Raw genomic sequence first — 72089 nt, 5'->3', positions numbered from 1 at the left:
CCTACTCAGTGACTGTCTATACCCGCATCGCCTCCTACTCAGCGACTGTCTATACCAGCATCTCCTCCTACTCACTGACTGTCTATACCCGCATCTCCTCCTACTCAGTGACTGTCTATACCCGCATCTCCTCCTACTCAGTGACTGTCTATACCCACATCTCCTCCTACTCAGTGACTGTCTATTAGTGATGAGCGGATTCGGTTTTACTCGGTTTTACTCGGTTTTACTCGGTTCTCAAAACGGCATCTTATTGGCTCACGGATGTCACGTGTTTTGGATAGCCAATAAGATGCCGTTTTGAGAACCGAGTAAAACCGAGTAAAACCGAGTAAAACCGAACCTCGCTCATCACTACTGTCTATACCCGCATCTCCTCCTACTCAGTGACTGTCTATACCCGCATCTCCTCCTACTCAGTGACTGTCTGTACCCGCATCTCCTCCTACTCAGTGACTGTCTATACCCGCATCTCCTCCTACTCAGTGACTGTCTATACCCTCATCTCCTCCTACTCAATGATTGTCTATACCTGCATCTCCTCCTACTCAGTGACTGTCTATACCCGCATCTCCTCCTACTCAGTGAATGTCTATACCCGCATCTCCACCTACTCGGTAACTGTCTATACCCTCATCTCCACCTACTCAGTGACTGTCTATACCCGCATCGCCTCCTACTCAGCGACTGTCTATACCAGCATCTCCTCCTACTCACTGACTGTCTATACCCGCATCTCCTCCTACTCAGTGACTGTCTATACCCGCATCTCCTCCTACTCAGTGACTGTCTATACCCGCATCTCCACCTACTCGGTGACTGTCTATACCCGCATCTCCTCCTACTCAGTGACTGTCTATACCCTCATCTCCTCCTACTCAGTGACTGTCTATACCCGCATCTCCTCCTACTCAGTGACTGTCTATACCCTCATCTCCTCCTACTCAATGATTGTCTATACCCGCATCTCCTGCTACTCAGTGACTGTCTATACCCGCATCTCCTGCTACTCAGTGACTGTCTATACCCTCATCTCCTCCTACTCAGTGATTGTCTATACCTGCATCTCCTCCTACTCAGTGACTGTCTATACCCGCATCTCCTCCTACTCAGTGACTGTCTATACCCGCATCTCCTCCTACTCAGTGACTGTTTATACCCGCATCTCCTCCTACTCAGTGACTGTCTATACCCGCATCTCCTCCTACTCAGTGACTGTCTATACCCGCATCTCCTCCTACTCAGTGACTGTCTATACCCGCATCTCCTCCTACTCAGTGACCGTCTATACCGCATCTCCTCCTACTCAGTGACCGTCTATATCCGCATCTCCTCCTACTCAGTGACTGTCTATACCCGCATCTCCTCCTACTCAGTGACTGTCTATACCCGCATCTCCTCCTACACCCGCATCTCCTCCTACTCAGTGACTGTCTATACCCGTATCTCCACCTACTCGGTGACTGTCTATACCCGCATCTCCTCCTACTCAGTGACTGTCTATACCCTCATCTCCTCCTACTCAGTGACTGTCTATACCCGCATCTCCTCCTACTCAGTGACTGTCTATACCCTCATCTCCTCCTACTCAGTGACCGTCTATATCCGCATCTCCTCCTACTCAGTGACTGTCTATACCCGCATCTCCTCCTACTCAGTGACTGTCTATACCCGCATCTCCTCCTACACCCGCATCTCCTCCTACTCAGTGACTGTCTATACCCGTATCTCCACCTACTCGGTGACTGTCTATACCCGCATCTCCTCCTACTCAGTGACTGTCTATACCCTCATCTCCTCCTACTCAGTGACTGTCTATACCCGCATCTCCTCCTACTCAGTGACTGTCTATACCCTCATCTCCTCCTACTCAATGATTGTCTATACCCGCATCTCCTGCTACTCAGTGACTGTCTATACCCGCATCTCCTGCTACTCAGTGACTGTCTATACCCTCATCTCCTCCTACTCAATGATTGTCTATACCTGCATCTCCTCCTACTCAGTGACTGTCTATACCCGCATCTCCTCCTACTCAGTGACTGTCTATACCCGCATCTCCTCCTACTCAGTGACTGTCTATACCCGCATCTCCTCCTACTCAGTGACTGTCTATACCCGCATCTCCTCCTACTCAGTGACTGTCAATACCCGCATCTCCTCCTACTCAGTGACTGTCTATACCCGCATCTCCTCCTACTCAGTGACCGTCTATACCGCATCTCCTCCTACTCAGTGACCGTCTATATCCGCATCTCCTCCTACTCAGTGACTGTCTATACCCGCATCTCCTCCTACTCAGTGACTGTCTATACCCGCATCTCCTCCTACTCAGTGACTGTCTATACCTGCATCTCCTCCTACTCAGTGACTGTCTATACCCGCATCTCCTCCTACTCAGTGACTGTCTATACCCGCATCTCCTCCTACTCAGTGACCGTCTATACCGCATCTCCTCCTACTCAGTGACCGTCTGTACCCGCATCTCCTCCTACTCAGTGACTGTCTGTACCTGTATCTCCTGCTACTCAGTGACTGTCTACTCCCGCATCTCCTCCTACTCAGTGACTGTCTATACCCGCATCTCCTCCTACTCAGTGACTGTCTATACCCGCATCTCCTCCTACTCAGTGACTGTCTATACCCGCATCTCCTCCTACTCAGTGACCGTCTATACCGCATCTCCTCCTACTCAGTGACCGTCTATATCCGCATCTCCTCCTACTCAGTGACTGTCTATACCCGCATCTCCTCCTACTCAGTGACTGTCTATACCCGCATCTCCTCCTACTCAGTGACTGTCTATACCTGCATCTCCTCCTACTCGGTGACTGTCTATACCCGCATCTCCTCCTACTCAGTGACTGTCTATACCCGCATCTCCTCCTACTCAGTGACCGTCTATACCGCATCTCCTCCTACTCAGTGACCGTCTGTACCCGCATCTCCTCCTACTCAGTGACTGTCTATACCCGTATCTCCTGCTACTCAGTGACTGTCTACTCCCGCATCTCCTCCTACTCAGTGACTGTCTATACCCGCATCTCCACCTACTCGGTGACTGTCTATACCCTCATCTCCACCTACTCAGTGACTGTCTATACCCGCATCGCCTCCTACTCAGCGACTGTCTATACCAGCATCTCCTCCTACTCACTGACTGTCTATACCCGCATCTCCTCCTACTCAGTGACTGTCTATACCCGCATCTCCACCTACTCAGTGACTGTCTATACCCGCATCTCCACCTACTCGGTGACTGTCTATACCCTCATCTCCTCCTACTCAGTGACTGTCTATACCCGCATCTCCTCCTACTCAGTGACTGTCTATACCCTCATCTCCTCCTACTCAATGATTGTCTATACCCGCATCTCCTGCTACTCAGTGACTGTCTATACCCGCATCTCCTGCTACTCAGTGACTGTCTATACCCTCATCTCCTCCTACTCAATGATTGTCTATACCTGCATCTCCTCCTACTCAGTGACTGTCTATACCCGCATCTCCTCCTACTCAGTGACTGTCTATACCCGCATCTCCTCCTACTCAGTGACTGTCTATACCCGCATCTCCTCCTACTCAGTGACTGTCTATACCCGCATCTCCTCCTACTCAGTGACCGTCTATACCGCATCTCCTCCTACTCAGTGACCGTCTATATCCGCATCTCCTCCTACTCAGTGACTGTCTATACCCGCATCTCCTCCTACTCAGTGACTGTCTATACCTGCATCTCCTCCTACTCAGTGACTGTCTATACCCGCATCTCCTCCTACTCAGTGACTGTCTATACCCGCATCTCCTCCTACTCAGTGACCGTCTATACCGCATCTCCTCCTACTCAGTGACCGTCTGTACCCGCATCTCCTCCTACTCAGTGACTGTCTATACCTGTATCTCCTGCTACTCAGTGACTGTCTACTCCCGCATCTCCTCCTACTCAGTGACTGTCTATACCTGTATCTCCTGCTACTCAGTGACTGTCTATACCCGCATCTCCTCCTACTCAGTGACTGTCTATACCCGCATCTCCTCCTACTCAGTGACCGTCTGTACCCGCATCTCCTCCTACTCAGTGACTGTCTATACCTGCATCTCCTCCTACTCAGTGACTGTCTATACCAGCATCTCCTCCTACTCAGTGACTGTCTATACCTGCATCTCCTCATACTCAGTGACTGTCTATACCTGCATCTTCTCCTACTCAGTGACTGTCTATACCCGCATCTCCTCCTACTCAGTGACTGTCTATACCCGCATCTCCTCCTACTCAGTGACTGTCTATACCCGCATCTCCTCCTACTAAGTGACTGTCTATACCCGCATCTCCTCCTACTAAGTGACTGTCTATACCCGCATCTCCTCCTACTCAGTGACTGTCTATACCCGCATCTCCTCCTACTCAGTGACTGTCTATACCCGCATCTCCTCCTACTCAGCGACTGTCTACACCTGCATCCCCTCCTACTCAGTGACTGTCTATACCCGTATCTCCTCCTACTCAGTAACTGTCTATACCCGCATCTCCTCCTACTCAGTGACTGTCTATACCCGCATCTCCTCCTACTCGGTGACTGTCTATACCCGCATCTCCTCCTACTCAGTGACTGTCTATACCCGCATCTCCTCCTACTCAGTGACTGTCTATACCCGCATCTCCTGCTACTCAGTGACTGTCTATACCCGCATCTCCTGCTACTCAGTGACTTTCTATACCCGCATCTCCTCCTACTCAGTGACTGTCTATACCCGCATCTCCTCCTACTCAGTGACTGTCTATACCCGCATCTCCTACTCAGTGACTGTCTATACCCGCACCTCCTCCTACTCGGTGACTGTCTATACCCGCATCTCCTCCTACTCAGTGACTGTCTATACCCGCATCTCCTCCTACTCAGTGACTGTCTATACCCGCAACTCCTCCAACTCAGTGACTGTCTATATCCGCATCTCCTACTCAGTGACTGTCTATACCCGCATCTCCTCCTACTCAGTGACTGTCTATACCCGCATCTCCTGCTACTCAGTGACTGTCTATACCCGCATCTCCTGCTACTCAGTGACTTTCTATACCCGCATCTCCTCCTACTCAGTGACTGTCTATACCCGCATCTCCTCCTACTCAGTGACTGTCTATACCCGCATCTCCTACTCAGTGACTGTCTATACCCGCACCTCCTCCTACTCGGTGACTGTCTATACCCGCATCTCCTCCTACTCAGTAACTGTCTATACCCGCATCTCCTCCTACTCAGTGACTGTCTATACCCGCAACTCCTCCAACTCAGTGACTGTCTATATCCGCATCTCCTACTCAGTGACTGTCTATACCCGCATCTCCTCCTACTCAGTGACTGTCTATACCCGCATCTCCTCCTACTCAGTGACTGTCTATACCCGCATCTCCTCCTACTCGGTGACTGTCTATACCCGCATCTCCTCCTACTCGGTGACAGTCTATACCCGCATCTCCTCCTACTCAGTGACTGTCTATACCCGCATCTCCTCCTACTCAGTGACTGTCTATACTCGCATCTCCTCCTACTCAGTGACTGTCTATACCCGTGTCTCCTCCTACTCAGTGACTGTCTATATCCGCATCTCCTACTCAGTGACTGTCTATACCCGCATCTCCTCCTACTCAGTGACTGTCTATACCCGCATCTCCTCCTACTCAGTGACCGTCTATACCCGCAGCTCCTGCTACTCAGTGACTGTCTATACCCGCATCTCCTCCAACTCAGTGACTGTCTATATCCGCATCTCCTACTCAGTGACTGTCTATACCCGCATCTCCTCCTACTCAGTGACTGTCTATACCGCATCTCCTCCTACTCAGTGACTGTCTATACCCGCATCTCCTCCTACTCAGTGACTGTCTATACCCGCATCTCCTGCTACTCCATGACTGTCTATACCTGCATCTCCTCCTACTCAGTGACTGTCTATACCCGCATCTCCTCCTACTCAGTGACTGTCTATACCCGCATCTCCTCCTACTCAGTAACTGTCTATACCCGCATCTCCTGCTACTCAGTGACTGTCTATACTCGCATCTCCTGCTACTCAGTGACCATCTATACCCGCATCTCCTACTTAGTGACTGTCTATACCCGCATCTCCACCTACTCGGTGACTGTCTATACCCTCATCTCCACCTACTCAGTGACTGTCTATACCCGCATCGCCTCCTACTCAGCGACTGTCTATACCAGCATCTCCTCCTACTCACTGACTGTCTATACCCGCATCTCCTCCTACTCAGTGACTGTCTATACCCGCATCTCCTCCTACTCAGTGACTGTCTATACCCGCATCTCCACCTACTCGGTGACTGTCTATACCCGCATCTCCTCCTACTCAGTGACTGTCTATACCCTCATCTCCTCCTACTCAGTGACTGTCTATACCCGCATCTCCTCCTACTCAGTGACTGTCTATACCCTCATCTCCTCCTACTCAATGATTGTCTATACCCGCATCTCCTCCTACTCAGTGACTGTCTATACCCGCATCTCCTCCTACTCAGTGACTGTCTATACCCGCATCTCCTCCTACTCAGTGACTGTCTATACCCGCATCTCCTCCTACTCAGTGACTGTCTGTACCCGCATTGTTATGATTCCCGTACTCCAGACCAGAGGAGATCGTATGGCTGAGGTCAGAGTACTGGGAAGATATGCTGGTTGTGGGAGCAGGAAAGCCTAGTAACCCCTGGCGCCCTAACTCCGTTGTCTCGCCCGTGTTATCAGAAATCCCCTGCGAGACTATGGTTGCTTGAGCCCATGGCAGCCGCGTTCGAAGGGCGGATTATGTCTGCCCAACCCCGATGCCCCCTCAGGTCTTAATGGGAGACAAAGGGAAATCCGAGACAGGGTGATAACAAGGGGCCCTCTGACTAAGCAACCAGGCCAGGGGTTACAAGCTAACTAACTAAATCAAAAGGTATGTGCGGACTAGCCGCCAGGGAAAAGGACAACCAAAGATCCACTGATCCGTTACTCCTATCCAGCACCGCTGGATACCAGAGTGGATCAGGGAGAGCGGAATCCTCCGCAAAAGCTCCAGGACACAAATATACAAAATAATAAACAGTAAGCGGACAAGCCGCAACACACGGCTGCGCCGTGACTCACGAACACCACAGGATGTTAAAGGTGCTCAGTCAGACTCCAGGAAAAGATGACAAATCTCTGAGTACAGGACCACTGAGGACAGGAACAACCGGCCTGAGCAGGACTGGATACTTTCTGCAACTGACATAGGCAAACAGGAAGCTGCCGACACCGACTTTCAGAACTGGAGGACAGGCAGAATCCACTGGAACTCAGGGTAGGACACGGGATCAGACACAGGAATCAACACAGGGACTGACACAGGAATCCACACAGGGACTGACAGGAACCAGCTCAAACTTAAAGCAGACTGCAAACCAAGGAATATCATCAGCATCTGCTAACTGCAGTGAGCCAGCATATATCAGAGAGGCCTAATTAATTATCTCTTGCAGCTGGCCTGCTGCACGACTAAGCTGACAAGATGCAATCAGCAGCCAGATGAGGCTGAACACATGGGAACAAGCTGCAATTGCACAGACTCACCAGCGGCAGCAGACAAGAGTAATCCAAAACAGAGCAATGGGAAATCCTGGCATGCAAGACAACTAAATAAACATAAAATAGGAATGAACCACTACCTGTGGTTCATAACAGTATCCCCTCCTTAAGGGTGAGCTCCGAGCACCCCATGACACCCACGGGGAACATAAACAGAAGTATAACATGAAATACAGAACAAAACTGCAAAACAGGAATGAGCCACAGCCGTGGCTCATAACAGTACCCCCCCCCTGAGGAGGGGTCAAAAGACCCCAAAATTCAGACTATCCAGAACAAGGGATACAAAAAAAAAACCTGACACATTGGTCTAACAGACACGAAAACAGAAACAAGCTGCAACCACAGCTTGTAACAGTGCCCTCCCCTTGATGGTGGCCACTGGACACAAGACAAGGGAAAAAAAATCTTTTTTTTTATTTTTTATTATCAAGGCAAGAGTCAAAAAATTATTTCTTTTTCTTCTTCTTCTTTTTACAAAGCTCTTTAGGTCTGACCAAGGTAATTCCCCAAACATTGTCTGAACTGATGGTACCACCCAGCAAGGCTGCGTTCAAATCAGAGACAGGTCTCTTACCCTTGGGAGCTGAACTTTCTGGTAAAGTACTATTATCAGAAGAAGTAGTCAGAAAAGCACATCCTGCAGTCACAACAACGGGCTGAGACTCCTGTGCCGAGTTTACAGTATTTTGTGGACTCTCAGCAGACAAGACGGGTGACTTAGAGGAACCTGAACCAATTTCTTTGGAACCATATCTTTTAATAATTGCATCACTGAATGCTGGGGGATCCTGAAGAATGGGATCTTCAGCTTTCATTAGGCTGGTCGCCCACTCAAAAGGCTCTCCTCTAAAAGAATAAATAAGATAGAGCACAAGGTTCTCTGGAGTGATGCCCAGAAATGGTCTAGACAACATAATAATGTAATAGTGTTTGTAAAGCGCCAGAAATTGGGCTAAGTCCCCATCAAAGATTATGGATGTTGAGATATCAGAGTCAGGATCTGTTTCCTTCTCATCTGACTGACTGGAGTGCTTTGCTAGGACCTGGTCACTATTGACCTTACTCGAGGCTGAGACTCTCTGAACCCCACCCGGGGCTGAGACTTTCTGAACCCCACCCGGGGCAGTGACTTTCTGAACCCCACCCGGGGCAGTGACTTTCTGAACCCCACCCGGGGCAGTGACTTTCTGAACCCCACCCGGGGCAGTGACTTTCTGAACCCCACCCGGGGCAGTGACTTTCTGAACCCCACCCGGGGCAGTGGCCTCCGGGAACCCCGCTGGGGCAGTGGCCTCCGGGAACCCCGCTGGGGCAGTGGCCTCCGGGAACCCCGCTGGGGCAGTGGCCTCCGGGAACCCCGCTGGGGCAGTGGCCTCCGGGAACCCCGCTGGGGCCAGCACCTCGGATTCTTTTACTGGGACCGGGTCGTTGGCCTCCCTGACTGGGATCGGGCCATCGGCCTCCCTCTCTGAGTCGATAATAATCGAAAGCTCTCCCGGGACTATGACTTCCGGGACTTTTGCTGAAGCAATAACGTTCAGATCCTCCACTAATGCTATGCTTCTTAAATTCTTTCCTGGGGAAGCGACTTCTAGACCCTTCTTTGGGGCTGCGTCTCTCGAGACCCCACTTGGGGATATTACTTCAAAGATCCCTTCTGGGGTTTTGCTTCTCGAGTTCCCTTCAAGAACTATGGTTTTAGATACCCTTTCTGAGGTTGCGCTCCTCAAGTCCCTACCTGGGGTAACAGCTTCTGAGACCCCTTCTGGTATGGAAACCTGAGCTACAATATTTGATGTCCCTCTATAAGCTTGGGCATCGGGTACCGCTCCAGCACTCTGGGCATCGGGAACCGCTCCAGCACTCTGGGCATCGGGTACCGCTCCAGCACTCTGGGCATCGGGTACCGCTCCAGCACTCTGGGCTACGGGCACCACTCCAGGACCCTGGGCTACGGGCACCACTCCAGGACCCTGGGCTACGGGCACCACTCCAGGACCCTGGGCTACGGGCACCACTCCAGGACCCTGGGCTACGGGCACCACTCCAGGACCCTGGGCTACGGGCACCACTCCAGGACCCTGGGCTACGGGCACCACTCCAGGACCCTGGGCTACGGGCACCACTCCAGGACCCTGGGCTACGGGCACCACTCCAGGGACTTGCAACTCCGCTTCCACAGGAACCTCAAGAGAGGAGAGAAACATTCTCTTTTGATTCCTGAATCTATAATGGGGCTCCCTTGCCCAAGGACCCCAATTATAGGACAGAGAGCTTTTTTGTGTGGGTTGTGTGACAAGTACCTCTGCCACAGTAGAGACAGGAGTTGGTCTTGTATCATGACTCAACTTGGCCAGAGGGCAAGACTCGTCACCACACTTTGGCTTGCGCAACTCACAGGTCTGCAGATAATGGCCTAAACCCCCACAATATAGGCATAAGTTTAAGTTTCTGCGACGCAGACGCTCCTCTTCTGAGAGCCTGGGCCGCAGAAAACTTTTAAACTTTTTCTCTTCAATTAAACCAGAGGATTCTCTTGTCACCATACTGTGAACAAGAGTCTCTTTAGAGATAGATGTACTCTCAACGACTTCTGGCAAAATAAGCAAGATTTTAGTCAGAAGGTTTTGCAGTTGCTTTAGGGATTGCTGCAAAACTTCTAGTCGCTCTGGTCTCAAAGCACTGAATACAGAGTTCAGGGCTGCGAGAGATGCCTGCAGGGCTTGCATAGTAGACATAGGAGGATTTAAAACTAGACAAGACAAGACAAGGCAAGGCAAGACAAGGCAAGGCAAGACAAGGCAAGACTAAATTTTGCTAAACAAAACAAGACTTTTTTTTTTTTTTTTTTTTTTAAACACCGGACTGGATTCTAAACACCGGACTGGATTCTAAACACTGGATTGGATGCTAAACACCGGACTGGATTGGATTCTAAACACCGGACTGGATTGGATTCTAAACACCGGACTGGATTGGATTCTAAACACCGGACTGGATTCTAAACTAGACACTGGACTGGGCCAAAAAAGAAAAAAAAAAGTTTTATTTCTTTTTTGTGGTATGGCTGATGATAATGTTATGATTCCCGTACTCCAGACCAGAGGAGATCGTATGGCTGAGGTCAGAGTACTGGGAAGATATGCTGGTTGTGGGAGCAGGAAAGCCTAGTAACCCCTGGCGCCCTAACTCCGTTGTCTCGCCCGTGTTATCAGAAATCCCCTGCGAGACTATGGTTGCTTGAGCCCATGGCAGCCGCGTTCGAAGGGCGGATTATGTCTGCCCAACCCCGATGCCCCCTCAGGTCTTAATGGGAGACAAAGGGAAATCCGAGACAGGGTGATAACAAGGGGCCCTCTGACTAAGCAACCAGGCCAGGGGTTACAAGCTAACTAACTAAATCAAAAGGTATGTGCGGACTAGCCGCCAGGGAAAAGGACAACCAAAGATCCACTGATCCGTTACTCCTATCCAGCACCGCTGGATACCAGAGTGGATCAGGGAGAGCGGAATCCTCCGCAAAAGCTCCAGGACACAAATATACAAAATAATAAACAGTAAGCGGACAAGCCGCAACACACGGCTGCGCCGTGACTCACGAACACCACAGGATGTTAAAGGTGCTCAGTCAGACTCCAGGAAAAGATGACAAATCTCTGAGTACAGGACCACTGAGGACAGGAACAACCGGCCTGAGCAGGACTGGATACTTTCTGCAACTGACATAGGCAAACAGGAAGCTGCCGACACCGACTTTCAGAACTGGAGGACAGGCAGAATCCACTGGAACTCAGGGTAGGACACGGGATCAGACACAGGAATCAACACAGGGACTGACACAGGAATCCACACAGGGACTGACAGGAACCAGCTCAAACTTAAAGCAGACTGCAAACCAAGGAATATCATCAGCATCTGCTAACTGCAGTGAGCCAGCATATATCAGAGAGGCCTAATTAATTATCTCTTGCAGCTGGCCTGCTGCACGACTAAGCTGACAAGATGCAATCAGCAGCCAGATGAGGCTGAACACATGGGAACAAGCTGCAATTGCACAGACTCACCAGCGGCAGCAGACAAGAGTAATCCAAAACAGAGCAATGGGAAATCCTGGCATGCAAGACAACTAAATAAACATAAAATAGGAATGAACCACTACCTGTGGTTCATAACAGTATCCCCTCCTTAAGGGTGAGCTCCGAGCACCCCATGACACCCACGGGGAACATAAACAGAAGTATAACATGAAATACAGAACAAAACTGCAAAACAGGAATGAGCCACAGCCGTGGCTCATAACACGCATCTCCTCCTACTCAGTGACTGTCTATACCCGCATCTCCTCCTACTCAGTGACTGTCTATACCCTCATCTCCTCCTACTCAATGATTGTCTATACCTGCATCTCCTCCTACTCAGTGACTGTCTATACCCGCATCTCCTCCTACTCAGTGACTGTCTATACCCGCATCTCCACCTACTCGGTGACTGTCTATACCCTCATCTCCACCTACTCAGTGACTGTCTATACCCGCATCGCCTCCTACTCAGCGACTGTCTATACCAGCATCTCCTCCTACTCACTGACTGTCTATACCCGCATCTCCTCCTACTCAGTGACTGTCTATACCCGCATCTCCTCCTACTCAGTGACTGTCTATACCCGCATCTCCACCTACTCGGTGACTGTCTATACCCGCATCTCCTCCTACTCAGTGACTGTCTATACCCTCATCTCCTCCTACTCAGTGACTGTCTATACCCGCATCTCCTCCTACTCAGTGACTGTCTATACCCTCATCTCCTCCTACTCAATGATTGTCTATACCCGCATCTCCTGCTACTCAGTGACTGTCTATACCCGCATCTCCTGCTACTCAGTGACTGTCTATACCCTCATCTCCTCCTATTCAATGATTGTCTATACCTGCATCTCCTCCTACTCAGTGACTGTCTATACCCGCATCTCCTCCTACTCAGTGACTGTCTATACCCGCATCTCCTCCTACTCAGTGACTGTCTATACCCGCATCTCCTACTACTCAGTGACTGTCTATACCCGCATCTCCTCCTACTCAGTGACTGTCTATACCCGCATCTCCTCCTACTCAGTGACTGTCTATACCCGCATCTCCTCCTACTCAGTGACCGTCTATACCGCATCTCCTCCTACTCAGTGACCGTCTATATCCGCATCTCCTCCTACTCAGTGACTGTCTATACCCGCATCTCCTCCTACTCAGTGACTGTCTATACCCGCATCTCCTCCTACTCAGTGACTGTCTATACCTGCATCTCCTCCTACTCAGTGACTGTCTATACCCGCATCTCCTCCTACTCAGTGACTGTCTATACCCGCATCTCCTCCTACTCAGTGACCGTCTATACCGCATCTCCTCCTACTCAGTGACCGTCTGTACCCGCATCTCCTCCTACTCAGTGACTGTCTATACCTGTATCTCCTGCTACTCAGTGACTGTCTACTCCCGCATCTCCTCCTACTCAGTGACTGTCTATACCTGTATCTCCTGCTACTCAGTGACTGTCTATTCCCGCATCTCCTCCTACTCAGTGACCGTCTATACCCGCATCTCCTCCTACTCAGTGACCGTCTGTACCCGCATCTCCTCCTACTCAGTGACTGTCTATACCTGCATCTCCTCCTACTCAGTGACTGTCTATACCAGCATCTCCTCCTACTCAGTGACTGTCTATACCTGCATCTCCTCCTACTCAGTGACTGTCTATACCTGCATCTTCTCCTACTCAGTGACTGTCTATACCCGCATCTCCACCTACTCGGTGACTGTCTATACCCGCATCTCCTCCTACTCAGTGACTGTCTATACCCGCATCTCCTCCTACTCAGTGACTGTCTATACCCGCATCTCCTGCTACTCAGTGACTGTCTATACCCGCATCTCCTGCTACTCAGTGACTTTCTATACCCGCATCTCCTCCTACTCAGTGACTGTCTATACCCGCATCTCCTCCTACTCAGTGACTGTCTATACCCGCATCTCCTACTCAGTGACTGTCTATACCCGCACCTCCTCCTACTCGGTGACTGTCTATACCCGCATCTCCTCCTACTCAGTAACTGTCTATACCCGCATCTCCTCCTACTCAGTGACTGTCTATACCCGCAACTCCTCCAACTCAGTGACTGTCTATATCCGCATCTCCTACTCAGTGACTGTCTATACCCGCATCTCCTCCTACTCAGTGACTGTCTATACCCGCATCTCCTCCTACTCAGTGACTGTCTATACCCGCATCTCCTCCTACTCGGTGACTGTCTATACCCACATCTCCTCCTACTCGGTGACAGTCTATACCCGCATCTCCTCCTACTCAGTGACTGTCTATACCCGCATCTCCTCCTACTCAGTGACTGTCTATACTCGCATCTCCTCCTACTCAGTGACTGTCTATACCCGTGTCTCCTCCTACTCAGTGACTGTCTATATCCGCATCTCCTACTCAGTGACTGTCTATACCCGCATCTCCTCCTACTCAGTGACTGTCTATACCCGCATCTCCTCCTACTCAGTGACCGTCTATACCCGCAACTCCTGCTACTCAGTGACTGTCTATACCCGCATCTCCTCCAACTCAGTGACTGTCTATATCCGCATCTCCTACTCAGTGACTGTCTATACCCGCATCTCCTCCTACTCAGTGACTGTCTATACCCGCATCTCCTCCTACTCAGTGACTGTCTATACCGCATCTCCTCCTACTCAGTGACTGTCTATACCGCATCTCCTGCTACTCAGTGACTGTCTATACCGCATCTCCTGCTACTCAGTGACTGTCTATACCCGCATCTCCACCTACTCGGTGACTGTCTATACCCGCATCTCCTCCTACTCAGTGACTGTCTATACCCTCATCTCCTCCTACTCAGTGACTGTCTATACCCGCATCTCCTCCTACTCAGTGACTGTCTATACTCGCATCTCCTGCTACTCAGTGACCATCTATACCCGCATCTCCTACTCAGTGACTGTCTATACCCGCACCTCCTCCTACTCAGTGACTGTCTATACCCGCATCTCCTCCTACTCAGTGACTGTCTATACCCGCATCTCCATCTACTCGGTGACTGTCTATACCCGCATCTCCTCCTACTCAGTGACTGTCTATACCCTCATCTCCTCCTACTCAGTGACTGTCTATACCCGCATCTCCTCCTACTCAGTGACTGTCTATACCCTCATCTCCTGCTACTCAGTGACTGTCTATACTCGCATCTCCTGCTACTCAGTGACCATCTATACCCGCATCTCCTACTTAGTGACTGTCTATACCCGCATCTCCACCTACTCGGTCACTGTCTATACCCTCATCTCCACCTACTCAGTGACTGTCTATACCCGCATCGCCTCCTACTCAGCGACTGTCTATACCAGCATCTCCTCCTACTCACTGACTGTCTATACCCGCATCTCCTCCTACTCAGTGACTGTCTATACCCGCATCTCCTCCTACTCAGTGACTGTCTATACCCGCATCTCCACCTACTCGGTGACTGTCTATACCCGCATCTCCTCCTACTCAGTGACTGTCTATACCCTCATCTCCTCCTACTCAGTGACTGTCTATACCCGCATCTCCTCCTACTCAGTGACTGTCTATACCCTCATCTCCTCCTACTCAATGATTGTCTATACCCGCATCTCCTCCTACTCAGTGACTGTCTATACCCGCATCTCCTCCTACTCAGTGACTGTCTATACCCGCATCTCCTCCTACTCAGTGACTGTCTATACCCGCATCTCCTCCTACTCAGTGACTGTCTGTACCCGCATCTCCTCCTACTCAGTGACTGTCTATACCCGCATCTCCTCCTACTCAGTGACTGTCTATACCCTCATCTCCTCCTACTCAATGATTGTCTATACCTGCATCTCCTCCTACTCAGTGACTGTCTATACCCGCATCTCCTCCTACTCAGTGACTGTCTATACCCGCATCTCCACCTACTCGGTGACTGTCTATACCCTCATCTCCACCTACTCAGTGACTGTCTATACCCGCATCGCCTCCTACTCAGCGACTGTCTATACCAGCATCTCCTCCTACTCACTGACTGTCTATACCCGCATCTCCTCCTACTCAGTGACTGTCTATACCCGCATCTCCTCCTACTCAGTGACTGTCTATACCCGCATCTCCACCTACTCGGTGACTGTCTATACCCGCATCTCCTCCTACTCAGTGACTCTCTATACCCTCATCTCCTCCTACTCAGTGACTGTCTATACCCGCATCTCCTCCTACTCAGTGACTGTCTATACCCTCATCTCCTCCTACTCAATGATTGTCTATACCCGCATCTCCGGCTACTCAGTGACTGTCTATACCCGCATCTCCTGCTACTCAGTGACTGTCTATACCCTCATCTCCTCCTACTCAATGATTGTCTATACCTGCATCTCCTCCTACTCAGTGACTGTCTATACCCGCATCTCTTCCTACTCAGTGACTGTCTATACCCGCATCTCCTCCTACTCAGTGACTGTCTATACCCGCATCTCCTCCTACTCAGTGACTGTCTATACCCGCATCTCCTCCTACTCAGTGACTGTCTATACCCGCATCTCCTCCTACTCAGTGACTGTCTATACCCGCATCTCCTCCTACTCAGTGACCGTCTATACCGCATCTCCTCCTACTCAGTGACTGTCTATACCCGCATCTCCTCCTACTCAGTGACTGTCTATACCCGCATCTCCTCCTACTCAGTGACCGTCTATACCGCATCTCCTCCTACTCAGTGACCGTCTGTACCCGCATCTCCTCCTACTCAGTGACTGTCTATACCTGTATCTCCTGCTACTCAGTGACTGTCTACTCCCGCATCTCCTCCTACTCAGTGACTGTCTATACCCGCATCTCCACCTACTCGGTGACTGTCTATACCCTCATCTCCACCTACTCAGTGACTGTCTATACCCGCATCGCCTCCTACTCAGCGACTGTCTATACCAGCATCTCCTCCTACTCACTGACTGTCTATACCCGCATCTCCTCCTACTCAGTGACTGTCTATACCCGCATCTCCTCCTACTCAGTGACTGTCTATACCCGCATCTCCACCTACTCGGTGACTGTCTATACCCGCATCTCCTCCTACTCAGTGACTGTCTATACCCTCATCTCCTCCTACTCAGTGACTGTCTATACCCGCATCTCCTCCTACTCAGTGACTGTCTATACCCTCATCTCCTCCTACTCAATGATTGTCTATACCCGCATCTCCTGCTACTCAGTGACTGTCTATACCCGCATCTCCTGCTACTCAGTGACTGTCTATACCCTCATCTCCTCCTACTCAATGATTGTCTATACCTGCATCTCCTCCTACTCAGTGACTGTCTATACCCGCATCTCCTCCTACTCAGTGACTGTCTATACCCGCATCTCCTCCTACTCAGTGACTGTCTATACCCGCATCTCCTCCTACTCAGTGACTGTCTATACCCGCATCTCCTCCTACTCAGTGACTGTCTATACCCGCATCTCCTCCTACTCAGTGACCGTCTATACCGCATCTCCTCCTACTCAGTGACCGTCTATATCCGCATCTCCTCCTACTCAGTGACTGTCTATACCCGCATCTCCTCCTACTCAGTGACTGTCTATACCCGCATCTCCTCCTACTCAGTGACTGTCTATACCTGCATCTCCTCCTACTCAGTGACTGTCTATACCCGCATCTCCTCCTACTCAGTGACTGTCTATACCCGCATCTCCTCCTACTCAGTGACCGTCTATACCGCATCTCCTCCTACTCAGTGACCGTCTGTACCCGCATCTCCTCCTACTCAGTGACTGTCTATACCTGTATCTCCTGCTACTCAGTGACTGTCTACTCCCGCATCTCCTCCTACTCAGTGACTGTCTATACCTGTATCTCCTGCTACTCAGTGACTGTCTATTCCCGCATCTCCTCCTACTCAGTGACTGTCTATACCCGCATCTCCTCCTACTCAGTGACCGTCTGTACCCGCATCTCCTCCTACTCAGTGACTGTCTATACCTGCATCTCCTCCTACTCAGTGACTGTCTATACCAGCATCTCCTCCTACTCAGTGACTGTCTATACCTGCATCTCCTCCTACTCAGTGACTGTCTATACCTGCATCTTCTCCTACTCAGTGACTGTCTATACCCGCATCTCCTCCTACTCAGTGACTGTCTATACCCGCATCTCCTCCTACTCAGTGACTGTCTATACCCGCATCTCCTCCTACTAAGTGACTGTCTATACCCGCATCTCCTCCTACTAAGTGACTGTCTATACCCGCATCTCCTCCTACTCAGTGACTGTCTATACCCGCATCTCCTCCTACTCAGTGACTGTCTATACCCGCATCTCCTCCTACTCAGCGACTGTCTACACCTGCATCCCCTCCTACTCAGTGACTGTCTATACCTGTATCTCCTCCTACTCAGTAACTGTCTATACCCGCATCTCCTCCTACTCAGTGACTGTCTATACCCGCATCTCCTCCTACTCGGTGACTGTCTATACCCGCATCTCCTCCTACTCAGTGACTGTCTATACCCGCATCTCCTCCTACTCAGTGACTGTCTTAACCCGCATCTCCTGCTACTCAGTGACTGTCTATACCCGCATCTCCTGCTACTCAGTGACTTTCTATACCCGCATCTCCTCCTACTCAGTGACTGTCTATACCCGCATCTCCTCCTACTCAGTGACTGTCTATACCCGCATCTCCTACTCAGTGACTGTCTATACCCGCACCTCCTCCTACTCGGTGACTGTCTATACCCGCATCTCCTCCTACTCAGTAACTGTCTATACCCGCATCTCCTCCTACTCAGTGACTGTCTATACCCGCAACTCCTCCAACTCAGTGACTGTCTATATCCGCATCTCCTACTCAGTGACTGTCTATACCCGCATCTCCTCCTACTCAGTGACTGTCTATACCCGCATCTCCTGCTACTCAGTGACTGTCTATACCCGCATCTCCTGCTACTCAGTGACTTTCTATACCCGCATCTCCTCCTACTCAGTGACTGTCTATACCCGCATCTCCTCCTACTCAGTGACTGTCTATACCCGCATCTCCTACTCAGTGACTGTCTATACCCGCACCTCCTCCTACTCGGTGACTGTCTATACCCGCATCTCCTCCTACTCAGTAACTGTCTATACCCGCATCTCCTCCTACTCAGTGACTGTCTATACCCGCAACTCCTCCAACTCAGTGACTGTCTATACCCGCATCGCCTCCTACTCAGCGACTGTCTATACCAGCATCTCCTCCTACTCACTGACTGTCTATACCCGCATCTCCTCCTACTCAGTGACTGTCTATACCCGCATCTCCTCCTACTCAGTGACTGTCTATACCCGCATCTCCACCTACTCGGTGACTGTCTATACCCGCATCTCCTCCTACTCAGTGACTGTCTATACCCTCATCTCCTCCTACTCAGTGACTGTCTATACCCGCATCTCCTCCTACTCAGTGACTGTCTATACCCTCATCTCCTCCTACTCAATGATTGTCTATACCCGCATCTCCTGCTACTCAGTGACTGTCTATACCCGCATCTCCTGCTACTCAGTGACTGTCTATACCCTCATCTCCTCCTACTCAATGATTGTCTATACCTGCATCTCCTCCTACTCAGTGACTGTCTATACCCGCATCTCCTCCTACTCAGTGACTGTCTATACCCGCATCTCCTCCTACTCAGTGACTGTCTATACCCGCATCTCCTCCTACTCAGTGACTGTCTATACCCGCATCTCCTCCTACTCAGTGACTGTCTATACCCGCATCTCCTCCTACTCAGTGACCGTCTATACCGCATCTCCTCCTACTCAGTGACCGTCTATATCCGCATCTCCTCCTACTCAGTGACTGTCTATACCCGCATCTCCTCCTACTCAGTGACTGTCTATACCCGCATCTCCTCCTACTCAGTGACTGTCTATACCTGCATCTCCTCCTACTCAGTGACTGTCTATACCCGCATCTCCTCCTACTCAGTGACTGTCTATACCCGCATCTCCTCCTACTCAGTGACCGTCTATACCGCATCTCCTCCTACTCAGTGACCGTCTGTACCCGCATCTCCTCCTACTCAGTGACTGTCTATACCTGTATCTCCTGCTACTCAGTGACTGTCTACTCCCGCATCTCCTCCTACTCAGTGACTGTCTATACCTGTATCTCCTGCTACTCAGTGACTGTCTATTCCCGCATCTCCTCCTACTCAGTGACTGTCTATACCCGCATCTCCTCCTACTCAGTGACCGTCTGTACCCGCATCTCCTCCTACTCAGTGACTGTCTATACCTGCATCTCCTCCTACTCAGTGACTGTCTATACCAGCATCTCCTCCTACTCAGTGACTGTCTATACCTGCATCTCCTCCTACTCAGTGACTGTCTATACCTGCATCTTCTCCTACTCAGTGACTGTCTATACCCGCATCTCCTCCTACTCAGTGACTGTCTATACCCGCATCTCCTCCTACTCAGTGACTGTCTATACCCGCATCTCCTCCTACTAAGTGACTGTCTATACCCGCATCTCCTCCTACTAAGTGACTGTCTATACCCGCATCTCCTCCTACTCAGTGACTGTCTATACCCGCATCTCCTCCTACTCAGTGACTGTCTATACCCGCATCTCCTCCTACTCAGCGACTGTCTACACCTGCATCCCCTCCTACTCAGTGACTGTCTATACCTGTATCTCCTCCTACTCAGTAACTGTCTATACCCGCATCTCCTCCTACTCAGTGACTGTCTATACCCGCATCTCCTCCTACTCGGTGACTGTCTATACCCGCATCTCCTCCTACTCAGTGACTGTCTATACCCGCATCTCCTCCTACTCAGTGACTGTCTTAACCCGCATCTCCTGCTACTCAGTGACTGTCTATACCCGCATCTCCTGCTACTCAGTGACTTTCTATACCCGCATCTCCTCCTACTCAGTGACTGTCTATACCCGCATCTCCTCCTACTCAGTGACTGTCTATACCCGCATCTCCTACTCAGTGACTGTCTATACCCGCACCTCCTCCTACTCGGTGACTGTCTATACCCGCATCTCCTCCTACTCAGTAACTGTCTATACCCGCATCTCCTCCTACTCAGTGACTGTCTATACCCGCAACTCCTCCAACTCAGTGACTGTCTATATCCGCATCTCCTACTCAGTGACTGTCTATACCCGCATCTCCTCCTACTCAGTGACTGTCTATACCCGCATCTCCTGCTACTCAGTGACTGTCTATACCCGCATCTCCTGCTACTCAGTGACTTTCTATACCCGCATCTCCTCCTACTCAGTGACTGTCTATACCCGCATCTCCTCCTACTCAGTGACTGTCTATACCCGCATCTCCTACTCAGTGACTGTCTATACCCGCACCTCCTCCTACTCGGTGACTGTCTATACCCGCATCTCCTCCTACTCAGTAACTGTCTATACCCGCATCTCCTCCTACTCAGTGACTGTCTATACCCGCAACTCCTCCAACTCAGTGACTGTCTATATCCGCATCTCCTACTCAGTGACTGTCTATACCCGCATCTCCTCCTACTCGGTGACTGTCTATACCCGCATCTCCTCCTACTCGGTGACAGTCTATACCCGCATCTCCTCCTACTCAGTGACTGTCTATACCCGCATCTCCTCCTACTCAGTGACTGTCTATACTCGCATCTCCTCCTACTCAGTGACTGTCTATACCCGTGTCTCCTCCTACTCAGTGACTGTCTATATCCGCATCTCCTACTCAGTGACTGTCTATACCCGCATCTCCTCCTACTCAGTGACTGTCTATACCCGCATCTCCTCCTACTCAGTGACCGTCTATACCCGCAGCTCCTGCTACTCAGTGACTGTCTATACCCGCATCTCCTCCAACTCAGTGACTGTCTATATCCGCATCTCCTACTCAGTGACTGTCTATACCCGCATCTCCTCCTACTCAGTGACTGTCTATACCCGCATCTCCTCCTACTCAGTGACTGTCTATACCGCATCTCCTCCTACTCAGTGACTGTCTATACCCGCATCTCCTCCTACTCAGTGACTGTCTATACCCTCATCTCCTCCTACTCAGTGACTGTCTATACCCGCATCTCCTCCTACTCAGTAACTGTCTATACCCGCATCTCCTGCTACTCAGTGACTGTCTATACTCGCATCTCCTGCTACTCAGTGACCATCTATACCCGCATCTCCTACTTAGTGACTGTCTATACCCGCATCTGCACCTACTCGGTGACTGTCTATACCCTCATCTCCACCTACTCAGTGACTGTCTATACCCGCATCGCCTCCTACTCAGCGACTGTCTATACCAGCATCTCCTCCTACTCACTGACTGTCTATACCCGCATCTCCTCCTACTCAGTGACTGTCTATACCCGCATCTCCTCCTACTCAGTGACTGTCTATACCCGCATCTCCACCTACTCGGTGACTGTCTATACCCGCATCTCCTCCTACTCAGTGACTGTCTATACCCTCATCTCCTCCTACTCAGTGACTGTCTATACCCGCATCTCCTCCTACTCAGTGACTGTCTATACCCTCATCTCCTCCTACTCAATGATTGTCTATACCCGCATCTCCTCCTACTCAGTGACTGTCTATACCCGCATCTCCTCCTACTCAGTGACTGTCTATACCCGCATCTCCTCCTACTCAGTGACTGTCTATACCCGCATCTCCTCCTACTCAGTGACTGTCTGTACCCGCATCTCCTCCTACTCAGTGACTGTCTATACCCGCATCTCCTCCTACTCAGTGACTGTCTATACCCTCATCTCCTCCTACTCAATGATTGTCTATACCTGCATCTCCTCCTACTCAGTGACTGTCTATACCCGCATCTCCTCCTACTCAGTGACTGTCTATACCCGCATCTCCACCTACTCGGTGACTGTCTATACCCTCATCTCCACCTACTCAGTGACTGTCTATACCCGCATCGCCTCCTACTCAGCGACTGTCTATACCAGCATCTCCTCCTACTCACTGACTGTCTATACCCGCATCTCCTCCTACTCAGTGACTGTCTATACCCGCATCTCCTCCTACTCAGTGACTGTCTATACCCGCATCTCCACCTACTCGGTGACTGTCTATACCCGCATCTCCTCCTACTCAGTGACTGTCTATACCCTCATCTCCTCCTACTCAGTGACTGTCTATACCCGCATCTCCTCCTACTCAGTGACTGTCTATACCCTCATCTCCTCCTACTCAATGATTGTCTATACCCGCATCTCCTGCTACTCAGTGACTGTCTATACCCGCATCTCCTGCTACTCAGTGACTGTCTATACCCTCATCTCCTCCTACTCACTGATTGTCTATACCTGCATCTCCTCCTACTCAGTGACTGTCTATACCCGCATCTCCTCCTACTCAGTGACTGTCTATACCCGCATCTCCTCCTACTCAGTGACTGTCTATACCCGCATCTCCTACTACTCAGTGACTGTCTATACCCGCATCTCCTCCTACTCAGTGACTGTCTATACCCGCATCTCCTCCTACTCAGTGACTGTCTATACCCGCATCTCCTCCTACTCAGTGACCGTCTATACCGCATCTCCTCCTACTCAGTGACCGTCTATATCCGCATCTCCTCCTACTCAGTGACTGTCTATACCCGCATCTCCTCCTACTCAGTGACTGTCTATACCCGCATCTCCTCCTACTCAGTGACTGTCTATACCTGCATCTCCTCCTACTCAGTGACTGTCTATACCCGCATCTCCTCCTACTCAGTGACTGTCTATACCCGCATCTCCTCCTACTCAGTGACCGTCTATACCGCATCTCCTCCTACTCAGTGACCGTCTGTACCCGCATCTCCTCCTACTCAGTGACTGTCTATACCTGTATCTCCTGCTACTCAGTGACTGTCTACTCCCGCATCTCCTCCTACTCAGTGACTGTCTATACCTGTATCTCCTGCTACTCAGTGACTGTCTATTCCCGCATCTCCTCCTACTCAGTGACTGTCTATACCCGCATTTCCTCCTACTCAGTGACCGTCTGTACCCGCATCTCCTCCTACTCAGTGACTGTCTATACCTGCATCTCCTCCTACTCAGTGACTGTCTATACCAGCATCTCCTCCTACTCAGTGACTGTCTATACCTGCATCTCCTCCTACTCAGTGACTGTCTATACCTGCATCTTCTCCTACTCAGTGACTGTCTATACCCGCATCTCCTCCTACTCAGTGACTGTCTATACCCGCATCTCCTCCTACTCAGTGACTGTCTATACCCGCATCTCCTCCTACTAAGTGACTGTCTATACCCGCATCTCCTCCTACTAAGTGACTGTCTATACCCGCATCTCCTCCTACTCAGTGACTGTCTATACCCGCATCTCCTCCTACTCAGTGACTGTCTATACCCGCATCTCCTCCTACTCAGCGACTGTCTACACCTGCATCCCCTCCTACTCAGTGACTGTCTATACCTGTATCTCCTCCTACTCAGTAACTGTCTATACCCGCATCTCCTCCTACTCAGTGACTGTCTATACCCGCATCTCCTCCTACTCGGTGACTGTCTATACCCGCATCTCCTCCTACTCAGTGACTGTCTATACCCGCATCTCCTCCTACTCAGTGACTGTCTTAACCCGCATCTCCTGCTACTCAGTGACTGTCTATACCCGCATCTCCTGCTACTCAGTGACTTTCTATACCCGCATCTCCTCCTACTCAGTGACTGTCTATACCCGCATCTCCTCCTACTCAGTGACTGTCTATACCCGCATCTCCTACTCAGTGACTGTCTATACCCGCACCTCCTCCTACTCGGTGACTGTCTATACCCGCATCTCCTCCTACTCAGTAACTGTCTATACCCGCATCTCCTCCTACTCAGTGACTGTCTATACCCGCAACTCCTCCAACTCAGTGACTGTCTATATCCGCATCTCCTACTCAGTGACTGTCTATACCCGCATCTCCTCCTACTCAGTGACTGTCTATACCCGCATCTCCTGCTACTCAGTGACTGTCTATACCCGCATCTCCTGCTACTCAGTGACTTTCTATACCCGCATCTCCTCCTACTCAGTGACTGTCTATACCCGCATCTCCTCCTACTCAGTGACTGTCTATACCCGCATCTCCTACTCAGTGACTGTCTATACCCGCACCTCCTCCTACTCGGTGACTGTCTATACCCGCATCTCCTCCTACTCAGTAACTGTCTATACCCGCATCTCCTCCTACTCAGTGACTGTCTATACCCGCAACTCCTCCAACTCAGTGACTGTCTATATCCGCATCTCCTACTCAGTGACTGTCTATACCCGCATCTCCTCCTACTCGGTGACTGTCTATACCCGCATCTCCTCCTACTCGGTGACAGTCTATACCCGCATCTCCTCCTACTCAGTGACTGTCTATACCCGCATCTCCTCCTACTCAGTGACTGTCTATACTCGCATCTCCTCCTACTCAGTGACTGTCTATACCCGTGTCTCCTCCTACTCAGTGACTGTCTATATCCGCATCTCCTACTCAGTGACTGTCTATACCCGCATCTCCTCCTACTCAGTGACTGTCTATACCCGCATCTCCTCCTACTCAGTGACCGTCTATACCCGCAGCTCCTGCTACTCAGTGACTGTCTATACCGCATCTCCTGCTACTCAGTGACTGTCTATACCCGCATCTCCACCTACTCGGTGACTGTCTATACCCGCATCTCCTCCTACTCAGTGACTGTCTATACCCGCATCTCCTGCTACTCAGTGACTGTCTATACCCGCATCTCCTGCTACTCAGTGACTTTCTATACCCGCATCTCCTCCTACTCAGTGACTGTCTATACCCGCATCTCCTCCTACTCACTGATTGTCTATACCTGCATCTCCTCCTACTCAGTGACTGTCTATACCCGCATCTCCTCCTACTCAGTGACTGTCTATACCCGCATCTCCTCCTACTCAGTGACTGTCTATACCCGCATCTCCTACTACTCAGTGACTGTCTATACCCGCATCTCCTCCTACTCAGTGACTGTCTATACCCGCATCTCCTCCTACTCAGTGACTGTCTATACCCGCATCTCCTCCTACTCAGTGACCGTCTATACCGCATCTCCTCCTACTCAGTGACCGTCTATATCCGCATCTCCTCCTACTCAGTGACTGTCTATACCCGCATCTCCTCCTACTCAGTGACTGTCTATACCCGCATCTCCTCCTACTCAGTGACTGTCTATACCTGCATCTCCTCCTACTCAGTGACTGTCTATACCCGCATCTCCTCCTACTCAGTGACTGTCTATACCCGCATCTCCTCCTACTCAGTGACCGTCTATACCGCATCTCCTCCTACTCAGTGACCGTCTGTACCCGCATCTCCTCCTACTCAGTGACTGTCTATACCTGTATCTCCTGCTACTCAGTGACTGTCTACTCCCGCATCTCCTCCTACTCAGTGACTGTCTATACCTGTATCTCCTGCTACTCAGTGACTGTCTATTCCCGCATCTCCTCCTACTCAGTGACTGTCTATACCCGCATTTCCTCCTACTCAGTGACCGTCTGTACCCGCATCTCCTCCTACTCAGTGACTGTCTATACCTGCATCTCCTCCTACTCAGTGACTGTCTATACCAGCATCTCCTCCTACTCAGTGACTGTCTATACCTGCATCTCCTCCTACTCAGTGACTGTCTATACCTGCATCTTCTCCTACTCAGTGACTGTCTATACCCGCATCTCCTCCTACTCAGTGACTGTCTATACCCGCATCTCCTCCTACTCAGTGACTGTCTATACCCGCATCTCCTCCTACTAAGTGACTGTCTATACCCGCATCTCCTCCTACTAAGTGACTGTCTATACCCGCATCTCCTCCTACTCAGTGACTGTCTATACCCGCATCTCCTCCTACTCAGTGACTGTCTATACCCGCATCTCCTCCTACTCAGCGACTGTCTACACCTGCATCCCCTCCTACTCAGTGACTGTCTATACCTGTATCTCCTCCTACTCAGTAACTGTCTATACCCGCATCTCCTCCTACTCAGTGACTGTCTATACCCGCATCTCCTCCTACTCGGTGACTGTCTATACCCGCATCTCCTCCTACTCAGTGACTGTCTATACCCGCATCTCCTCCTACTCAGTGACTGTCTTAACCCGCATCTCCTGCTACTCAGTGACTGTCTATACCCGCATCTCCTGCTACTCAGTGACTTTCTATACCCGCATCTCCTCCTACTCAGTGACTGTCTATACCCGCATCTCCTCCTACTCAGTGACTGTCTATACCCGCATCTCCTACTCAGTGACTGTCTATACCCGCACCTCCTCCTACTCGGTGACTGTCTATACCCGCATCTCCTCCTACTCAGTAACTGTCTATACCCGCATCTCCTCCTACTCAGTGACTGTCTATACCCGCAACTCCTCCAACTCAGTGACTGTCTATATCCGCATCTCCTACTCAGTGACTGTCTATACCCGCATCTCCTCCTACTCAGTGACTGTCTATACCCGCATCTCCTGCTACTCAGTGACTGTCTATACCCGCATCTCCTGCTACTCAGTGACTTTCTATACCCGCATCTCCTCCTACTCAGTGACTGTCTATACCCGCATCTCCTCCTACTCAGTGACTGTCTATACCCGCATCTCCTACTCAGTGACTGTCTATACCCGCACCTCCTCCTACTCGGTGACTGTCTATACCCGCATCTCCTCCTACTCAGTAACTGTCTATACCCGCATCTCCTCCTACTCAGTGACTGTCTATACCCGCAACTCCTCCAACTCAGTGACTGTCTATATCCGCATCTCCTACTCAGTGACTGTCTATACCCGCATCTCCTCCTACTCGGTGACTGTCTATACCCGCATCTCCTCCTACTCGGTGACAGTCTATACCCGCATCTCCTCCTACTCAGTGACTGTCTATACCCGCATCTCCTCCTACTCAGTGACTGTCTATACTCGCATCTCCTCCTACTCAGTGACTGTCTATACCCGTGTCTCCTCCTACTCAGTGACTGTCTATATCCGCATCTCCTACTCAGTGACTGTCTATACCCGCATCTCCTCCTACTCAGTGACTGTCTATACCCGCATCTCCTCCTACTCAGTGACCGTCTATACCCGCAGCTCCTGCTACTCAGTGACTGTCTATACCCGCATCTCCTCCAACTCAGTGACTGTCTATATCCGCATCTCCTACTCAGTGACTGTCTATACCCGCATCTCCTCCTACTCAGTGACTGTCTATACCCGCATCTCCTCCTACTCAGTGACTGTCTATACCGCATCTCCTCCTACTCAGTGACTGTCTATACCCGCATCTCCTCCTACTCAGTGACTGTCTATACCCTCATCTCCTCCTACTCAGTGACTGTCTATACCCGCATCTCCTCCTACTCAGTAACTGTCTATACCCGCATCTCCTGCTACTCAGTGACTGTCTATACTCGCATCTCCTGCTACTCAGTGACCATCTATACCCGCATCTCCTACTTAGTGACTGTCTATACCCGCATCTCCACCTACTCGGTGACTGTCTATACCCTCATCTCCACCTACTCAGTGACTGTCTATACCCGCATCGCCTCCTACTCAGCGACTGTCTATACCAGCATCTCCTCCTACTCACTGACTGTCTATACCCGCATCTCCTCCTACTCAGTGACTGTCTATACCCGCATCTCCTCCTACTCAGTGACTGTCTATACCCGCATCTCCACCTACTCGGTGACTGTCTATACCCGCATCTCCTCCTACTCAGTGACTGTCTATACCCTCATCTCCTCCTACTCAGTGACTGTCTATACCCGCATCTCCTCCTACTCAGTGACTGTCTATACCCTCATCTCCTCCTACTCAATGATTGTCTATACCCGCATCTCCTCCTACTCAGTGACTGTCTATACCCGCATCTCCTCCTACTCAGTGACTGTCTATACCCGCATCTCCTCCTACTCAGTGACTGTCTATACCCGCATCTCCTCCTACTCAGTGACTGTCTGTACCCGCATCTCCTCCTACTCAGTGACTGTCTATACCCGCATCTCCTCCTACTCAGTGACTGTCTATACCCTCATCTCCTCCTACTCAATGATTGTCTATACCTGCATCTCCTCCTACTCAGTGACTGTCTATACCCGCATCTCCTCCTACTCAGTGACTGTCTATACCCGCATCTCCACCTACTCGGTGACTGTCTATACCCTCATCTCCACCTACTCAGTGACTGTCTATACCCGCATCGCCTCCTACTCAGCGACTGTCTATACCAGCATCTCCTCCTACTCACTGACTGTCTATACCCGCATCTCCTCCTACTCAGTGACTGTCTATACCCGCATCTCCTCCTACTCAGTGACTGTCTATACCCGCATCTCCACCTACTCGGTGACTGTCTATACCCGCATCTCCTCCTACTCAGTGACTGTCTATACCCTCATCTCCTCCTACTCAGTGACTGTCTATACCCGCATCTCCTCCTACTCAGTGACTGTCTATACCCTCATCTCCTCCTACTCAATGATTGTCTATACCCGCATCTCCTGCTACTCAGTGACTGTCTATACCCGCATCTCCTGCTACTCAGTGACTGTCTATACCCTCATCTCCTCCTACTCAATGATTGTCTATACCTGCATCTCCTCCTACTCAGTGACTGTCTATACCCGCATCTCCTCCTACTCAGTGACTGTCTATACCCGCATCTCCTCCTACTCAGTGACTGTCTATACCCGCATCTCCTACTACTCAGTGACTGTCTATACCCGCATCTCCTCCTACTCAGTGACTGTCTATACCCGCATCTCCTCCTACTCAGTGACTGTCTATACCCGCATCTCCTCCTACTCAGTGACCGTCTATACCGCATCTCCTCCTACTCAGTGACCGTCTATATCCGCATCTCCTCCTACTCAGTGACTGTCTATACCCGCATCTCCTCCTACTCAGTGACTGTCTATACCCGCATCTCCTCCTACTCAGTGACTGTCTATACCTGCATCTCCTCCTACTCAGTGACTGTCTATACCCGCATCTCCTCCTACTCAGTGACTGTCTATACCCGCATCTCCTCCTACTCAGTGACCGTCTATACCGCATCTCCTCCTACTCAGTGACCGTCTGTACCCGCATCTCCTCCTACTCAGTGACTGTCTATACCTGTATCTCCTGCTACTCAGTGACTGTCTACTCCCGCATCTCCTCCTACTCAGTGACTGTCTATACCCGTATCTCCTGCTACTCAGTGACTGTCTATTCCCGCATCTCCTCCTACTCAGTGACTGTCTATACCCGCATTTCCTCCTACTCAGTGACCGTCTGTACCCGCATCTCCTCCTACTCAGTGACTGTCTATACCTGCATCTCCTCCTACTCAGTGACTGTCTATACCAGCATCTCCTCCTACTCAGTGACTGTCTATACCTGCATCTCCTCCTACTCAGTGACTGTCTATACCTGCATCTTCTCCTACTCAGTGACTGTCTATACCCGCATCTCCACCTACTCGGTGACTGTCTATACCCGCTTCTCCTCCTACTCGGTGACTGTCTATACCCGCATCTCCTCCTACTCAGTGACTGTCTATACCCGCATCTCCTGCTACTCAGTGACTGTCTATACCCGCATCTCCTGCTACTCAGTGACTTTCTATACCCGCATCTCCTCCTACTCAGTGACTGTCTATACCCGCATCTCCTCCTACTCAGTGACTGTCTATACCCGCATCTCCTACTCAGTGACTGTCTATACCCGCACCTCCTCCTACTCGGTGACTGTCTATACCCGCATCTCCTCCTACTCAGTAACTGTCTATACCCGCATCTCCTCCTACTCAGTGACTGTCTATACCCGCATCTCCTACTCAGTGACTGTCTATACCCGCATCTCCTCCAACTCAGTGACTGTCTATATCCGCATCTCCTACTCAGTGACTGTCTATACCCGCATCTCCTCCTACTCAGTGACTGTCTATACCCGCATCTCCTCCTACTCAGTGACTGTCTATACCGCATCTCCTCCTACTCAGTGACTGTCTATACCGCATCTCCTGCTACTCAGTGACTGTCTATACCGCATCTCCTGCTACTCAGTGACTGTCTATACCCGCATCTCCACCTACTCGGTGACTGTCTATACCCGCATCTCCTCCTACTCAGTGACTGTCTATACCCGCATCTCCTGCTACTCAGTGACTGTCTATACCCGCATCTCCTGCTACTCAGTGACTTTCTATACCCGCATCTCCTCCTACTCAGTGACTGTCTATACCCGCATCTCCTCCTACTCAGTGACTGTCTATACCCGCATCTCCTACTCAGTGACTGTCTATACCCGCACCTCCTCCTACTCGGTGACTGTCTATACCCGCATCTCCTCCTACTCAGTAACTGTCTATACCCGCATCTCCTCCTACTCAGTGACTGTCTATACCCGCATCTCCTACTCAGTGACTGTCTATACCCGCATCTCCTCCAACTCAGTGACTGTCTATATCCGCATCTCCTACTCAGTGACTGTCTATACCCGCATCTCCTCCTACTCAGTGACTGTCTATACCCGCATCTCCTCCTACTCAGTGACTGTCTATACCGCATCTCCTCCTACTCAGTGACTGTCTATACCGCATCTCCTGCTACTCAGTGACTGTCTATACCGCATCTCCTGCTACTCAGTGACTGTCTATACCCGCATCTCCACCTACTCGGTGACTGTCTATACCCGCATCTCCTCCTACTCGGTGACTGTCTATACCCGCATCTCCTCCTACTCAGTGACTGTCTATACCCTCATCTCCTCCTACTCAGTGACTGTCTATACCCGCATCTCCTCCTACTCAGTGACTGTCTATACTCGCATCTCCTGCTACTCAGTGACCATCTATACCCGCATCTCCTACTCAGTGACTGTCTATACCCGCACCTCCTCCTACTCAGTGACTGTCTATACCCGCATCTCCTCCTACTCAGTGACTGTCTATACCCGCATCTCCATCTACTCGGTGACTGTCTATACCCGCATCTCTTCCTACTCAGTGACTGTCTATACCCTCATCTCCTCCTACTCAGTGACTGTCTATACCCGCATCTCCTCCTACTCAGTGACTGTCTATACCCTCATCTCCTGCTACTCAGTGACTGTCTATACTCGCATCTCCTGCTACTCAGTGACCATCTATACCCGCATGTCAGATTGTGTTTGGTCTGTGTCCCCGGAGGGGGCGCTAGTGGGTCAGTGGAGGTGGAAGGAAGGAAACGAGGAGGTTGAATAACGTTCCTGCGCATGAGCGCAAAGGTATTTTTATTAGGCAGATGTATAACAGTTATTGCAGCAGAAATAATAATAACAGGTGAAAAAAGTCAATCACTCAGTAATGAATCTGAAAGTCTATGGCAAATGAATGATAAATGAATTTGAGAAATAATATCCAGAATATAAATCAGAAGAGCAGAATGTCTTATGGAATGGTTCTGGCTTGGAAACCAGTGCAGGGTTAAAACGGGAAACTAGGCAGTAGATGATATGGCAAACCTGAGCATAAGCAGGAGACCGACTCACAGTGCAGGTGATGGGCACTGGCAGCAGCAAGCTGTGTCACAGGTGGAGGAAATGAACGCACCTGGAGTTTGTCTTCAACTGCAGGCTGAAGCACACAAGGTGGTGATGAGTGTGAGGCCTTATGCAGGTTGTAGGTATTGCTGAGCCTTGAAGTTCCACGGGAGAATGCAGAGTAACCAGGAGTATAATGTTCTTAGCAGAGAACCAGGAACTCAGGAGAGACAGGAACCGATCCTTTCATGTAGGTCGCAGATAGACACAAAGTCCAGGATGCCTGTGAGCTGTACCTGTAGCCTCCTATATACCCCATGGTACGCAGGGATTGGATGAGTGCAGGAAAGGTGGGTGCGGCCACGCACCGGATTGGCCGCAGCATACTGGCTATTGCAGACTGTCATGGCGGCGCCCACGCCGCGGCCCAGCGGGGACGCGGCGCGCTACACGCCTGCTGTCTCAGCAGTGCCCCCAGGATCCAGATGATGACCCATGGCAGGGGCATAGGCGACCGGTGACCGCAGGGAGCCAGGACGGAGTCCGCAGCGGCGGACGGATGTCAGCCTGGTAAGTCGATTCCTGACAGTACCCCCTCCTTTAGGGGTGGACACCGAACACCCACGTGGTTTGGAGGGATGAGTGCTGTGGAAAACACGGACCAACCTAGGAGCATGGACATCAGATGAATTCACCCAGCTTCTCTCCTCTGGGCCATAACCGCACCAATCGACCAGGTACTGGAGACGTCCATACCGGCAACGGGAGTCCAGAATCTTGTTGATCTCAAATTCCACGCCCCGCTGAGTTCGGATCTTGGGACCTGCTGGAAGAGTATTCTGAAAGCGGTTTAGAACTAAAGGTCTGAGGAGAGAAATGTGAAAGGCATTAGGTATACAAAGTGAAGATGGTAATTTCAACTTGTAAGCCACTGGGTTGATGACACTCTCAATAGGGTAAGGACCAATGAAGCGTGGTGCAAACTTCATGGAAGGAACCCTGAGACGAAGGTTGCGGGTTGATAACCAAACTCGATCCCCAGGTTTCAAATAGGGAACCGCACGTCTCTTGCGGTCGGCAAAGATCTTATATCGACTGGAGGCTTTTTTGAGGGAAACGTGAATCTTTTTCCAAATGGTTGAAAACTGAGTTAGTGCAGAAGTGGCAGCTGGAACATCCATATGAGGAAGCTCTTGGAATTCAGGTACACGGGGATGTTGCCCATAAACTGCAAAGAATGGTGTCGTATCAGTGGCAGTATGATATCGAAAGTTATGGGCAAACTCGGCCCACGGGAGCAGATTGAACCAATCATCCTGGGAAGATGACACATATAACCTTAAAAAAGTCTCAAGTTCTTGATTGACTCTCTCTGTCTGCCCATTCGTCTGAGGATGGTATGATGACGAGAATTTCAATTTTACCTGCATGGCAGAACAGAGGGCCCTCCAAAACCTCGCTACAAACTGTACCCCCCGATCAGATATTATTTCAGAGGGTAAACCATGTAAGCGGAAAATCTCCTGTATGAAGATTTGGGCAAGTTTCGGGGCAGAAGGGAGACCCTGGAGGGGAACGAAATGAGCCATCTTGGTGAATCTGTCCACTACAACCCAAATGGTATTATGTCCCTGAGAAGATGGAAGGTCAGTGATAAAATCCATGGACAGATGAGACCAAGGACGACTAGGGACAGACAAGGGTTGTAACTGACCTGCTGGTGACTGACGAGGAGTCTTGTGCTGCACACATTTAGGACAGGATGCCACGAAATCCTGGATGTCCATTTTCATCTTTGGCCACCAATATGATGCGGAAAGGAACTTGAATGTCTTCAGGACACCAGGATGACCAGTGAACTTGGACTGATGGGCCCAAGATAGCAACTTGGGACGGAGCTCTGAGGAAACAAAAGTCTTACCAGGAGGAGGAGCTGGGGAGACTTGAGAGGCAGCGAAAACCACGGGACTCAGGATGGAATGTGGCACAGAGTCAGATGTTCCTTCTTCAGATTCCATGGATCGGGATAATGCATCGGCTTTCACATTCTGTGAACCTGGGCGGAAATGAAGCTTAAAATTAAAACGTGAGAAAAACATAGCCCACCTAGACTGGCGAGGGTTAAGGCACTGGGCTGCTTTTAAATAAAGCAAGTTCTTATGATCCGTGAAGATGTTAAACGGATGTTTGGCCCCTTCTAGGAGATATCTCCATTCCTCGAGAGCCAGCTTGATTGCCAGTAACTCTTGATCTCCCACGGAGTAGTTAGCTTCTGCAGGAAGAAACTTGCGAGAATAGAATCCACACGGGTGGACTTTCCCATCAGATCCCTTCTGGGAGAGAACAGCACCTACCCCAACTGTAGAGGCGTCTACCTCCAACTCGAATGGTCTGTCGACATCTGGCTGTGACAGCACTGGAGCAGACATAAAGGCTAGCTTGATTTTCCGGAAGGCTGCCAAGGCTTCTTCTGACCAGTTGGAATGATCTGCCCCTTTCCGAGTCAGGTTGGTAATAGGAGCGATGAGAGTGGAGAATCCTCGAATAAATTTTCTATAGTAGTTGGCGAAACCCAGGAACCGCTGGATAGCTTTGAGGGAAGTTGGAATGGACCAGTTGGCAATGGCTTCCAATTTCGTCGGGTCCATCTGAAGATCCGATCCGGAGATTATATAACCCAGAAAGGGTATAGAGGGAACTTCAAAGGTGCATTTAGATAGTTTCCCGTAGAGACGATTCTCACGAAGACGTCGGAGAACTTCACAGACTTGTAGGCGATGAGATGGAAGGTCTTGAGAAAAGATAAGAATATCATCTAGGTAGACAACGAGGTATTTATACAGCACATCTCGAAAAATTTCATTCACAAAGTGTTGGAATACCGCTGGAGCATTACTCAACCCAAATGGCATTACCAGGTATTCATAATGGCCATCTCGAGTGTTGAAAGCTGTTTTCCACTCGTCACCACTCCGGATTCTGATGAGATTATAGGCACCGCGGAGATCTAACTTGGTGAAAATGCGGGCCCCCTTAACTCTATCAAAAAGTTCGGTAATGAGTGGTAAAGGATAACTATTCTTGATGGTAATGTCATTGAGACCCCGATAGTCAATGCATGGACGCAGTCCTCCATCCTTCTTTTTGACAAAGAAGAAACCTGCACCAGCGGGTGATGATGACGGACGGATGAATCCTTTCTGGAGATTCTCTCTGATGTAATTACTCATCGCCTCTGTTTCAGGAACAGATAAAGGGTAGGTGCGCCCCCTAGGTGGCTTCTTGCCAGGAAGGAGATCGATGGGACAATCCCATTCCCTATGGGGCGGCAGAATATCAGCAGCCTTTTCACAGAAGACGTCTGCGAAGTCTTGATAAACTGCTGGAAGACTTAGCTGTGACTTTACTTCGGTTGATTTAATGGGACACACTCGGGCTAAGCAGGATTGGTGACAATGTGAACCCCATGAGGTAAGCTGCAACGTTGTCCAGTTGAACTGTGGGTTATGTAGCTGGAGCCAAGGCATGCCCAAGACAATCTCCTGGGTGGCCTGAGGGATGACCAGGAACTTGATCAGTTCTGAATGAAGAAATCCAACTCCCAGAACCACTGGGGTAGTTTGATGTGAAATGTTCCCCTTAGAGATTCTACTACCATCCACAGCAGTAATGTATACAGGACAAGAAAGTTCACAGGTAGACAGACGAAATTTATTTACGGCAGCTTGGGTGATAAAATTTCCTGCAGCACCGCAGTCCACTAATGCTGACGCAGACTGGAGCCCAACGGAGGTTTCTAGCGTCACTGGAAGAATGAGGTCTTGTTGGGAAGGAGCTTGACTGAGAGATCCTAACTTGACTCCTCCCTTACAAGTCAGGATCTGGCGTTTCCCGAACGCATCGTGCAGGAGTTAATTTGATGACCCGCAGCAGCACAGTACAGGCAGAGCCTCTCCCGTATTCTTCTTGCCCGCTCTTCAGGAGATAGGCGGGACCTATTAATCTGCATAGGCTCGTCAGAAGAGGGAGACTGGAACTGTACAGGAGGTATGTACCTTGGTCTGCGAGACTCACTCCGAGCGCGTTCATTATTGCGTTCGCGGATGCGAGAGTCCAGCTTAATACATAGGGAGATCAAATCAGGCAGTTGAACAGGAATGTCACGGGTTGTCAATTCGTCCTTGATCCGATCCGAAAGTCCGTGCCAGAAGGCTGCTACCAGAGCTTGGTTGTTCCACTGGATCTCTGCAGCCAACGTCTGGAACTGGATGACATATTGTCCCATGCTTCGGTTACCTTGACGAAGTTGGATCAGGTCTGCCGAAGCTGATGTTGCTCGACCAGGTTCGTCAAAGATCCGTCTAAAAGTTGACACGAAGTCTGAGTAGTTGTTGATCAGAGGGTCAGCACGTTCCCACAGAGGAGACACCCAACTCAGAGCAGAACCAGAGAGTAAGGAAATGATGTAGGCAACCTTGGACCTTGGTGTGGGAAAGTTATGTGGCAATAACTCAAACTGTATTTCACACTGATTGAGAAAGCCGCGACATAGTTTAGGACTGCCATCATATTTGCTCGGCACGGGCAGGTGCAGGCGTGATACTGGAACTGATGCAGCCGACGTAGAAGAATTTACAGCACTGGCAGGTGCTGGAGTAACTGGAACAGTAGGTGAAAGTACACTGGGCAGGGATTGCTGCAGTGTATCCAATCGGGAGGACATCCCTTGTAGAAAGTGAAGCATCTGCTGCTGCGCAACCTCTTGACCATCCAGACGGGAGACCAGATCTTGCAAGGCCTCTGACCCCACACTCCGTCCACCATCCGAGTCCATCGATCCTGGACTTACTGTCAGATTGTGTTTGGTCTGTGTCCCCGGAGGGGGCGCTAGTGGGTCAGTGGAGGTGGAAGGAAGGAAACGAGGAGGTTGAATAACGTTCCTGCGCATGAGCGCAAAGGTATTTTTATTAGGCAGATGTATAACAGTTATTGCAGCAGAAATAATAATAACAGGTGAAAAAAGTCAATCACTCAGTAATGAATCTGAAAGTCTATGGCAAATGAATGATAAATGAATTTGAGAAATAATATCCAGAATATAAATCAGAAGAGCAGAATGTCTTATGGAATGGTTCTGGCTTGGAAACCAGTGCAGGGTTAAAACGGGAAACTAGGCAGTAGATGATATGGCAAACCTGAGCATAAGCAGGAGACCGACTCACAGTGCAGGTGATGGGCACTGGCAGCAGCAAGCTGTGTCACAGGTGGAGGAAATGAACGCACCTGGAGTTTGTCTTCAACTGCAGGCTGAAGCACACAAGGTGGTGATGAGTGTGAGGCCTTATGCAGGTTGTAGGTATTGCTGAGCCTTGAAGTTCCACGGGAGAATGCAGAGTAACCAGGAGTATAATGTTCTTAGCAGAGAACCAGGAACTCAGGAGAGACAGGAACCGATCCTTTCATGTAGGTCGCAGATAGACACAAAGTCCAGGATGCCTGTGAGCTGTACCTGTAGCCTCCTATATACCCCATGGTACGCAGGGATTGGATGAGTGCAGGAAAGGTGGGTGCGGCCACGCACCGGATTGGCCGCAGCATACTGGCTATTGCAGACTGTCATGGCGGCGCCCACGCCGCGGCCCAGCGGGGACGCGGCGCGCTACACGCCTGCTGTCTCAGCAGTGCCCCCAGGATCCAGATGATGACCCATGGCAGGGGCATAGGCGACCGGTGACCGCAGGGAGCCAGGACGGAGTCCGCAGCGGCGGACGGATGTCAGCCTGGTAAGTCGATTCCTGACACCGCATCTCCTACTTAGTGACTGTCTATACCCGCATCTCCACCTACTCGGTGACTGTCTATACCCTCATCTCCACCTACTCAGTGACTGTCTATACCCGCATCGCCTCCTACTCAGCGACTGTCTATACCAGCATCTCCTCCTACTCACTGACTGTCTATACCCGCATCTCCTCCTACTCAGTGACTGTCTATACCCGCATCTCCTCCTACTCAGTGACTGTCTATACCCGCATCTCCACCTACTCGGTGACTGTCTATACCCGCATCTCCTCCTACTCAGTGACTGTCTATACCCTCATCTCCTCCTACTCAGTGACTGTCTATACCCTCATCTCCTCCTACTCAATGATTGTCTATACCTGCATCTCCTCCTACTCAGTGACTGTCTATACCCGCATCTCCTCCTACTCAGTGACTGTCTATACCCGCATCTCCTCCTACTCAGTGACTGTCTATACCCGCATCTCCTCCTACTCAGTGACTGTCTATACCCGCATCTCCTCCTACTCAGTGACTGTCTATACCCGCATCTCCTCCTACTCAGTGACTGTCTATACCCGCATCTCCTCCTACTCAGTGACCGTCTATACCGCATCTCCTCCTACTCAGTGACCGTCTATATCCGCATCTCCTCCTACTCAGTGACTGTCTATACCCGCATCTCCTCCTACTCAGTGACTGTCTATACCCGCATCTCCTCCTACTCAGTGACTGTCTATACCTGCATCTCCTCCTACTCAGTGACTGTCTATACCCGCATCTCCTCCTACTCAGTGACTGTCTATACCCGCATCTCCTCCTACTCAGTGACCGTCTATACCACATCTCCTCCTACTCAGTGACCGTCTGTACCCGCATCTCCTCCTACTCAGTGACTGTCTATACCTGTATCTCCTGCTACTCAGTGACTGTCTACTCCCGCATCTCCTCCTACTCAGTGACTGTCTATACCTGTATCTCCTGCTACTCAGTGACTGTCTATACCCTCATCTCCACCTACTCAGTGACTGTCTATACCCGCATCGCCTCCTACTCAGCGACTGTCTATACCAGCATCTCCTCCTACTCACTGACTGTCTATACCCGCATCTCCTCCTACTCAGTGACTGTCTATACCCGCATCTCCTCCTACTCAGTGACTGTCTATACCCGCATCTCCACCTACTCGGTGACTGTCTATACCCGCATCTCCTCCTACTCGGTGACTGTCTATACCCTCATCTCCTCCTACTCAGTGACTGTCTATACCCGCATCTCCTCCTACTCAGTGACTGTCTATACCCTCATCTCCTCCTACTCAATGATTGTCTATACCCGCATCTCCTGCTACTCAGTGACTGTCTATACCCGCATCTCCTGCTACTCAGTGACTGTCTATACCCTCATCTCCTCCTACTCAATGATTGTCTATACCCGCATCTCCTCCTACTCAGTGACTGTCTATACCCGCATCTCCTCCTACTCAGTGACTGTCTATACCCGCATCTCCTCCTACTCAGTGACTGTCTATACCCGCATCTCCTCCTACTCAGTGACTGTCTATACCCGCATCTCCTCCTACTCAGTGACTGTCTATACCCGCATCTCCTCCTACTCAGTGACTGTCTATACCCGCATCTCCTCCTACTCAGTGACTGTCTATACCCGCATCTCCTCCTACTCAGTGACCGTCTATACCGCATCTCCTCCTACTCAGTGACCGTCTATATCCGCATCTCCTCCTACTCAGTGACTGTCTATACCCGCATCTCCTCCTACTCAGTGACTGTCTATACCCGCATCTCCTCCTACTCAGTGACTGTCTATACCTGCATCTCCTCCTACTCAGTGACTGTCTATACCCGCATCTCCTCCTACTCAGTGACTGTCTATACCCGCATCTCCTCCTACTCAGTGACCGTCTATACCGCATCTCCTCCTACTCAGTGACCGTCTGTACCCGCATCTCCTCCTACTCAGTGACTGTCTATACCTGTATTTCCTGCTACTCAGTGACTGTCTACTCCCGCATCTCCTCCTACTCAGTGACTGTCTATACCCGCATCTCCTCCTACTCAGTGACTGTCTATACCCGCATCTCCTCCTACTCAGTGACTGTCTATACCCGCATCTCCTCCTACTCAGTGACCGTCTATACCGCATCTCCTCCTACTCAGTGACCGTCTATATCCGCATCTCCTCCTACTCAGTGACCGTCTATACCCGCATCTCCTCCTACTCAGTGACTGTCTATACCCGCATCTCCTCCTACTCAGTGACTGTCTATACCTGCATCTCCTCCTACTCAGTGACTGTCTATACCCGCATCTCCTCCTACTCAGTGACTGTCTATACCCGCATCTCCTCCTACTCAGTGACCGTCTATACCGCATCTCCTCCTACTCAGTGACCGTCTGTACCCGCATCTCCTCCTACTCAGTGACTGTCTGTACCTGTATCTCCTGCTACTCAGTGACTGTCTACTCCCGCATCTCCTCCTACTCAGTGACTGTCTATACCCGCATCTCCACCTACTCGGTGACTGTCTATACCCTCATCTCCACCTACTCAGTGACTGTCTATACCCGCATCGCCTCCTACTCAGCGACTGTCTATACCAGCATCTCCTCCTACTCACTGACTGTCTATACCCGCATCTCCTCCTACTCAGTGACTGTCTATACCCGCATCTCCTCCTACTCAGTGACTGTCTATACCCGCATCTCCTCCTACTCAGTGACTGTCTATACCCTCATCTCCTCCTACTCAATGATTGTCTATACCTGCATCTCCTCCTACTCAGTGACTGTCTATACCCGCATCTCCTCCTACTCAGTGACTGTCTATACCCGCATCTCCTCCTACTCAGTGACTGTCTATACCCGCATCTCCTCCTACTCAGTGACTGTCTATACCCGCATCTCCTCCTACTCAGTGACTGTCTATACCCGCATCTCCTCCTACTCAGTGACTGTCTATACCCGCATCTCCTCCTACTCAGTGACCGTCTATACCGCATCTCCTCCTACTCAGTAACCGTCTATATCCGCATCTCCTCCTACTCAGTGATTGTCTATACCCGCATCTCCTCCTACTCAGTGACTGTCTATACCCGCATCTCCTCCTACTCAGTGACTGTCTATACCTGCATCTCCTCCTACTCAGTGACTGTCTATACCCGCATCTCCTCCTACTCAGTGACTGTCTATACCCGCATCTCCTCCTACTCAGTGACCGTCTATACCGCATCTCCTCCTACTCAGTGACCGTCTGTACCCGCATCTCCTCCTACTCAGTGACTGTCTATACCTGTATCTCCTGCTACTCAGTGACTGTCTACTCCCGCATCTCCTCCTACTCAGTGACTGTCTATACCTGTATCTCCTGCTACTCAGTGACTGTCTATTCCCGCATCTCCTCCTACTCAGTGACTGTCTATACCCGCATCTCCTCCTACTCAGTGACCGTCTGTACCCGCATCTCCTCCTACTCAGTGACTGTCTATACCTGCATCTCCTCCTACTCAGTGACTGTCTATACCAGCATCTCCTCCTACTCAGTGACTGTCTATACCTGCATCTCCTCCTACTCAGTGACTGTCTATACCTGCATCTTCTCCTACTCAGTGACTGTCTATACCCGCATCTCCTCCTACTCAGTGACTGTCTATACCCGCATCTCCTCCTACTCAGTGACTGTCTATACCCGCATCTCCTCCTACTAAGTGACTGTCTATACCCGCATCTCCTCCTACTAAGTGACTGTCTATACCCGCATCTCCTCCTACTCAGTGACTGTCTATACCCGCATCTCCTCCTACTCAGTGACTGTCTATACCCGCATCTCCTCCTACTCAGCGACTGTCTACACCTGCATCCCCTCCTACTCAGTGACTGTCTATACCTGTATCTCCTCCTACTCAGTAACTGTCTATACCCGCATCTCCTCCTACTCAGTGACTGTCTATACCCGCATCTCCTCCTACTCGGTGACTGTCTATACCCGCATCTCCTCCTACTCAGTGACTGTCTATACCCGCATCTCCTCCTACTCAGTGACTTTCTATACCCGCATCTCCTGCTACTCAGTGACTGTCTATACCCGCATCTCCTGCTACTCAGTGACTTTCTATACCCGCATCTCCTCCTACTCAGTGACTGTCTATACCCGCATCTCCTCCTACTCAGTGACTGTCTATACCCGCATCTCCTACTCAGTGACTGTCTATACCCGCACCTCCTCCTACTCGGTGACTGTCTATACCCGCATCTCCTCCTACTCAGTAACTGTCTATACCCGCATCTCCTCCTACTCAGTGACTGTCTATACCCGCAACTCCTCCAACTCAGTGACTGTCTATATCCGCATCTCCTACTCAGTGACTGTCTATACCCGCATCTCCTCCTACTCAGTGACTGTCTATACCCGCATCTCCTGCTACTCAGTGACTGTCTATACCCGCATCTCCTGCTACTCAGTGACTTTCTATACCCGCATCTCCTCCTACTCAGTGACTGTCTATACCCGCATCTCCTCCTACTCAGTGACTGTCTATACCCGCATCTCCTACTCAGTGACTGTCTATACCCGCACCTCCTCTTACTCGGTGACTGTCTATACCCGCATCTCCTCCTACTCAGTAACTGTCTATACCCGCATCTCCTCCTACTCAGTGACTGTCTATACCCGCAACTCCTCCAACTCAGTGACTGTCTATATCCGCATCTCCTACTCAGTGACTGTCTATACCCGCATCTCCTCCTACTCAGTGACTGTCTATACCCGCATCTCCTCCTACTCAGTGACTGTCTATACCCGCATCTCCTCCTACTCGGTGACTGTCTATACCCGCATCTCCTCCTACTCGGTGACAGTCTATACCCGCATCTCCTCCTACTCAGTGACTGTCTATACCCGCATCTCCTCCTACTCAGTGACTGTCTATACTCGCATCTCCTCCTACTCAGTGACTGTCTATACCCGTGTCTCCTCCTACTCAGTGACTGTCTATATCCGCATCTCCTACTCAGTGACTGTCTGTACCCGCATCTCCTCCTACTCAGTGACTGTCTATACCCGCATCTCCTCCTACTCAGTGACCGTCTATACCCGCAACTCCTGCTACTCAGTGACTGTCTATACCCGCATCTCCTCCAACTCAGTGACTGTCTATATCCGCATCTCCTACTCAGTGACTGTCTATACCCGCATCTCCTCCTACTCAGTGACTGTCTATACCCGCATCTCCTCCTACTCAGTGACTGTCTATACCGCATCTCCTCCTACTCAGTGACTGTCTATACCCGCATCTCCTCCTACTCAGTGACTGTCTATACCCTCATCTCCTCCTACTCAGTGACTGTCTATACCCGCATCTCCTCCTACTCAGTGACTGTCTATACCCGCATCTCCTGCTACTCAGTGACTGTCTATACTCGCATCTCCTGCTACTCAGTGACCATCTATACCCGCATCTCCTACTTAGTGACTGTCTATACCCGCATCTCCACCTACTCGGTGACTGTCTATACCCTCATCTCCACCTACTCAGTGACTGTCTATACCCGCATCGCCTCCTACTCAGCGACTGTCTATACCAGCATCTCCTCCTACTCACTGACTGTCTATACCCGCATCTCCTCCTACTCAGTGACTGTCTATACCCGCATCTCCTCCTACTCAGTGACTGTCTATACCCGCATCTCCACCTACTCGGTGACTGTCTATACCCGCATCTCCTCCTACTCAGTGACTGTCTATACCCTCATCTCCTCCTACTCAGTGACTGTCTATACCCGCATCTCCTCCTACTCAGTGACTGTCTATACCCTCATCTCCTCCTACTCAATGATTGTCTATACCCGCATCTCCTCCTACTCAGTGACTGTCTATACCCGCATCTCCTCCTACTCAGTGACTGTCTATACCCGCATCTCCTCCTACTCAGTGACTGTCTATACCCGCATCTCCTCCTACTCAGTGACTGTCTGTACCCGCATCTCCTCCTACTCAGTGACTGTCTATACCCGCATCTCCTCCTACTCAGTGACTGTCTATACCCTCATCTCCTCCTACTCAATGATTGTCTATACCTGCATCTCCTCCTACTCAGTGACTGTCTATACCCGCATCTCCTCCTACTCAGTGACTGTCTATACCCGCATCTCCACCTACTCGGTGACTGTCTATACCCTCATCTCCACCTACTCAGTGACTGTCTATACCCGCATCGCCTCCTACTCAGCGACTGTCTATACCAGCATCTCCTCCTACTCACTGACTGTCTATACCCGCATCTCCTCCTACTCAGTGACTGTCTATACCCGCATCTCCTCCTACTCAGTGACTGTCTATACCCGCATCTCCACCTACTCGGTGACTGTCTATACCCGCATCTCCTCCTACTCAGTGACTGTCTATACCCTCATCTCCTCCTACTCAGTGACTGTCTATACCCGCATCTCCTCCTACTCAGTGACTGTCTATACCCTCATCTCCTCCTACTCAATGATTGTCTATACCCGCATCTCCTGCTACTTAGTGACTGTCTATACCCGCATCTCCTGCTACTCAGTGACTGTCTATACCCTCATCTCCTCCTACTCAATGATTGTCTATACCTGCATCTCCTCCTACTCAGTGACTGTCTATACCCGCATCTCCTCCTACTCAGTGACTGTCTATACCCGCATCTCCTCCTACTCAGTGACTGTCTATACCCGCATCTCCTCCTACTCAGTGACCGTCTATACCGCATCTCCTCCTACTCAGTGACCGTCTATATCCGCATCTCCTCCTACTCAGTGACTGTCTATACCCGCATCTCCTCCTACTCAGTGACTGTCTATACCCGCATCTCCTCCTACTCAGTGACTGTCTATACCTGCATCTCCTCCTACTCAGTGACTGTCTATACCCGCATCTCCTCCTACTCAGTGACTGTCTATACCCGCATCTCCTCCTACTCAGTGACCGTCTATACCGCATCTCCTCCTACTCAGTGACCATCTGTACCCGCATCTCCTCCTACTCAGTGACTGTCTATACCTGTATCTCCTGCTACTCAGTGACTGTCTACTCCCGCATCTCCTCCTACTCAGTGACTGTCTATACCTGTATCTCCTGCTACTCAGTGACTGTCTATTCCCGCATCTCCTCCTACTCAGTGACTGTCTATACCCGCATCTCCTCCTACTCAGTGACCGTCTGTACCCGCATCTCCTCCTACTCAGTGACTGTCTATACCTGCATCTCCTCCTACTCAGTGACTGTCTATACCAGCATCTCCTCCTACTCAGTGACTGTCTATACCTGCATCTCCTCCTACTCAGTGACTGTCTATACCTGCATCTTCTCCTACTCAGTGACTGTCTATACCCGCATCTCCTCCTACTCAGTGACTGTCTATACCCGCATCTCCTCCTACTCAGTGACTGTCTATACCCGCATCTCCGCCTACTAAGTGACTGTCTATACCCGCATCTCCTCCTACTCAGTGACTGTCTATACCCGCATCTCCTCCTACTCAGTGACTGTCTATACCCGCATCTCCTCCTACTCAGCGACTGTCTACACCTGCATCCCCTCCTACTCAGTGACTGTCTATACCTGTATCTCCTCCTACTCAGTAACTGTCTATACCCGCATCTCCTCCTACTCAGTGACTGTCTATACCCGCATCTCCTCCTACTCGGTGACTGTCTATACCCGCATCTCCTCCTACTCAGTGACTGTCTATACCCGCATCTCCTCCTACTCAGTGACTGTCTATACCCGCATCTCCTCCTACTCAGTGACTGTCTATACCCGCATCTCCTCCTACTCAGTGACTGTCTATACCCGCATCTCCTCCTACTCAGCGACTGTCTACACCTGCATCTCCTCCTACTCAGTGACTGTCTACACCTGTATCTCCTCCTACTCAGTCGCTGTCTATACCTGTATCTCCTCCTACTCAGTGACTGTCTATACCCGCATCTCCTCCTACTCGGTGACCGTCTATACCCGCATCTCCTCCTACTCAGTGACTGTCTATACCCTCATCTCCTCCTACTCAGTGACTGTCTATACCCGCATCTCCTCCTACTCGGTGACTGTCTATACCCGCATCTCCTCCTACTCGGTGACTGTCTATACCCGCATCTCCTCCTACTCAGTGACTGTCTATACCCGCATCTCCTCCTACTCAGTGACTGTCTATACCCGCATCTCCTCCTACTCAGTGATTGTCTATACCCGCATCTCCTCCTACTCAGTGACCGTCTATACCCGCATCTCCTCCTACTCAGTGACTGTCTATACCCGCATCTCCTCCTACTCAGTAACTGTCTATACCCGCATCTCCTCCTACTCAGTGACTGTCTATACCCGCATCTCCTCCTACTCGGTGACTGTCTATACCCGCATCTCCTCCTACTCGGTGACTGTCTATACCCGCATCTCCTCCTACTCAGTGACTGTCTATACCCGCATCTCCTCCTACTCAGTGATTGTCTATACCCGCATCTCCTCCTACTCAGTGACTGTCTATACCCGCATCTCCTCCTACTCAGTGATTGTCTATACCCGCATCTCCTCCTACTCAGTGACCGTCTATACCCGCATCTCCTCCTACTCAGTAACTGTCTATACCCGCATCTCCTCCTACTCGGTGACTGTCTATACCCGCATCTCCTCCTACTCGGTGACTGTCTATACCCGCATCTCCTCCTACTCAGTGACTGTCTATACCCGCATCTCCTCCTACTCGGTGACTGTGTATACTGCATCTCCTCCCACTCAGTGACTGTATATACCTGCATCTCCTGCTACTCAGTGACTGTCTCTACCTGCATCTCCTGCTACTCAGTGACTGTCTATACCCGTATCTCCTCCTACTCAGTGACTGTCTATACCTGCAACTCCTCCTACTCAGTGACTGTCTATACCCGCATCTCCTCCTACTCAGTGACTGTCTATACCCGCATCTCCTGCTACTCAGCGACTGTCTATACCCGCATCTCCTCCTACTCAGTGACTGTCTATACCCGCATCTCCTCCTACTCAGTGACTGTCTATACCCGCATCTCCTCCTACTCAGTGACTGTCTATACCCGCATCGCCTGCTACTTGGTGACTGTCTATATTCGCATCTCCTGCTACTCAGTGACTGTCTATACCCGCATCTCCACCTACTCGGTGACTGTCTATACCCGCATCTCCTCCTACTCAGTGACTGTCTATACCCGCATCTCCTCCTACTCAGTGACTGTCTATACCCGCATCTCCTCCTACTCAGTGACTGTCTATACCCGCATCTCCTCCTACTCAGTGACTGTCTATACCCGCATCTCCTCCTACTCAGTGACTGTCTATACCCTCATCTCCTCCTACTCAGTGACTGTCTATACCCGCATCTCCTCCTACTCAGTGACTGTCTCTACCTGCATCTCCTGCTACTCAGTGACTGTCTATACCCGTATCTCCTCCTACTCAGTGACTGTCTATACCTGCAACTCCTCCTACTCAGTGACTGTCTATACCCGCATCTCCTCCTACTCAGTGACTGTCTATACCCTCATCTCCTCCTACTCAGTGACTGTCTATACCCGCATCTCCTCCTACTCAGTGACTGTCTCTACCTGCATCTCCTGCTACTCAGTGACTGTCTATACCCGTATCTCCTCCTACTCAGTGACTGTCTATACCTGCAACTCCTCCTACTCAGTGACTGTCTATACCCGCATCTCCTCCTACTCAGTGACTGTCTATACCCGCATCTCCTGCTACTCAGCGACTGTCTATACCCGCATCTCCTCCTACTCAGTGACTGTCTATACCCGCATCTCCTCCTACTCAGTGACTGTCTATACCCGCATCGCCTGCTACTTGGTGACTGTCTATACCCGCATCTCCTGCTACTCAGTGACTGTCTATACCCGCATCTCCTCCTACTCAGTGACTGTCTATATTCGCATCTCCTGCTACTCAGTGACTGTCTATACCCGCATCTCCACCTACTCGGTGACTGTCTATACCCGCATCTCCTCCTACTCAGTGACTGTCTATACCCTCATCTCCTCCTACTCAGTGACTGTCTATACCCGCATCTCCTCCTACTCAGTGACTGTCTATACTCGCATCTCCTGCTACTCAGTGACTGTCTATACCCGCATCTCCTACTCAGTGACTGTCTATACCCACACCTCCTAATACTCAGTGACTGTAAATACCCGCACCTCCTCCTACTCGGTGACTGTGTATACTGCATCTCCTCCCACTCAGTGACTGTCTATACCCTCATCTCCTCCTACTCAATGATTGGACTAGTTGGACAGACCGTTTCTGGCCGTTTTCTAGGGTGTGGGAGCAAACGGCTGATCATCGTTTGCTCCCACACACTGCCAGATTATCGTTCCAACCAGCCAACTAGTTGGCTGGTTGGAACGATATCTTCCTGATGTATGGCTAGTATAAGGAGTCATTGTCATGTGGCTCCTTGCTGGTTAATTATAGACTCAGATTGGGGTAATGGAGGTGTGGGGTGCGGTGCCTCTGGATTGGCTGGGCTGGATGGCTTTAGTGTGGCATACCTTTACATTCTATTAACACTTATCACTTACTAATTTTTTCACTAACACTATTTCTTTATTTTAATTACATCTCATTATTTTTGTATCACTTTCTCTGTAGCTTCGGCTTCCTAACACTAATTTATTAACATTATAGTTTTTTCACTGGTATACTGCGCTGGGCTTTCTGGCTTATGCTGGTGTTTTGGGGTGCCACACCCTGCACCTAGATATATCTCTAGGGACCCCAAATATACAGAGACTAATTGATGCGGCTTTGGGGTTAATTCATACACTTGCGCAAATATATGTAACCGAGATCTTTGAATTCTAATATTGTGTGGGATTTAAATCTGGTTACTGCTATCACTCAGGGTGCTGGGGGAAACAAAATGCCTTTTTTTTTTCTTGCTTAGAAATACCCCTCCCTTTCAAGCACCTAATTGATTTCACTAAGCTAATTGAACATCTGCCACTAATATGTCTGCATGCAATAGTAGCCAGTAACTGAGCACCTGGGTAACACCATGCTGCACTGCAGGGGGCAGATGTAACATGTGCAGAGAGTTAGGTGTGGGAAAGGTGTGTCCTAGCTCAGAGCTACATTGCAGTGTGAGAATAAAGAAGCCCAGCATGTGTGGGGTACATGCAGAATCAGCCAGTAACTGAGCACCTTGGTAACACCATGCTGCACTGCAGGGGGGCAGATGTAACATGTGCAGAGAGTTAGGTGTGGGAGGGGCGTGTCCTAGCTCAAAGCTACATTGCAGTGTGAGAATAAAGCTGCCCAGCATGTGTAGGCTACATGCAGAAGCAGCCAGTAACTGAGCACCTGGGTAACACCATGCTGCACTGCAGGGGGCATATGTAACATGTGCAGAGAGTTAGGTGTGGAAGGGACGTGTCCTAGCTCAGAGCTACATTGCAGTGTGAGAATAAAGCTGCCCAGCATGTGTGGGCTACATGCAGAAGCAGCCAGTAACTGAGCACCTGGGTAACACCACGCTGCACTGCAGGGGGCAGATGTAACATGTGCAGAGAGTTAGGTGTGAGAGGGACGTATCCTAGCTCAGATCTACATTGCAGTGTGAGAATAAAGCTGCCCAGCATGTGTGGGCTACATGCAGAAGCAGCCAGTAACTGAGCACCTGTGTAATACCATGCTGCACTGCAGGGGGCAGATGTAACATGTGCAGAGAGTTAGGTGTGAGAGGGACGTATCCTAGCTCAGATCTACATTGCAGTGTGAGAATAAAGCTGCCCAGCATGTGTGGGCTACATGCAGAAGCAGCCAGTAACTGAACACCTGGGCAACACCACGCTGCACGGCAGGGGGCAGATGTAACATGTGCAGAGAGTTAGGTGTGGGAGCTGCAGCCAGTATTTATCCTGCATGTACACATAATGTAAATATTGGCTCCCCATTTATCCCTGTCTCTGTTACATTGTATGTGATAAGTAGCAATCAGATCTGAAAACAAACTGTTTACTAATTTATAGAAACTATTTCTGTGTTCTAGGCGCCTGATTCACCTCCTGCAAAGTCGTCTGCGCCCATCTAACCATCGCTCTTCCTCATGGCTCTGTTTGCCAAAGTGTGGGAGTCGGTGGGATTTCTCCAGTCAATCAACTCTGTGGTGCTGGGGCTGGTGGCTCAGATCAATGACTCGGCCACCGCTGAAGAGATGGAGTTTGTCAGGAAGACCCTGGAATCCATTGATCGCCAGCTGGCGGCGGGGAAGGGCTTGATGAGGGATTCTCATGTCACCAGGTGTGAAGATGACATCACGGTGGTGTACCAGCAGCTAGCTACCGTCGTCCGGGCAGGGAAGTCGTACAAGGAGAAAGAGAAGGAGATCTTCCTGCAATACGTGAGCGACTACAAGATCGACAGGCAGCTGAATGCACTATATAATCGTCTGCTCGGCGTCTCCATTCTCGCGGACCAGGCCACCCTCCTCCAGCAGGTCATCCAGGACCACCATCCTCGTCGCTGGGAAATGATAGCCTTCTGCCAGCAAGTCAACTTTATCCTGGCCACTGGCCTCCTCTGTCTTATTGTCCATGGGTCTCTAAATGGACGGGACACTCAGCTGATGATGGGCAGATGGACGGACAAGATGACCGTTCTTTACAGGAGAATGGAAGACACATCTAGACACTGTGCCGCGTACTTCAAAGAGCAAGCCCAGGAGGACGTGGAGAAGTTCCTGCCTCTCAATGAGACCTTAACCGACGTGGAGAAAGCGTCCAGCATACTGAAGCTAATGGAGAAGAATTACGATTGGTTGCGCTGGGCGGTGATGGTCTCCCAGTCATCAGTGGATAAGGCAGGGGATGTCCTGGTGAAGGGAAGCTACATCTCGGTCAGGGGGGAGTGCGGAACACAGGTGGTTCTGAGTTATAGTGAGAGCCCAGCCTCCCTGGACAAGAGCAAAATAAACCAGCTCATTGGGGAGCTAGAGTGGAAAATCCCAAACCCTCCGCCGGATGTTTATGCCAACATCGAGGCTGACCCGAGTTATGCCAAGCGATACCTGGCCCAACGCATGCTCCAGAAGCTGTCTGAGGGCCTCAGCAAGGGAGTGTCCATCCACACCGTTCCAGGGAAGCTGGAGATGAGCGGAGACTTCCCACCAGCCTCATTTGTCCTCTATGAGTATAAGCACCGGATGGCATCCGGCACCGTCTGTATCTTTGGCTGAGGGAGTTTGGTATATCGTATAATCAATAGATCATCTCAACACAATGTTGTATCGTATTTATTTTATTACTTTAATCACCTTTCCAATAAATCTGATATATAAACGGCTGCTTCATTTCATTTCCACGGGCGGCCCCAGGAGGAACAACCACTCATACAAACACAATGCGGCTGACCAGGGCACAGGCGCCATCGGTCACTACATGTCTATAAACAGGCAATGGGCGAGTCGCTGGTACAGTATGGGGGGGTCAGCGGTGTGTTGGGCAGGGACGTCACATATAGTCATGTATAGGAGACTCGGTTCTAGCAATCTAGAAAACTAGAAGCAATGTTCCCAGGCGCCGGGGCCTCAGCCGAGCTCAGCAGTTCCTGCACGTTCTTGTAGTGGTAAAATGATGGGCCGTGGAAGAGATAAAGCCCATGAGGACCGCACATCGCACTGTCCACCTCTGCGTGAATGATGGTCTTCACCTGGCCAGAACGCTTGCGGGTGATCAGGTCCACCAGGGTCAGCTTGTTCCCTGCGCAGAGAGAAATACATGTGCTCTGTAATGCGCTGCGGAATATGTGTGCGCTATATAAATAACTGGTAATAATAATGTATCACTATTTTATATACAGTATACATATGCACATACAGTACACACATACATACAGTATACACATACACGCACATATACGGTATACACATACAGTCTACATATACACACACAGTATACACATACAGTATACATATACACATACAGTATACACATACACGCACACATATAGTATACATATACACACACATACTGTATACACATACACGCACACATACAGTATACACATACACTATTCATACACACATACAGTATACACATACACGCACACATATAGTATACATATACACACACATACAGTATACACATATAGTATACATATACGCACACATACAGCATACACATACACGCACACATATATGGTTTGCTGTCTCTTACAGAAAACCTTCTGCCTATCTCTATACTTTCTGTCTCTCTGATACTGCTGGTGAGCAGCGATTCCAGTATTCAGCAGATGCTGTACAACACTAACCCCTAACAGGGCCGAAACTAGGATTTACGACACCCGGGGCAAGGTAGTAATTTTTCGCAACCCCCCAAAAACAAACAAACAAACAAAAAACCCTGTCAGACTTAAATAATCAGATTATCAGAATTTTTTTAAAAAGGGAATACTATTGGCCAATATTCCCTTATGTGCCTCAAATGCCCCATGTGTCACATGACCCGCCAGTGTGTTCAACTACATTCTCCTCCCCATACAGTGCACTATATCATAACACTTCATCAACGCACAACATTCCCCTATACACTGCACTACATCACTATACTAGATCCCCTAAAGCCGGCATAGTAGAGATCCCAGGAACTGGAGCTAACCCGCACAGTGTCCGTGCCAGCTGTGGGCAGACAGGTTGGTCAGAGCCATTGCCCTAAGAGCTGTCTGCTGTCTCACTGGAGCAGCACAGCACTGCCGGTACAAAACAAAACAAAAAAACTGCTCCTCTGTATCTCCTTGGTGCCCCCACAAATCCTGCACCCGGGGCGCACGAATCCTTAGCCCCCCCTAGTTACGGCCCTGCCCCTACCATTACAGGTGATGGAACTCAGTTCCACCTCATCCCCCCACTTTAACCCTACCTCCCCTCCCACAGCCTAACCCTAACCATCTCCTCCGACAGCCTAACCCTAACCCTCCCCTCCCACAGCATAACCCTAACCCTCCCCTCCCACAGCATAACCCTAACCCTCCCCTCCTGCAGCCTAACCCTAACCCTCCCCTCTCACAGCCTAACCCTCACCCTCCCCTCCTGCAGCCTAACCCTAACCCTCCCCTCCCACAGCCTAACCCTAACCCTCCCCTCCCGCAGCCTAACCCTAACACCTCCCCTCCCGCAGCCTAACCCTAACCATCTCCTCCCACAGCCTAACCCTCCCTCCCACAGCCTAACCCTAACACCTCCCCTCCCGCAGCCTAACCCTAACCATCTCCTCCCACAGCCTAACCCTCCCCTCCCACAGCCTAACCCTAAACCTCCCCTCCCACAGCCTAACACTCCCCTCCCACAGCCTAACCCTAAACCTCCCATCCCACAGCCTAACCCTCACCCTCCCCTCCTGCAGCCTAACCCTAACCCTCCCCTCCCGCAGCCTGACCCTAACCCTCCCGCAGCCTAACCCTAACCCTCCCCTCCCGCAGCCTAACCCTAACCTCCCCTACCACAGCCTAACCCTAACCTCCCCTCCTGCAGCCTAACCCTAACCCTCCCCTCCTGCAGCCTAACCCTAACCCTCCCCTCCCACAGCCTAACCCTAACCCTCCCCTCCCGCAGCCTAACCCTAACCCTCCCCTCCCGCAGCCTAACCCTAACCCTCCCCTCCCGCAGCCAAACCCTAACCCTCCCCTCCCGCAGCCAAACCCTAACCCTCCCCTCCCGCAGCCTAACCCTAACCCTCCCCTCCCGCAGCCAAACCCTAACCCTCCCCTCCCGCAGCTAAACCCTAACCCTCCCCTCCCGCAGCCTAACCCTAACCCTCCCCTCCTGCAGCCTAACCCTAACCGTCTCCTCCCACAGCCTAACCCTAACCCTCCCCTCCCGCAGCCTAACCTTAACCTCCCCTCCCGCAGCCTAACCATAACCCTCCTATCCCGCAGCCTAACCCACACCCACCCCTCCCGCAGCATGACCCTAACCCCCCCTCCCGCAGCCTAACCCTACCCTCCCACAGCCTAACCTTCACCCTCCCATCCCGCAGCCTAACCCACACCCACCCCTCCCGCAGCCTAACCCTAACCCTCCCCTCCCGCATCCTAACCCTAACCTCCCCTCCCCGCAGCCTAACCCTAACCCTCCCCTCCCACAGCCTGACCCTAACCTCCCCTCCCGCACCCTGACCCTAACCCTCCCCTCCCACAGCCTAACCCTAACCCTCCCCTCCTGCAGCCTAACCCTAACCCTCCCCTCCCGCAGCCTAACCCTAACCCTCCCCTCCAGCAGCCTGACCCTAACCTCCCCTCCCGCACCCTGACCCTAACCCTCCCCTCCTGCAGCCTGACCCTAACCTCCCCTCCCACAGCCTGACCCTAACCTCCCCTCCCACAGCCTGACCCTTCCCCTCCCGCAGCCTGACCCTAACCTCCCCTCCCACAGCCTAACCCTCCCCTCCCGCAGCCTGACCCTAACCTCCCCTCCCACAGCCTAACCCTCCCCTCCCGCAGCCTGACCCTAACCCTCCCCTCCCACAGTCTAACCCTAACCCTCCGCATCCCACAGCCTAACCCTCCCCTCCCAAAGCCTAACCCTAACCCCCCCCCCCCCCCCCCCCCCCCCCCCCCACACACACACACACACCCTACACTTAGTTCCGGGATATGATTGGATCCTGGGTGACGGTATTTTGCCTGGATCCCTGTGACAGCATACAGTATGTAATGTAAGGATGAGGCCCCTGACACATACATGTGGGTGGGGCCCCAGCAGACATTCTACGTCCTCTGACCGTATCACTGACTTGGTCTCAGGAGCAGAGGGGGGTTTCCAAACACTGGATCATAGAGCGGACGCGGCCAGTCCATGAAGGATCACAATTCACTCCTCACCAGCTGTAACACGCACCATGTACAGTCACTGTGACCTATCCAGGGCCAGTGATCACAGCGAGACATCAGGTGCGCCAGTAGGGCTATCCCGCCTGATGCGGGCGTCATTACAGAGCATTGGCGCAAGCCCGGGAGTCTGGGGCAACGGCAGAATAACCTGGCACTACCCCAGACATATAGGTACACATAGGTCTCCATATGCACCGGATTGTATATGTTATACAGTATTAATAGTTAACTCTGTAGATGGTCTATAGCAGTGCACCCCTAACAGAGCATGTTTTCCAGATCTCCTAGTTGAAGCACAGTTGTATTCACTACTGGCACATTTGAAAAGAGCCTCAGGTAGGGCTAATGATTTCATTTGTGATACTGAGGAGATCATGTAGCTCTAGTAATACTGAATTATATACTATTGCTATCGTGCTCATGATGTGGGCTGGGGAGGGGGGTTTCCAGGCAACCGGCAATCCCTCCTGTGTTTGTCTAATGGACTGATTCCATGATCTGACTGGTACTGGAATGGGCCACCTGCCTCTGTGGGTATGAGAGAGGAAAGAGCCGGCCTTGTGGGGTGGTCTGGGCTGCTGAGGACAACGTCTCTATACATATCTGCTGGAGAGAATCCATGCTGTAATGGTTATGACGGGACAGGGCCTGATTCCGAGCCTGACGCTATTGTTGCAGTTGCATCTGCGAGTTTATGCAGACACTGCTACGCAGCCCTTCCCTGGTGTACATCCGTGCGTCCGTAGGTGCCAGGTGTGTGACGCCCACAATGGCCACCCTTAGTAACGTACCGCTGGCTGCATTGTTATGGCGGGTGAGGAATATCCCACCGAGGGCAGAGATGAAGTTTCTAGGCAATGCTGATGTTTCTACAACGGAGCGATTATCTGCAGGCTGTGCCGCGTTCACAGTGCGCCTGCCCCAAGGACGATACCTTTGCGATAACGCTCGCAGTGAGGTTTTATCCGCAGTGGGGACAGTGCGGGAGAGGTATCGGGGAGTGTGAATGATTCTGCGCCTCTGGATGCAGCCACTACAGCAACATGCCGCCACACTGCCATAGGATACGACACCCCTGTGCATCTGACTGGCCAACCCCCCACCTCCCAGTCACCGCCCAGGAACGCCCCATTCATTCCCAGAACACTTCTGATACGATGCATCAAATCTGCACTGCAAGTCCGTATGTACAAAACCAGGTTATACGCGCAGACGGAAAGCGTCGCTCCACTGCGCACGACCCATAAGGCTGTAAGAGGCCTGAAGGAACTGATAACGAGGGCAAGGAACGGCCACGCCTGACTTAGAGCAAACAAGGGAATAGCATGATCCGGAACAGCAGACGGAACGGTCATCTATCTATTATTAGGATCACGTACCTGCCAGATACCTACAGTAATATGACATCTCATCCATGTGAGCAGTAATATCTACTTACCTAGCACCTGAACACGCCTACTATTACACACCTACCTGTAATGATATATAAGTCGCTGGAGGAGGGGCAGGTGAAAGCCGCATCCACGCCCGTCACACCCGGCAGCTCCCACTCCTCCTTAATGGGCTTTGGATACCCGGCTATTGGGATGTAGATCTGATATGCGGAGTACACACTGACCTGGGAACCCTGAGGAATGGAAATGAAAGACATCGTTACCAATATTCCCCAATATATTCCCGTCACACCCCGGATCCTCATAGTAGCCACCTGTGATCCCATTCTAATGTCCTACATCTGAGGCATGGAGAGGTCACTGCGCTAGGTCCGAGTCACAGAATTCATCCAATGGTTTATATAGAACCCGACATCTCCGCCCCACATAACGGGTACTAGGTCTACCTTGGAGATGCCTTCAGGATGGGCCTCTGTCTATAGCTTATGTCACCTTTCCCATCTGCTGGTGATCCAGGGGCTGCTCGGATCTCCATTCATGGCTCCCCCTGGCCTTCACCTCAGGGAGAACCCCACTCACCTGGATAAAGTACATCCGGTTCTCAAAGGAGAAAGCAGCGTCCACAACACCCTGCAAGTTCCTCCAGGAGTGGGTGACAGGCCAAGCGTGCCAGCCGTCCTTACTGCTGTCCAGGCGGAAGTACCAGCCTCCTGTCCGGGGGAGAGAGGAGACAGTATTTTACTACCCCACACATGGAGAGGGAGAGTCACTAAGTCATGGACACCATCAGCACTAGCAGTATACTCACACTCCGTGCAGGGCACCGCTACCCTTAGTATGTCAGCTCTTACGGGCAGGGCCCTCCTGCCTCTTCCCTATAACACCGCATGTCACCAGCGCTCAGCTCCCTTGTCTCCTGCTCCCCGTCAGTGCCCCGTGCCCCACTCTTCTGCCCTACCCAGACCATGGCCTGATAGTGATGATGTGTCTGAGATCTGATTCCCTGCACATGTGAGCCCTGCGTACGTCACTACATGCACAGATAGTAACAAGCCCTCGCTCAGGGTGCAGCTAGGCCCATGTCACACGCAGACGCTACGCGCCACTGTCACTCACCTCGGAACGCGTACGTCCGGGACTTGTCATCTGAGCTGAAAGCCTCGAAGGATCGATTGCTGCAGCGGTCCTTGATGGACATTAGCGTGGCATTCTGCCGGGCGGCGTGTGCGTGTCCTGTGAGGAGAAACGAGGCATGAGGTTACTAATTACTATGAGTTCAAACAGAGGTCCAGCATCACACCTACAGTAGGGCGATGTCACCTAAGTCTCTCCTGGTGGGTTAACCACGGACGCGTGACGTCACACTTCATTTGAATTGTGACCAGATCGCTGGTGGCCATTTGCATGCTGGGCGGTATCACCCTGTGCTGGGCGGTATCACCCTGTGCTGGGCGGTGTCACCCTGTGCTGGGCGGCGTCACCCTGTGCTGGGCGGCCCCCAGCGTGCGATCACAAGCAGCTGCAGTTCTGCTAATTCAGCTAATAATGCCACTGTGAACACAATAAAGCTTTATAAAATGACAGACACGCCCCTTACAGTGTTGCCGTGAGGCGAACGCATGGGTGCACCCTTCGCGGTACCGCTATGCCACGCCAGGCTGCGCACACTCACACCCACACTCCTACAATGCAATGCGTATGGAACGCAGGTGTGAGCGTATGCACACACACGATTTGCCATGATACGCGTGGCGCGATGCTTACGCAATGCGGCAACATTACATAAGGACACATCTGTAGGTTTGTGAGAAATGCAGAGGTCATGAGGTAATACAAAGGGTGAGGCAGCCATTTTGGATCATCGGTTGCAAGCGACAGAGGCCCCGGTGGCGGTGGGTGCGAGGAGGCGGCAGCCATGACGCATCTCCCGGATACAGCAGTGATGAGGTTGGTGCTCAGGTCCCGCTGGCTGCCTCGGGGACGGTGTCATTCGGGGTTTCAGCTTGAGGCTTCTACACCTCAGTGTTTGTGCCGGAGACTCTAGATGGTCTCGGAGGCTCCTCTCTATGGGAGATGCTGGGCCCCCGAGTGGAGGGCCCGTCAAGGTGCACCCACTCAGTCTAAGCATTATGGGGTCTAGTCATGAAGCAGTGATAAGAGTGGAGAAGTGAGCCAGTGGAGAAGTTGCCCATGGCAACCAATCAGCTGCACTGTATAATTTTATAGTATGCAAATTATGAATGTTACTTCAGTGCTGTTTGGTTGCCATGGGCAACTTCTCCGCTGGCTCACTTCTCCGCTCTTATCACTGCTTCATGAATAGACCCCGATGACTTTGATTGCCGCGCACATCCGCAGATTCTATGTCACTGCCGCACCCGGGTAACTCACCTCTGCCCGGGCACCTCACAAAGTAGTCTCGTGTGTCCAGCGGTCGCGGTGACAGCAGCTGTCCAGTCACTGGATCAAACCGGTTGAAACTGACGCCATTGAAACAATAATATCTCTCCAGCCACCTCACTGCGGCGGTGCAGTTACCGAGCGCGGTCCAGCGGCGCTGCTTCAAAGGGGGATCTTCCTGAGCACTGTATATATACACCGTGTCACCTACACAGGACACATGGGATAGGAACCCGACACAACGGTAAATACAGATTTTCTAACATATTCTGAGGTAATCGGTTAAATTTACACTCACTATTCCCCTCAGAAAGATTAATAGCGGCACAAACCGCGGCAAGTTCCCCTGTGCCTGGTAATTAATGACATTTAAACATTGATTCACAAGCGGAATCTGTGCATAGAGGAGGCCTGAAGAGGTTCCACCCGATCTGCTCTAGGTACCACAACAGGGAAGGTTCTGCGCAGAACACTGGAGGTCGGGGAACATCAGCCTATACCAGTGGAATATTCTGCTCATTTCCTTACAGTCACACAGATGAGCCGGACCCTCCACCCCATGTTACATGCCCATGTGTTCCTCTCTTACCTTTGAAGAATATAATGCTGTCTGTTCTGCACTCCCCCTGGTGGCACTCCACAGCAGCGTCTAGGTGGTCTGGAACCCCTGGAAACTCCTGACTAATCAGACGCGGGTAACCAGTCACCAAGTGTCCTTCAAAGTAACTCCACACCTGGGCGCCCTGGAACATACAAAGACCGCTCTTGTGAATAAGCCCCATACAGGGAGGGAGCACAACCATTTCTTACACTACAGAACGTCCTACATTGGCTGAATGGATACAATCATCATAGACAATGGGATTATTTTGGAGATGGCTGTGGAAATCCGGTGGCTGGACATACTGCCCAGGTGGCACGGAGGAATGGCCCACACAGAGGAGACTCCTGGAAACAGGTTCTGGTTCCTGCAGCCCTTGTTTCTACACTAGCACAATATGACAATTGCCGCGAGTTGTGGGCACTTACTGTTCTATCAGTCTCCATAAATCTCCTCGCTCTGTATGATGCACTAACGGTGATCAGGCATGTAGTATGGACCTATATACAAGCACATGGGGTCATCATCAGGCCCACGTTCCAGCTGGTCAGCCAGGTCAGTTTCAATCTACCTGGCCACATATTAAAAAAATGGTTGATCCTGAAGGCCACCTGTAGGATCCAGGGGCATCAGGATGTTTTTAAGGTTGGAAGGGAAAGAGGTTATTTAGTTTCAGCACCCAAGTATTGAAGGCAAGCGAAAGGCTGTGTCAATCTCAGCACGTCATACTCCGGCACTTACTTACCGGGTCTGGAGGCTGATCTCATGGTCGGCAGCAGTGCAGCAGAAGTTTCCAGCTCCCTTTCTGGTGTCCTCCAGCTGCAGTTCTCTCCGTACGACTGTTGCTCCCATAGGGACACGCGCCGCTCAGCACAGGATTTAAAGGGACAGGTGGTCCAAAGGATAGGCTCCCAAACCATACTTTAGCATCAGCCTCGTGCTACTTGTGATCTCCGTGAAAACTACGTTCCTGGTTCCTTTTTCCCTTTATCATTCCGGATTCCTGTCTTCCATGCTCGGTCTCCCTGTTCCCCACTATGTATTCCTGCCAACCGACACCACTGGTATCTGCTGTTCCAGTGTTTGTACACCATTCAGCGTATTCCAGTATCTGCTAAAGTTCATACCAGCTCAGACAGAGTACCAGAGGAGTCCAAACCTCCTTGCAGGGGTCCCTGGTGAATACATTAGACTCCGTGCCTCTGTTCTGGGTCTCTAGCACCCACAATCCATTCATGACTTTGTGACAGAAAACTCTGGCCCACTATATAGATCTTGCTGGTAATCCCTCGCCACAAGACTTGCTGGAGAATCTCCTCGCCAGAGTCAAGTAGGCCCAGACCATTCAGTACCTACAGACTAGCAATGAGTCCTACCACCCTGTCACCGCTGATACAGCCAGCGCCACTTCCTGCAATGCCTATTCAAGCTGCAGGAGCCTCCGCACCACTATGGGTCCCGAATCCCTCAAAATTTGATGGGGACCCTAAACCTTGTTGGGGGATTTCTGAACCAATGCTCAATTAATTTCGAGGTCTAGTCTGCAAATTTCCCTGTCCAAAAGAACAAAGGTGGCTTACGTCATTTCCCTGCAGTCCAGACTGGCCCTTGCGTGGGCTTCCCCATTCTGGAAAAGAAATGATCCGCTGGTAAATGACAGCAGTAATTTCCTAGCAGCCTCCAGGAAAGTTTTTGATGAACCCGGACAGGATTCCTCCGCAACATTAGGTATCCTGCGGCTGAGACAAGGCACCCTGTCTGTGGGACAATATGAAGTGCTGTACAGAACTCTTGCCTCTGAGCTCGGTTGTTGCATTAATGCGAGGGCTTTCGGATCAAATTAAGAATTAATCCAGATAGGTGATGACATCCCTGAACAATCTGATATCCTTGTGCATCTGGGTAGAAGTCCTCCATAGAGAAAGAGAGCGGGAAAGGGAATAATCCCATCAACAGAATGTCCAATAATTCTGGGCTTTCCGTGTCTACGTAAGCACGCTCCCACAATGGTTTGGAGTGAACCCCAAATCTTGTCATGGAGTGCTCAGTGCCATCAGAGATGCCTGCCAATAATCAGACCACCTCATCCTGCCATTCAAAATTTGACCATCTCCCCAGATGACTCTTTACAATCTCCATGGATGTATTCAGCAAGAGAGCCGCTGAAACACTACCCACTCATCAGTAATGGGACTGCTCTATAGACCCGTTACCTGGGAAAATGCCTCCTCGTGGAAGAATATTTCCACTCTCGCTTCCAGGAACCCGGGCGGTGTCAGAATATATTGAGGAGAACCTTGAATGTGGGTTCATAAGAGAGCTGGCCATTCCTTCAATAAGAAGGACAAAGGTTTAAGACCTTACTTTGATTACTAGTATCTGAAAGTCATCACCATGAAGGACAGGTACCCCTTACTCCTGAAAGTGCATGAATAACATCTTCCGTGACCTTTATATAAAAACATGGTGGGGTATTTGGATGACATCCTAATATTCTCCAAGGATGAAGTGAGCATGTATGTGAAGTGCTGTCTTCAGGGTAATCAGCTCTTTCAAATTAGAGAAATGCTCATGCGAACTAAACTCACATTTCTGAGATATATTATCTTGGGCTCTAGCCTCCAGATGGACACAGAGAAACTCTCCACCATTGTAAAGTGGCTTCGCCCAACCAGTTTGAAGGCAATACAATGCTATTTGGGATTCTGCAACTTTTACTGACAGTTCATCAGGAACGTCTCATCTGTTGTGGCTCCCATTACTGCACTCACCAGGAAAGGCCAAGATACCAGGGTGTGGCCTCCTGAAGCGGAAGAAGCATTCTATCTCAACTGAAGCAGTTTTTCATCTCTGTGCTCATTCCAACCAACCAACTGTGACGATCCTTCTTCCTGGAGGCGGATGCCTCTACGGTTGGAGTTAGAGCGGTGCTTTCACAAAGAGATGAAGAGGGGAAATTATACTCTTGTGGCTTGGGACAGGACGGTACCGTACGAAAGCACTCGCCGCTTTCGCGTCCCGTTGGCTTCGCACAGAATGGAAGGTCAAGCCGCACGAGGCCTGACCACATAGGGGATTCCCGCTTACCGTCAGTAACCGCCTGTTACTGACTCCACCCACTGCGCTGTGGGCGGGTTCTTGCTGCCACCACCAAACTCCTAACCTGCCGTGGCGTTTGGAACCACGGTTCTGCTCTGTATGTGCCGACGCACTGCTTTACCACAGCTGTGTGGTGCTGACGAATCCCCACTAGCCACTTGCTAGGCCTCTACCGGTAGCTGGCGGAAGGCAGAGCTTGGAGACGCTAGGTACTTCCCTGGACAGCCGGAGGACGGGGCTAGGTTTGGCCTAACCCTGTAGGTCACAAGATGAAGCAGTCTTCTTGAGGCAAAGATGTTTATTGCTCAATAACCTTTAAAAAGGCTCCTCCCTATTGCTAGGGGTAACAGCATACAATCAGATGTTTTCAGCAGAATAAGATGGAATAATACACCCTCCTATGGGCCAACTGCCCTCCTTTTATCCCTCTCCAAGACCCCTTACCACAGGGGGTAAGCCCGCCCTGTGGTGCACAACCAATCAATGTTTACCCATGAGCTGTGCATGCCTTGGTCACATGCACATCTAACATTGTTCCTTATGGACAGTGGGGAGTGGTCGGTCTCCTTTGACTCTCCCACCTTGGAGAATCAGGATACTCCCCGGTGCCGTTCAGTCTGGCTGGGGGAAAGTTTTCCCTCCTAAACTGACTTCCAGAAACCTGCCCGGGACCCAGCCCACTGGCTGCAGCCTGGATTTGGGCTCCAGAGCTGGGCAGCCTGGCTCCCCGGTCCAGGTCTCTTGGCCACTACGGGTGATCTCCATGGAGCTCCAAGAAACCACTCAGCTTGTTTCATAGCTGAGCTGCTTCTCTCTCTCCCTGTGCCCCTTGGAAGTGTGAGGCTGGATGGGAAAGCATTCCGTTTTTGGGGAAAAGGTCTGGGAGAATCCATCAGCCTGCACAGCCATGGATTCCCCCCTCCTGGGACACACAACCAAGTAAGTGCAATTTACCTTGAAATACATTACATTTAAATCACACTGTACATGTTATACATTTAAATACACTCTGAGCCTGCACAGGCTCCACATACCTAGGCACTGCAGTGCCTTAAAACACACTGTACTTTCTATTATTTTACACAATGTCTGGTTTGTGGAATACTGTGTCCTAGTCCTGCAGCCTGGCTGCTAGGACCCTGTCTGTGCTGGCTCCCCTAGCCCTGCAGCCTGGCTGCTAGGGCTCTCCCAGTGCTGGAGGTATGGGGCTGGCTTCCCCCACCCTCCAGCCTGCCTGCCTGCCACTGGAGTCCAGGGAGCTGGCTCTCCCTGTCCCCCCAGTGTGGCACTACCTTTGTGGCCTCGCCGCATGCAGCGGCGCACCCCCCTGTACTGAAGCCCGGCGGCCCAGGACACTTGTCCCGGCCGCCGTGACTCTGGCTCTGTTGTAGCGCTGAGGCGCCGGGAGCGTAGCTCCCGGACCCCAGCGCTCATCAGCCTGCTCGCCAGCCTAATTGCACCCACGCCGCTAGGGAGCCGGCTAGCCCGGTCCCCGTGTGCGGTGCACCCCCCTTGCCGCCCGGCAGCCCGCGGCTGGCCACCCATGCTGGCCCCCAGCGGCGGCTCTCCGTCTCCCCCCCCCCCCCGGCGCACACACAGCTCAGTGCGCCGGGGGGCTGTGCTCACCGCTGCCGGGAGCGGAGCTCCCGGACTCCGGCGGCGCACACCCGACGGCTGTCCTCTCCCCCGGCGCGCACACTCTGCTGAGCGCGCCGGGGGCTGTCCTCACTGCCGTGGTCTCCGGAGGGGTCCGGGACCACGGCACATTTAAATATACTTTTAAACAGTTTTTTGTACAGTTTATATACATGGCGCCTAGCGCCCACAGCATTTTTAAATCTGGCGCCAAGCGCCCTTTGTCCTTTAAAATGGCGCCGGGCACTAGGTGTTAACCCCTTCAGTGCCGCGGCGGCCATTTGCCTCGTGGCTGGGCCTCTCCGGCCACACTCCTCCCCCCCCATTCAAGCGGGTCAACCAGGGACCCATGTCCCAACGATTTGGTCCCTGGTCCCGCAGTCCTTTGGGGTGAAGGGGACGCTACCTGGGGGGTGTAGGCTCTGGCCTAGACAGTTCATCCATAGTGTAGTGGGCCTCTCTTCGTGGGTGCACAATGTTCAAATAGTCCACCTGAAGTCCAAGTTCAAGGCTCCACCACAAAAGTCTGTCCAATTCCCCCAAGGTAGGTTGCAGCCACCTAACAGGTAGGTGGTAAGTCACCACGGTGGGGGGCCGGTTACAAACAAGTGCCACCCACGGTGTCCCAATTGTGGCATATCCCACCTCCCACAATAGCAGTATACTGCTCAACCAGGCCACAGGGTGCTCCTGCCCATATGGCTCTTTCTGGCTCGGTACTGCTCCCAGTCCGTGCAGTGGTGCAATAGTTCGTAACACACAGTCCTGGTCAAGAATGTGCGCCATCAGCACTGGAGCGGGTACCTGAGCCTCCTTCAATGACTGGAATGCCAACTCGCAAGCGGGTGCAAAGTCCACTGACTTGGGAATGCCCTTCCTAGCCATCTCTGTCAAGGGGTTCACTACAGGGCTAAAGTCAATGACAACATGTCCGTAGGGCCTTACAGGTTCTAAGGTCAGTACCGGTCTGGGTGATGTGGGTCGGGGACAGCCTCTGGTTGCCTCCACCCCCTCTGGTTTGGGCCTACCCCTGTCTCCTCCCACATGGTTCCCCAGGCACTGCACCTCCGTCATGCCTAACTGGCAACTGTCTGCCCTAACCGTCAGACCTGCCCTCCAATCCTCCTCCGTCGACCTATGACGCGGGAAACCTACCCTGTCACCTAGGCCTACTCCTTCCTCCTCGTCCGCTACCTGTGCCACAGTGATGGCGGCCAGACCACCAGCCTCAGGATCCTGTGTGGCATCCACTACAGGGAGGCTGCGTGTCTTCCCCGATCTACTGCGCACAGGCAGGGGACCTGCTATGTCCACAGCAACTTGCTGCAAAGGTTCTCCTATGGGCAGAGGCCCAGAGACAACACAACCGCTGGAGTGCCCTGGCTGCCAACGCATGGCACCAGCCTTACAGTTGGTCTGGGCGTCATCCGACATTCCAGACCAGGGTAAGCTCTGTGTCAGGCACTTCAGGGTACGGTCTGTCTCCGGGTTACTGTCCAAAGGGGTTTCACTGGCAACCGACACCGGTTGCGCAGGAACGTTCCCTGAGGGGACCAGTTGGACACATTCCCTATCTGGTCTATCCCCTCCCACTTTCCTGTCTACCCTGTACCTTAACCCTTCCCGCCAGGTCAAACTTCCTGCCCCAACCCTGTCAAGGCCGCTGCCAGAGTGGCGCCTCATGCCTTTCGGGGATGGGTCAGAGAGTTGAGCCTCCCTAAACTCCTGCCTGTGGCCCTCAATCTCTCCTAAATTGGGACACTCTACAGGGGGATCTAGGTGGGGACTACTAGGGTCAGTCTGGTAGGGGTCAGTCATGGAAAAGTCAGTGTGGTTTCTCATACTCACCGCCGGAGTTGGCAAACCACTTGGGTCAGGAGCATCATTGGGCACCCCCACAGGATCAAACGAGCTGGAACCGACATCCTCTGCGTTGCTAGTGGACGTGGGCATACCAGAGGCAAAAGGCATGCGGGGTCGATGTGCTGATCTAGCCGCTGTAATCTTTTCCTCTGGGCTGGTTGATGCTGTGGTTGGCTGTGCTGGCAGTTGTCTAGCAGCTGTAGTCTTTTCCTCTGGGCTGGGCTGTGCTGGAGTAGCTGATGTCAACGGTGGGTTTGGAACTTGACTCCGGGGAATGGCGCCAACAAACGTAGTGACGATCCCACCACCCAGGTCATTTCCTAGGACCACATCAGTTGGGAGACCATCCATGACGGCAACTTCTCGCAACTCTGGTCCAGCTCCCCAGTCCAGGTAGACTCTTGCCATGGGAACCGCTTTCTCTGTTCCTTCTGCCAGGGTGACCGTGGCAGTGCGACCCTGCAATACTGCAGCAGGATCTATAAGGTGGGGGCTCACCACAGTGATTGAGGCCCCAGAGTCTCTTAGGCCTTCCCCCTGCAGGGGTCCCACGTGGACTGGCTGCAGGTGCCTCCACATGTTGTGTAGGGGCTGTTTGGCCATGCAGGTGACTCTCTCTGCAGAGTGCACCTGTCTCTCGCCACACTCCATCGGACTGACTGGAGGGGGAACAGTCTCTGTAGGCTCATCTCCTTTCGTCAAACAAGCGAGCCGGGCTCTAGCACTCGGATTTGGGGCACGAGTCTGGGGTGCTTGGGATGCAGGACAGTTCATCCTCAGATGTCCGATTTTCCCACAGCCGTAGCACTTCTTCTCCAGTCGTGGCACCGATGATCTCTGATCAGTTGCAGGGACGCTGCGGTGCGGTTGCTGGCCAAGAGCACCCGGGTTGGAAGATGCTTGTCTTTGGGGGTGATGAGCTGAAGAGGGGGGTCCCCTTGGTGGTACAGTCTGTTGGAGCTGGCTGCTGGCGGGGCGCTTCTGCCCCCGTGGCCGAATTGCCACATATTTGTCGGCTAATTGGGCAGCCATTTTTAAGCTGGGTGGCTCCCGATCTAGCACCCACTCCTTCACTTCTTGGGCGCACCTGCGGTAGAACTGCTCCCTGCAGATCAGGTCGATCAGTGCGTCCCATGTAGTGGCTTCCGAATCCTTCACCCACTTCACCACGTACTGCCGCAGCTGGGTGGCGAACTGCTCATGGGTGCTGCTCGGATTCTTGGGCAAGTCTCTGAACTTCTTCCTGTAAGACTCTGGAGTGATGAAGAATCGCTGGAGGAGGGCCTTCGCAACTTCGTCGTAGTTCCCACAGTCCTCTGCGGCCACTCCTCGATAGGCCTCCAAGGCCTCTCCATGCAGAGTGGGCACAAGGTGTCTCACCCACTCTGACTTGGGTAGATCGTGTAGTTTGCAAGTCCTTTCAAAAACTTGTAAATGTCCATCAATGTCCCCATCACTGTCTGCAAACTTGGCAAACTGAATACGTCCTGATCTGTGTACAACAGCTGACAACGGCTCCCGGGGTACCACGGCCTGTGATGCCCGCTCATCACGCCACATCTGGATGATGATCAAGCGCTCTTGCTCCGTTGCCCTTTCCCCCAATTCCGCTAGCCGATCTGCTAGGGTATCCGGGCCGCCCCCCCCCCCCCCCGGGACGTTGGGATCCTGGCCCTGCTAGGGATTGCTGGGAAACATGGCTGCTGGGAGAGAGGGCGGGGCTTGTGGTTCTCACCGGTTCTGTGCGAAGGTCCACTGTTGGGTCGTCCTCTGCGATGCTGACGCCGTCAGTGTTTTCCAACTCCACCCGATGAGACTCCTCCCAGCTCCTGAGCGCCGCCTGCATGACGCTCCTGGACGCGTTGAAAGGGATTTCCACACCCTTCCCCTGGCATACGATCTCCAGATCCTCCTTGGACATTCCGCTGAATTCCGCTATTTTGTGCGTTCTCCTGCGCTGCAGTTACTCCTCTCCTGAGTAACTCGGCTTCTCCAATCGGGTGATGAAAAGCCGCCTGGGAATATCCCACCACTATGCCACCAATTTCTGTGACAGGACGGTACCGTACGAAAGCACTCGCCGCTGTCGCGTCCCGTTGGCTACGCACAGAATGGAAGGTCAAGCCGCATGAGGCCTGACCACATAGGGGATTCCCGCTTACCGTCAGTAACCGCCTGTTACTGACTCCACCCACTGCGCTGTGGGCGGGTTCTCGCTGCCACCACCAAACTCCTAACCTGCCGTGGCGTTTGGAACCACGTTTCTGCTCTGTATGTGCCGACGCACTGCTTTACCACAGCTGTGTGGTGCTGACGAATCCCCACTAGCCACTTGCTAGGCCTCTACCGGTAGCTGGCGGAAGGCGGAGCTTGGAGACGCTAGGTACTTCCCTGGACAGCCGGAGGACGGGGCTAGGTTTGGCCTAACCCTGTAGGTCACAAGATGAAGCAGTCTTCTTGAGGCAAAGATGTTTATTGCTCAATAACCTTTAAAAAGGCTCCTCCCTATTGCTAGGGGTAACAGCATACAATCAGATGTTTTCAGCAGAATAAGATGGAATAATACACCCTCCTATGGGCCAACTGCCCTCCTTTTATCCCTCTCCAAGACCCCTTACCACAGGGGGTAAGCCCGCCCTGTGGTGCACAACCAATCAATGTTTACCCATGAGCTGTGCATGCCTTGGTCACATGCACATCTAACATTGTTCCTTATGGACAGTGGGGAGTGGTCGGTCTCCTTTGACTCTCCCACCTTGGAGAATCAGGATACTCCCCGGTGCCGTTCAGTCTGGCTGGGGGAAAGTTTTCCCTCCTAAACTGACTTCCAGAAACCTGCCCGGGACCCAGCCCACTGGCTGCAGCCTGGATTTGGGCTCCAGAGCTGGGCAGCCTGGCTCCCCGGTCCAGGTCTCTTGGCCACTACGGGTGATCTCCATGGAGCTCCAAGAAACCACTCAGCTTGTTTCATAGCTGAGCTGCTTCTCTCTCTCCCTGTGCCCCTTGGAAGTGTGAGGCTGGATGGGAAAGCATTCCGTTTTTGGGGAAAAGGTCTGGGAGAATCCATCAGCCTGCACAGCCATGGATTCCCCCCCTCCTGGGACACACAACCAAGTAAGTGCAATTTACCTTGAAATACATTACATTTAAATCACACTGTACATGTTATACATTTAAATACACTCTGAGCCTGCACAGGCTCCACATACCTAGGCACTGCAGTGCCTTACAACACACTGTACTTTCTATTATTTTACACAATGTCTGGTTTGTGGAATACTGTGTCCTTGTCCTGCAGCCTGGCTGCTAGGACCCTGTCTGTGCTGGCTCCCCTAGCCCTGCAGCCTGGCTGCTAGGGCTCTCTCAGTGCTGGAGGTATGGGGCTGGCTTCCCCCACCCTCCAGCCTGCCACTGGGGTCCAGGGAGCTGGCTCTCGCTGTCCCCCCAGTGTGGCACTACCTTTGTGGCCTTGCCGCATGCAGCGGCGCACCCCCCTGTACTGAAGCCTGGCGGCCCGGGACACTTGTCCCGGCCGCCGTGACTCTGGCTCTGTTGTAGCGCTGAGGCGCCGGGAGCGTAGCTCCCGGACCCCAGCGCTCATCAGCCTGCTCACCAGCCTAATTGCACCCACGCCGCTAGGGAGCCGGCTAGCCCGGTCCCCGTGTGCGGTGCACCCCCCTTGCCGCCCGGCAGCCCGGGACGTTCGTCCCGGCTGCCGCGGTTGGCCACCCGTGCTGGGCTGAGGCGCCGGGAGCAGAGCTCCCGGCCCCCAGCGGCGGCTCTCCGTCTCCCCCCCCCCCGGCGCACACACAGCTCAGTGCGCCGGGGGGCTGTGCTCACCGCTGCCGGGAGCGGAGCTCCCGGACTCCGGCGGCGCACACCCGACGACTGTCCTCTCCCCCGGCGCGCACACTCTGCTGAGCGCGCTGGGGGCTGTCCTCACTGCCGTGGTCTCCGGAGGGGTCCGGGACCACGGCACATTTAAATATACTTTTAAACAGTTTTTTGTACAGTTTATATACATGGCGCCTAGCGCCCACAGCATTTTTAAATCTGGCGCCAAGCGCCCTTTGTCCTTTACAATGGCGCCGGGCACTAGGGGTTGACCCCTTCAGTGCCGCGGCGGCCACTTGCCTCGTGGCTGGGCCTCTCCGGCCACAGCTTCTTTTTCGGTTCCTAAGAAAAATTATGCCATCGGGGACAAAGAATTATTAGCCATCAAGCTCACCCTGCAAGAAAGGCAATACCTGTTGGATGGGGCAAAATTCCCTGAGATAGTCAACAACAGGGGTGGCCAACCCGCGGCTCTCCCCTTCATTTGATGCGGCTCCTGCAACCGCACTTGTCACTGGTCCCAGATCTGCCTCCTTCACAGGAGGGTTGGGATGCGCCGGCACCGCTCCGCTTTGTGCGCGATGTGACATCATGACGTCACATCGCGTAATGAGAGGGGGAGCTGCTGCCACGAGGAGAGGAGAGACGTGGTTGCGGGACTCTTGGATGCCGCGGTAAGTATGTATTTATCCCTAGGCCTAATAGCCCACAGAGAATATGCCGGGGGGGGGGGGGGGGCGAGCCTGGAGCCTGCCTGGGGAGACCAGAGCCTGCCTGGGGAGACTTGAACATGCAGCCTGGAGCCTCTGTGCCTGCCGTAATGTGTAAAATAGGGACTCTTGCCTGCCGTAATGTGTAAAATAGGGACACTTGCCTGCCGTAATGTGTAAAATCGGGACTCTTGACTACCGTAATGTTTAAAATAGGGACTCTTGCCTGCCGTAATGTGTAAAATAGGGACACTTGCCTGCCGTAATGTGTAAAATCGGGACTCTTGCCTGCCGTAATGTTTAAAATAGGGACTCTTGCCTGCCGTAATGTGTAAAATAGGGACACTTGCCTGCCGTAATGTGTAAAATCGGGACTCTTGCCTGCCGTAATGTGTAAAATAGGGACACTTGCCTGCCGTAATGTGTAAAATCGGGACTCTTGCCTGCCGTAATGTTTAAAATAGGGACTCTTGCCTGCCGTAATGTGTAAAATAGGGACACTTGCCTGCCGTAATTTGTAAAATGGGGACTCTTGCCTGCCGTACTGTGTAAAATGGGGACTCTTGCCTGCCGTACTGTGTAAAATGGGGACTCTGCCTGCCGTATTGTGTAAAATAGGGACTCTTGCCTGCCGTAATAAGTAAAATGGGGACACCTGCCTGCCGTAATGTGTAAAATGGGGATACTTGCCTGCATAATGTGTAAAATGGGGACTCTTGCCTGCCGTAATGTGTAAAATGGGGACTCTTGCCTGCCGTAATGTTTAAAATAGGGACTCTTGCCTGCCGTAATATGTAAAATGGGGACTCTTGCCTGCCGTAATGTGTAAAATGGGGACACTTGTCTGCCGTAATGTGTAAAATGGGGACACTTGTCTGCCGTAATGTGTAAAATGGGGACTCTTGCCTGCCGTAATGTGTAAAATGGGGACTCTTGCCTGCCGTAATGTGTAAAATGGGGACTCTTGCCTGCCGTAATGTTTAAAATAGGGACTCTTGCCTGCCGTAATGTGTAAAATGGGGACTCTTGCCTGCCGTAATGTGTAAAATGGGGACACTTGTCTGCCGTAATGTGTAAAATGGGGACACTTGTCTGCCGTAATGTGTAAAATGGGGACTCTTGCCTGCCGTAATGTGTAAAATGGGGACTCTTGCCTGCCGTAATGTGTAAAATGGGGACACTTGTCTGCCGTAATGTGTAAAATGGGGACTCTTGCCTGCTGTAATGTGTAAAATGGGGACACTTACCTGCGTAATGTGTAAAATGGGGACTCTTGCCTGCCGTAATGTGTAAAATGAGGACTCTGCCTGCCGTAATGTGTAAAATGGAGACTCTGCCTGCCGTAATGTGTAAAATGGGGACTCTTGCCTGCCGTAATATGTAAAATGGGGACACCTGCCTGCCGTAATATGTAAAATGGGGACACCTGCCTGCCGTAATGTGTAAAATTTTGTGTTTCTCGCACCAAGTGTAGCTAAAAATGGGGGGGGTGACACACGGTCATGCTCCTACGAACGTCATACTGAAGGCCGGCGCACAAAAATTGGCAGTGGCCTTGTACCAGTTAGGCCACGCCCCAGTTTTCGTCGCACGCATGATACCGGCTCTTTGGCTTGACTACAGATTTTTTGGGGCTCTTTGCC

At 51.6% G+C, this 72089-nt stretch overlaps 2 protein-coding genes across 2 annotated transcripts; one reads left to right on the top strand and one right to left on the bottom strand.

The window, feature by feature from the left end:
- The first annotated feature begins 50132 nt into the window (after positions 1-50132).
- On the top strand, positions 50133-51274 carry LOC135050539 (uncharacterized). The gene has a single exon (XM_063957007.1). The coding sequence runs from the start codon at positions 50133-50135 to the stop codon at positions 51258-51260; it is 1128 nt and encodes a 375-aa protein (XP_063813077.1). The 3' UTR covers positions 51261-51274.
- A 30-nt stretch (positions 51275-51304) lies between these two features.
- On the bottom strand, positions 51305-59522 carry HPX (hemopexin). The gene is made up of 6 exons (XM_063950770.1): positions 59294-59522; positions 58696-58911; positions 57421-57537; positions 56884-57014; positions 56384-56537; positions 51305-51783 (listed from the first exon to the last, which is right to left on the bottom strand). Exons 1-6 carry the CDS (start codon positions 59505-59507, stop codon positions 51566-51568), a joined length of 1050 nt encoding a protein of 349 aa, XP_063806840.1. The 5' UTR covers positions 59508-59522; the 3' UTR covers positions 51305-51565.
- Positions 59523-72089: the final 12567 nt, after the last annotated feature.

This window comes from Pseudophryne corroboree, chromosome 2 (genome assembly GCF_028390025.1).
Source record: "Pseudophryne corroboree isolate aPseCor3 chromosome 2, aPseCor3.hap2, whole genome shotgun sequence".
Taxonomy (NCBI): Eukaryota; Metazoa; Chordata; class Amphibia; order Anura; family Myobatrachidae; genus Pseudophryne; species Pseudophryne corroboree.
This window is presented reverse-complemented; position numbering and strand designations above follow the sequence as displayed.

What these genes read in the sequence shown, in the direction of transcription:
- HPX (XM_063950770.1), bottom strand. Translation starts at nt 59,507, where the DNA reads ATGGTTGTGCTCCCTCCCTGTATGGGGCTTATTCACAAGAGCGGTCTT. An exon ending in TGTGAGGTGCCCGGGCAGAG is followed by an intron (nt 57,538 to 58,695) that starts GTGAGTTACCCG and finishes TTCTCCTCACAG; the next exon opens with GACACGCACACGCCGCCCGG. An exon ending in CCGGACGTACGCGTTCCGAG is followed by an intron (nt 57,015 to 57,420) that starts GTGAGTGACAGT and finishes TCCCCCGGACAG; the next exon opens with GAGGCTGGTACTTCCGCCTG.
- LOC135050539 (XM_063957007.1), top strand. Translation starts at nt 50,133, where the DNA reads ATGGCTCTGTTTGCCAAAGTGTGGGAGTCGGTGGGATTTCTCCAGTCA.